Source organism: Chionomys nivalis, chromosome 7, assembly GCF_950005125.1.
Source record: "Chionomys nivalis chromosome 7, mChiNiv1.1, whole genome shotgun sequence".
In the NCBI taxonomy this organism is placed as follows: domain Eukaryota; kingdom Metazoa; phylum Chordata; class Mammalia; order Rodentia; family Cricetidae; genus Chionomys; species Chionomys nivalis.
The window spans coordinates 14475631-14532905 of NC_080092.1; the positions used below are offsets into that span (position 1 = coordinate 14475631).

Here is a 57275-nt window from a genome sequence, read left to right on the forward strand (position 1 = left end):
ATTGTATCCAGATGTGCCACTTGTACACAAGTAAAGCCCAAAGGAGGAGGAGAACCCAGGAAGGAATCCACGCCTGAGGAAGCACCTCTGGAGAACGCTGGGAGGTAGACTTTACAGAGATCAAGCTCACATTTCTTGGATAGAACTGTTTTTAGTTTGCAAAGATACTTCTCTGGATGGATGGAAGCCTATCCCACCCAAATGGAGACAGCCTCAGTCATCACTGAGAAAGGCCTCCAAGAGTTAATTTCCAGATTTGGGTTGTCCTTCTCCCTGGAGTCTAACAATGACTTTGCCTTCATGATCAGTTTCCAAAAATCTGGCAAAGGTCCTAAATGTTGTTTGGAAACTACATTGTACCTGTAGGCCTCCAGGTTCAAGGCAGGTAGAACAGATTAGTAGACCTTGAAGGAAACTTTAACTAAAATCTGGGCGGTGGTGGCTCACGCCTTTAATCCCAGCACTTGGGAGGCAGAAGCAAGCAGATATCTGTGAGTTTGAGGCCAGCCTGGTCTACAAGAGCTAGTTCCAGGACAGGCTCAAAGCTACAGAGAAACCCAGTCTAGAAAAAACAAAACAACAAAACTAAATAAGTCTTTGAGACCAGCGAAACTGGGCCAGCCTCCTACCATTTGCCTTCTAAGGGCTAAGTGCACTCCATATCAAATTATGTTATCAAAAACATAATTTGAGATTATGCTTGGAAAGCCTTCCCTCCCCTCCTAAACTCAGAGATGTTCCTAAAGCAGATTTTATGAGCAGTTCCATCCTCAAGTCCTTACAGGCCCTGCAGCAAGCTCAGAGGACTATCCATTAGACAGTTTGGGATGCCACACCCTAGCCCATGTCTGAGCTTGCCCACAAGTTCCAGCATGGTGACTTTCTGTAGGTAAAGAGGATCCTAACCCAGAGCTTGGATCCAATGTTGAAAGGTCTGTACCCTGCAGTCCTCACCATCCTTACAGTGGTAAAGGTCATTGGTGTCACCCCATAGAGCCATCATACCAAGTGGAAGGAGGCTACAGAATGACAGATGGGTTGTCACCAGGTCCTCTGACCCACTAAAGAGAAGACTGACATGGGCCCTATGACTATGGTTGTTCTGTTTTACTTATTTTTCCCTGGGAAAGGCCCAAGATCTGTGGTATGGGAATGATAAAAGACTGAAATCTGGGCTCTTATAGCCAATCTATACATTGAGACTTGACCTACCTTCCAGATGGACTTCTGTAATATGTTGCATCCAGAGGCTATTGGGAGGAGAGGCCTCAGAAAAGTATGCTCCTGGGGCAGTGGGTCCACTAATGAAGAAACAGATTTCCAATTTACCCAATACTATGTCTGTCCTGGTGACAGCCCCCTCCCTGCAAATCTTCTTTGCCCACTTCGGGCAAAAAAACCATTGTGCTTGCAGGGCTTGTGAGACTGAGTTCTCCTGTAGGCACACAGAGCCCTTCATAATAATAATAAAAAAAAAACCCAAAACCAACAGAGTCTAGCTGTTACTTCGCTAATCTCAAGCAATGCAGTCCCACATCTATTAAATATTAGAGTCTGGTAGGAAACTGAGGTCATTATTGGGAAATTGGCAGAGCCAGGGAGCTGGGTTGTATGTAAATTGCTGGAACCCAGACATTAACTTTACTATCCAAAGAAAATCTCCACCATGGACCCAAACGGACACATCTTGGTACTCCCAGAATATGAACCCCCTAAGGTGGCAAGTTCACAAACTCCAGTTTCTCCAGGAATTCCTTTGGTAACCGTGAGGCTAAAAGTCAGGGAGGTAACAGAAGCCAGCTCCTCAGTGTTCAGGATGTTGGGAGGAACTTATCAGTTTCATAACCATTCTCAACCAGACATAGGTTAAAAATTGTTGGTAAACAGAGATTGCACTTTCATTTCCCGGCTTCTCAGACCCGAATAATCACACAGAAACTGTATTAATTACAACACTGTTTGGCTAATGGCTCAGGCATATTTCTAGCTAGCTCTTTCATCTTAAATTAACCCAGTTCTATTAGTCTATGTATTGCTACATGGCCATGGTGTTACCTCATTTTCTACATGTTTTGTTTCCTAGGCTGGCTAATATCTGCTTAACTCCACTTATTCTCTCTCTGTATCTCTGTTTGGATTTCCTGCTTGGCTTTACTCTGCTAAGCCATTGCCAAAACAGCTTTATTCTTCAACCAATAAAAGCAACACATAAATTAGCACATCCCACATTAATACTTGACTGTACCTGGTCTTCCAAGCCCCCATATTATGTTGGGATTGGAATTAATCAAATAATAAGATCTACTTCCAGCCCTGACAACTGCAAAACCAGACTAAGTTCACACTGGGGGTCCTCTGCAAAAAAGACACCTGGTTAATATTACCAAGATATCTCCTAGATAGCTTTCTCCATGCAGATTCCTGTAGTCATACACCACAGCTTAATTCTAACAGTAGAAATTGAGTGTATTTCCAGTCCCCAGAGACTTCCTGGCTCACTTGCACTAATGGCTCAACCAAATGTGCATCTTCTGAGTTGTTTGCCCTGGAGGAGACCCCACTCCTTTGCATGCTATACCACAGGTGCACACCTATAATGGAGAAGAGGGCAGGGTCCACCTAAATCTAGATTCTGGGCTTCCCTGTGCAGTGAGTTGTCCCTATTCTCATTCCCACTTTGTGATGGTGTGGTCATATTTTGTTTGTGTTCTAACAAATAAAGCTTGCCTGAAGACCAGAGGCTGAAGCTAGTCACTAGTTAACCACAGAGGCCAGGCAGTGGTGGCACACACCTTTGATCCCAACACTTGGGAAGGCACACACCTTTAATCCCACACTAGGGAGGTGGAAATAGGAATATAAAGCCGGTGGAGACAGGATCTCTTGCTCATTCAGTCAGAGGATTCGTAGAGACAGGAGCTCAACCCTTCTGATTTGAGGAGTTCATAGAGGTAAGAACTTTAGTGGCTGACTGCTTTGTTTCTCTGATCTTTCAGCTCAACCCCCCCCCCCCCAAATATCTGACTCCGGGTCGTTATTATTAAAACCAATTAGAATTCACACTATATGTAGGGGTTAGAAATCACAGACTCTGCTGTAGTTGGAACTTCAGCCCCAGTTATGGAGGATAAAAGGTTCAAGGACCTCAGTGCTCAAGTAGCCATAGACCTAGGCCATCTGGAAAATTTCATTTCCCATCTGGAAGTCCAGGTAGACTCCCTAGAAGAGGCTGCTCTTCAGAATCAAAGAGGTTTGGACCTCTTCATGAGACAGGAAGGTCTTTGGATGGCACTGGGAGAAACTTGATACTATGCCCACTCGTAATTAGAGAAAGTTTAGCACAGAAATAGCATTAAGTAGTCCTTTTGCTCTTGGACCTCACTGTACAACCTCACTCAACTGCTTACTTAAAAGTATGTAGGATAAACAGTAAATTCTGTTATTTGTTTAGTACTGAGGGGGACGATATAACCTTCTGCCTGATGAGTCCACAGCTTGACTCATGCCCATAGAACCGGCGGGGATGTAACAGGCCCCCATACTTAACACAACTGATGCCATGTTAGAGGCATGATTCTGACCTAAGAACCGAACACCTGCCAACACAAGAACCAAGACCTAATCCATCATCACCCACAGATCTGGGAAAGTCCCTTAAATGCACTAACCTTGCTTTCTTGACCTCTGTAGCTCTGTTTATATTAACTGCTCTTGCTAATTGAAATGTGTCAAACCAGGATATGGGTTTTGTGCTTAAAAAGGCAAAGACAGCAAGAGAACAGCAAAGCTTTGGACTGCATGATTTGGGCAAGTTCTCTGTAGGCATTGACTGGTGAGAATAGAGGCTGTTTAGTTTTAAGTTTGTCCTTGTGTTCTCTGGAGGAGTACCTTGCAACACCGTCTTCACCTTCTTGGACAGGATTACAGGCTAGGACAGCTCTACCCAAGTCTTTATGTGAGTGCTGGGGCCCAGAAAGTACTTTGTCCACTGAGCCATCTTTCTGGCCCCTATGAGTGAGGACTATGGGCCATTATTTGAACTTCTTCTAGCCTCATTATGTCATTTTACAACATCACATTAAACTTGATCAAATTATTTTTTTAATTTTATGCTAATCACTAAACTTAGAACAAACCATTATGCATAACGACTAAAGTATCTTCAGAGGGACAAAGTACATAGGAGAAACAGGACACTGGCAGGATCTGACCCGAACAGGTTATCAAGGACAAGGGACCCACAACATGCATCAAAAGTGATGGAATTGGGGAACAGGCTGGAGCTGGCATCTGATATACCATGTCACCGTGGGCTGCTTAGTTTACTCTTTTGGAAATTCAAACTCAGATCTGGAAGCTCCGTGGGGCTGGGCCCTTGATGAGTGTAGTGCCCTGTGGCAGGAACACATTTTAGAGACCGTGGTCACATCAAAAGTCAGGAAATAGAGAGAAAGAAAGGTGATCAGAAGCACACAGTGATGTAAGGATCGCCAATGATGTAAGGATCTGCTACTAGGCTCATCTCCTAAGGGTCCACAGCATCTAACCACTACCCCATGGGAAAAGCCCTTACATATGGACCTCCTAGAAACACATATTCAACCCATATCAGCCTGTCTTCTGGTAGTTTTCTCCCACTGCTTCAACTCATGGTTGATAGAATGTAGAACAGGCAAATGGGTGTCTGCAGAGGATGAACAAGAGAAAGCAAAGGGAACTGAATCACCCATGCAACAATGTGCTTTGGGGAAAAACTGCTCATTGAAACTAAACTGATCTATTCATACTGGTACCCCAAGATCCAAATACCTCTTAAAGGTCTTACCACCCCAATATCATTACATTGCCATGCATTTCCAACACGAGTTTTAATGTATTCAATGCAGCAAGACAACGTGGTTGTGAAGAGACTTGTTAGGTAGGGAGAGGAATTGGACTAAAGTGAAATCATGATGATGGAGAGAGGGAACTGATTAGAGGGAGATATGAAAGGAAGAGTTATCAAGTAGTGTTTAGAAAAGGAGTGAGAAAGGAGGTATCGGGATCTGCTTGAATCCTGGTGGGGATGGGGCAATTTATTGGATAGTGCAAGGCAGAACAAGGAGCAGGTGTGAAGTAGACGCTCCCTCGGGCCATTCAGGATGTCAGGACCACAGCCTAGGTCCTAACAAGTTGCACAGATGTGTTTCTTGTGGTTTTGGAGGTTAGCAATACAAAGTCATGCCAGCATGGTTGGGGGATAGTCACTTCTCCTTATGCAGGTTCTTGACTTCTCATATCATTTTTATTTTAAGGAAATAAAAATCTAGAAGGGGAAGAAAAAACAGGGAGCTCTTGGGGACCCTTTATAAGACTGTGAATGATAAAGGCCCAATATCATGACACAATCACCTCTCCAAAGAACCACCTCCAAATACTAGTCCAATAAAAATTTGATTGTTGCATATACACTTGCCTAATAGTAGAGGCCTTGAGTTTAGTTTGGTACATGTTGAGATTCTGATGACTTTAAGCCTTTCAAGTGAAGCTATCAAGCAATCAGATATATATATATATATATATATATATATATATATATATATATGGTTCTAGATGTCAGAGGCAACCTGTTGTCAAGTTAAAAAGAGTACTGGGTATCCGGGTGATATCCGAAGACAGTGGGTGGGTGTTGTGTGAATGTTTCCTAGGGAGATTAATAAACTTGTATTTATCTACCAATATCAGACAAAAGGAACAGTTCCACCTAGTCTAGGGTGGTGAGCCAGTGAGTTTCATTAAAAAACAAGGAACTTACCAATGGCTAAATAGCTGAATGTATTTCCCAGCAACTATTAACTGATCATATAATCCTTAAGGAGGGATAGGGCCTTGTAAGCCCCTCCCTCCCAGCAATATTCACCATTAGGGAGAACTTATGCCCAGCAGTAATGGAACATTAATGGGCCCAGTTTTGTGTCTAGTCTGGGTAATGGAAACTGTTGAGAGTTTAGGAGGACAATGGCCAGATCACAGCTGAGTATAATGTTCTGAGAGGAAGTGTGGTCTACAACAGAGCCTGCAGTAGATGCAGTGCCCAGGCAGGCTTCCTTCAGGACTGCATTTCTCGACTTCTCACTGGTGGCTCCCAGGTCTTAACCCTTTTAGATAATGAGCCTTAGATGAGAGTCACCTTGCCCATGGTTTTGAACCCAGAGAAGGGCATCCACCTGCATCTCAAATTGGGCTAAAGGAACAAGGCTGATGTGGGATGTTTTTCTGTATATGTGTTGCTTTTATTGGTTAATGAATAAAGCTGTTTTGGCCAATGGCTTAGCAGAGTAAAGCCAGGTGGGAAATCCAAACAGACATAGAGAGAGTAGAGGGAGTCAAGGAGACACAATGTAGCTGCCAAAAGAGAAAGACACCAGAACATTACCAGTAAGCCGAAAAGGGTTAATTTAAGATATAAGAGCTAGCTAGAAATACGCCTGAGCCATCAGCCAAACAGTGTTGTAATGAATATAGTTTTAGTGTGATTATTCAGTTCTGAGCAGCTGGGAAACAAAAGTGCTGTCTTCATTTGCATAAGGCCATCTCAGCTTCATGCTTACTATGGGAGTGGCTAAGAGCTACCTGGGGCCTGCTGTGTGCCTTTCCTTCCCTCCCTCTTCCCAAAGCACTGTGTAACAAGCTTCTTGTGTGGATAGCTTCTTATAGTGGATGTTTTGTGGAACCTTTCCATTTAACTGTGCTTTGCTTTATGAGACACGCCAGGATGCCTTTTTATTAGAAGAGATACCAGTGCATCATTTAACAAGAAAATGGGACTTTTAGTTTGTCACGCTTATAAATTTCTAGACAAAATTAAAAAAAAATTTTCTCATAAAAATTTTTCTGATCAACTTACATAAACTGAAGTTTCTGCCCTACCCAATCACCAGGTGTTCAGTTCCAAATAAACACTTAGAGGCTTATATTAATTATAAACTGTTTGGCCTATTGTTCAGGCTTATTACTAACTACTCCTTACAACTTAAACTAACCCATAATTCTTATCTATGTTTAGCTATGTGGCTTGGTACCTTTTCTCAGTAAGGCATTCTCATCTTGCTTCCTCTGCTTCTGGATGATGACTTAGTCTCTGCCTTTCCTCTTCCCAAAATTCTCCTAGTATGGTTGCCCCAACTATACTTCCTGCCTGGCTACTGGCCAATCAGTGTTTTATTAAACCAATATGAGTGACAAATCTTTACAGTGTACAAGAGTATTATCCAGCACTCTTTATATCTTTCTGAATGGATTCCCTAGAGCTTAACTGGAAGTTTCTTTATAAGTCATCCTGCTTGGATTAAGTTATGGTCAGTCTCACCCTAAGGGCTCACCTCCTTGCTTTGGGGAATTGCCTTCTTTACCTTTTTCCAGGCAGCCAGAAGAGGACCCCTGACCAAACTTGCTGCCTGTCTATTCTTTTCCTTTTACATTAGAGGTAGTGATGTCATCCCTTCCTTTAAAGAAAAAAGAGAATCCTGGCTTTTCATAGCTTTCTGACTTCTGCTATTTGACATTTAAATACAGAGTACCCAGTGATGGCACAACCATAGCTTCCTTTTATGCTTGCCTCTGGGAGTTCCTGGGAACAGGTGTGTGAAGGGCTTGGGTTCCCATCAGATCTTTACATTCTTAAGTCACCAAGGTTTATAATGAGATACGCAAAGTGCTCTTATTGTCCTTTTCATGGGGTTTACCTGTACCTGAAACAAAACACTAAAACCAAAGGTATAAGGAACACTGGTCCCAGAAGCATGCAGATACTTTAAAATGTGCATACATGTAAAATAATTACTTTCAGGTGACATATCATGGGTAGCATCCTGAGGAGGGAAAACTCAAATTAGATTCATTTTCCCCCCCTGCTTCCAGTTCTGACAAGAACATGTCAGATTTTAAACTATGGGAATAATGTATTAGTGAAGCAAGAGTGGAGTTTAATTTCTGGGGTGAAGCTGACCAGTGGGAGAACCGTGCAGGAAAGCTGGGGGTCAAGGACGGCCAAGTGTTGTGATGCACATGGGAGGAGACCAGATTTCTTCATTTCTCCAGGATAGGAGATGAATGTCCACTTTTGACATACTAAGCTAACTGAAGATGTCATTCAAAAATTATATGTACATTCCATACTTTTGTAAAACAGTTTATCTAGAAAACAATGAGGAGAATAAATAATTATAAAAATCAGAGAAATTGTGACAAGCTTCAGACAACACATTTTCATGGGGATTACTTTAGGAATATCATTCTATTAGAAAGATTCCTAATGATGTAGTCAGGGAACAAAGTCCTGGGCTGGAGAAGGCTCAGCAGTGAAGAGCATTGGCTGCTCTTCCAGAGGACCTGACTTTGATTCCCAGCACTCCTGTTGGGTAGCTCACACCTGCCTGTAATTTCAGCTCCAAGAAATTCAATGCCCTCTACTGGTCTCTGAGGGACCCACACACACATGAAAGAAAAACACACCTACATATAAAGAAAAATAATATTTTTTGAAAAATTAAAAGAAAAACTTTGAGTGTAAAAGGTTGAAAAAGGCAAACATAAAACCATGGAAATAAGGATTTGAAATTAAACTTCCAATAAAGAAGAGTTAAAACCAAAGCATACTAAATAAGACCACTTGGTCATTTTTCATCCATAAAACAAAGCCCTTGAGAAAAGACACCGGGAAACCACATGTCAATGTCATAGCCTCAATGCAGGCTTTCAGAGCAATGGTGGGTGCTAGTGGAACATGACTGACTCATTCCTGACAGGTCAAGTACACAATGTATTGACAGGGACACAGTTTTAAATAATGTAAGTAACAGACATGATTCAATGATTATACATAAGTCTGTAGCAGATATGACTTTGCCTCATGTTCAGAGACTATCAATAGGAATAGTTCATATGTGAGGCTACAAAACTAATATATTCCTCAAAGCATAAAATATACATAGTTCTACTTACAAATTATATACATTATAGCAACAATACAACCTAATAATTTAGCAATGAGAAGAAAGCCAAACCATTTTACTAAACATAGAACCAAATAACCAATTGTAAAACACTTTGAAAATGATCATATAAAGGTAAAAATATTCAAAGGCAAAGTAATATCATTACTTCTTTCAAGTGTAAAAGAAACAAAAATAAAGGAGGTATTTGTTGCAATGGATTAAAAAGAAAACAGGAGTTACAACAAAACCCCAGGAAATCAGGAAGATAAAAACAGATTTTAAATTAATTAATAAAATTAATACATTATATACTAAACCCAAACTTAATGCAGTTCAATGATGAGGAAACAGTCTTTCAAAAGTGACACTGTAATGAATGGATATTGATGATGAAAATAAAACTCTACCTAAATATACAAAAGAATTAAAAATGAGTAGTAGATAGGAATGCCATGTTAGTGATTATTGCTGGGACAAAATACATGGAAAAATCAACATAAAGCAGGAAGGATGTCCCTTCTGGCTACTGCCAGTACTTGGGAAGCTGAGGCAAGAACACTGAGGCCAGCCTGGGTTATATAGGTTTTTTTTCATTTAGTAGTAACTAGAGTAAATGTCTTGTACTTGCGTGTATTGGTAGAAGCACTTTTCATGTTTTAGCTCATCTAGTCTTTATGAGGACCTGCTATGGTGCTAGTCATGTTCAGTTTACAAAGAGAAGATTTAGGTGCAAAGAGATTAAACAACTTATCCAAAATTATAAACATAATGTGTTAAAGACTCAATCCCAGAAGTCAGTAAAGTGTTCACAGACGAAAAAGACACAGAGAGGGGAAGGATGATAGAGAGATGAAAGTGACCCAAATGTATTATATTCATGCATGAAATTTTCAAAGAGTAAATTAATAAAAAGGATTCATTTTCTCAAAGAATTAGAGACCTGATTTCTTTGGTGCTGAGGAAGGACCCTGATGGTCTTAAGAATCAGGGTCTACTTCCAAGAAAGGGAACGATATTTATAGGACAACGCTCATTCGAGTTCAAATGGGGACAGACTTAATGTGAAAGAAAGAGAACATTTTCAAAGCTTGGGAAAGGGCCCTAAGCACTTGCAGAGGATCTGGATTCAATTCACAGCACCCAGAGGTTGTTTCATAACCATCTGTAACTCTTCGGCTCTCCTCAGGCAGCAGGCACACACATGGTGCAAAGGACATACGTGTAGACAAAAGATCCACACACATAAAAAAGCAACAAAACCTAAAATATGTAAATAAATAGATACCGGATTGGCACTGGTCTGGGTGAAGCAAAGAATGCCAACTCTTTTGAACATTGCTTGACCTTGCCAGATGGCCTTCAGCACCAAGAATGAGACTCCATCTGTAAACAATCCTGCTTTTAGCATAGTACGATATGGGTTGCTTTCACTTGTAATTTTTAAATCAATATTGTTTTGGGGAGCTTGGAAAAATTGTCCTTAATAGTCCTGAGTGTGCTATGGAAATTAAATATACAGTTTCCAGACAGACTACCTCCCCAAAGGGTACAGCTGAGATTATCACCTCACATTCATGAGGTAGAAAGACAAATGGAAATTGCCCTGTTTTCTTGTTTTCTTATCTGTAACTTCCCTAGATATACTGGTTTGAATGAGAATACCCAACATGGGCTCAGTATTTGCACATTAGTTCCCAGTTGATGAGCTGTCAAGAAAGGGTTAGTAGTGAAGGGAACCATCAACAACAGAAAGCTGATGCATATGTAATTGAACTAGGGGCCTGGAACTCCAGCAAGCAGTTTCCTTGTCAACTTTGGTCAAGCTGTCTGGCTTTAGAGTAAAGGATGCAGGAGAAGTAAAGGTGTTGTGGATCTCTTCTGCTGTTAAGGAAAGCTGCTGAGGCCAGGCTTTTGGCAGGGAGAGGCACTGCACAGAGAGGCCTCTAGAAGCCACGGAGTGAAGCTGTAGCCTGGATTGTATTGGAAACACCAGATGTTGGAGATGCCAGAGTCATAGGATACTTGCCAAAGAGAGCTGCTAACAGAGTGGAACTAGCCCAAGAAACAGAAGTGTGTTGTAGTCAACACAGCAGAAAGAAAATGGAGAGCCAAAGAATGCTTTAATGTTAAGACATAGATGCAGAATTTGGAGTTTTCCCTGCTAGGTTTTGTCTTACTTTGGTACAGCATTTCCTCACTATGCACCCCTTTCTCCTTTTTGGAATGGTAATGTATATCCTCTGACATTGTATGCTGGAAGTCTGTGGTCTGCTTTTAGATTTTACAGGGCATTGCAGTTAAAGAGATCACCTTGAGTCTCAGAAGAGACTTTGGACTCTTAGTCTTAAGACTGAAAGACTATGGAGACGTTTGAAGTTGAAGGACTCTTAGTCTTAAGACTGAAAGACTATGGAGACGTTTGAAGTTGGACTCAATGTGTTTTACATTATGAAATGACTACATGCTTATGGGTGCCAGGGAGTGGAATGTAGTGGACTGAATGAGAATGGCCCCTAAAGGCTCATACATTTGCATGCTTACTAGTCCCCAGCTGATGAACTATTTGGAAAAGATTAGGAGGTGTGGCCTTGTTGGAGCACATAGGAGGAGACTGTGCATTCATTTCCTGGCCACTCAGACCCGAATAATCACACAGAAACTATATTAATTAAAACACCGCTTGACCTATTAGCTCAGGATGCTTATTAACTAACTCTTACATCTTAAATTAATCCATTTCTATTTTTCTGTGTATTGCCACAAGGCTGTGGCTTACTGGGTAAAGTTCTGGCATCTGTCTCCTTTGGCAGCTACATAGCATCTCCCTTACTCCGCCTTCTATTTTTCCTCTATCTCTGCTTGGAATTCCCACCTTGCTCTATTCTTCCCTGTCATAGGCCCAAGAAGCTTCTTTATTCACTAACCAATAAAAGCAATATATATACAGAAGGAACTTCCCATACCAGGAAGAGGTGTGTTCTTATTGGTGGATGAGGGTTACTAGGTGAGGGCTTTGAGATTTCAAAGATCTCTCTCTCTCTCTCTGCCTGTTGCCTGTGGATTGGGATGTAAAAATCTCAGCTACTGCTCCAGCATGTAAAATTCTCAGCTGATGCCTGCCTGTCTGCTGTCATGCTTCATGACAATAGAAAAGAAACGAAGACATTAGTCTATTTTTGTCATATGCAATAGTCAGAGTTTTTAGTTTTCATGATCTGGGCAGGGACTGGAAGATGTATATGTACTACTCCTTGATGGACACATGTTGGCTTCAAGTACAAAAGTGGATCCCTTATTCAGACTCTGAGCGTGCAGAGGAATTTATGCATAATGGCATCATCACATCTTCTAGAGACTCAGATTTCCCATTGGCTCCTAGACATAACAAAGCAGACCCGCCTCCACACACCCGCATATCTATGCTATGCACAGTATGTATGCTTGGATTGTGCATCTCCAGCCATTATACCACCATGGATGACTGATATAGATAGAGAGGGAGAGAAGAAGGGAGAATAGGGAAAGTCTTAGCCATTCTCTGTCCAGTTATGAGGTTCGTCAGCAACAGTTATGGGCAGTCTTTGAGGTTCAGCTCCCTAAAGTGTGCCTGTCACAATGTCCTTGTGAAGTTCAATCATTGACTAATAGGGACAGCTTGTTGGAAGAATGGCCTCACAGGCAGGCAGTAGTTTTACCACTGTGGTAGTGTTCTCACCTCATGTCCTTCCTGGAGCAGACAGTTCTTCCAGTGCGGCTACCCTCTTCTCCCAGTGCTCGACTTTCGAATCTCAAAACTATCCTTCCTCTGGATTATAAGAATCCAGGCTTTCCCAAAACACTAATCTTTTTTCAGGTTACATCATCCATGAAAATATCCTAATCTTTATTTAGTTCCTATGCTGAAAAGTTCCGTTATTTTCCCTCATAAATGAAAACATGCCTTAAATCATTTGGGTGGCCCAGAATAAATGTTTGACTAATTACTTACTTGGAGAAAGTTTCTTCTCTATTCTTCAATTGCCAAAACTTTTTATTGAAACCATTAGATCTATTCTTTCCTCTCCACACTGCACACTTAAGCATGAAACATCTCTAGAGAACACACAACAGACGTTGCAAATATAATCACAGGTCATATTACAACACTTTTGGTCACTAAGTATATACATCAGGGATGCCAAGGCCATCTACCACAAAGCATCTGTTTGTGGTGGTGCTGGGCAAGCCTACTGTAGCACCAGTCAAACGGAAGGACAGCACAGGCCTGGGGATATGCTCAGTGGCACAGTGCTGCATTTGATTACCGGGAGCACACAAAGGTCAGGGATACTTAATAATGATAATAAATGTCACTGCCTTATTTAGTCAAAATACTCTGTTTTCATCAATAATGAGTATTACTTTTATTTATAGGAACTTTTTAGTTTGAAGCAGCATGCCTCATTACATGGGAACCAGGCTCCTAGGCCTTGGGTTTATGTGGTAGTCTTGACTGCAGCAGGGGGCCAAGTTCAGCGATGACTCCAGCCACTTAGCTTTGTGTGATGTTATGATGCTCATGAGATGGCAGAATCATCTATAATGCATTTTTCGGAATGCAGTGCTACAAGAGAAGACTACTGGGCTAAAATAAAACTTCCTTGATTTATGCAAAGAAAAAGAAAAACCAAGAATAGAATTGATGAATGAATGTTCCTACTCACAGAGACCAGAGGAAAGACTGATGAAGATGAGATGGGGGAAATGTGAAAATCTTATTTCCACAGCGCAATAGATATGTCCCCAAGTTGGAAACTTGTAATCTCAGGTTGTAATGAAGAGGTCATCACCCTGAACAAGTCATGATATTATCCCTGGTATTCAATGATATTTCAGAAGAAATTTCACATTGTATTTATGTTCTGTTAAACAAAATAGATTTAATATATTTCATCAAAATTTATTAAACAATAAATACAACATTAAGAACATTGCATGCAAGTCCTTAGAGCTGCCTGGTTCTAGAACAGTGGGACACTATCTAGCATGACACCCATTCAGTGACATGAATGAACACTGGCAGATATAACAAAACAGGCTGTGTTTCCACGAAGAGTTGACAGGTGGCACACACAGAAGTGTAAGGTTGAACTATACCAAAAAGCTTTGTCCACACGCTTCACAAATGTCATGCAGTCAAGTTTATGAACATGTTCCATTTGGTAATGTAGTTGTGAGAACTAACATTTGACACTTCACTGAGGGATTTAGCAGCATGAAACTTTACTCAGCACTGTCCAAAGAAGTTGGATGGTGCAAGGAAACTGTGGACTGTGTATGCATGCAAGGCCTAGCCATTTGCCCAGGTACGTCTTTCAACTGGAAGCAGGTGAATTTACTAGTCACTTGAAGAACATACAACCACAAAACCAAGGTTGTTGGAATATCACAAAATGATTAAGTTGAAGCTAGAAAAGAAACAAAATTACAAATTATTGTACCTACCTTATATTCATGAGAATTTTGCATATTTCCATTTTGTAATAGCTTTGTAAGAGAAATGAGGAAGCCCACCCTCTCACTGATGCCGTCCCAGCTCATGCTCTGGTCTAAAATACACTTTTCTTACACCACTCTTGCCTCATTCTCTTATTTACAAAAGTCTAATTGTCTTTCCTAAGGCCGGCCCTCCCTCTATTACTTCCTAAATCTCAGAAAACTGATGAAACCTCCCCCTGTGTGTGAATTGGGGCCATGTGGTTGGGAAATCAGAGGCAACTAAAAAGAAAGGGGAAGGAAGAGGCGATATGATCAGTGTAAAAATATAGACTAGTAAAAGGCGAAAGATTTATACGATCTGAAGAGAAACCAGAGTATAAGGCAGAGGCAGGCGATCTCTGTGAGTTCGAGACCAGCCTGGTCTACAAGAGCTAGTTCCAGGACAAGCTCCAAAACCACAGAGAAACCCTGTCTCGAAAAACATATATATATATATATATATATATATATATATATATATATATATATACACACACACTAGTAATGTGTCTATGGAATAGTTGAAAATGTCAGAGGTCATGGGTAGGATAGAAATAGCAGCGAAGGCTAGAAAAACAGTGAGTTGTTGGGAAGTGAATACAAGAAGAAATAACAGGACGAGTAACTGCTCCTAGGGCAGCAAGGGGAACAACTTAACATGAACAGAAAATGCAGTCAACGTGTAGAGTGAGAACCATGACATAGACTGTAGCACACTGAGAGAGGAGTAGTGAGGTCGGGTCACATATGATAGCACATCCAAGAGAAAGAGAATGAAGCAGAGCAGAGTCATGTGCAACAAGAAAAACTGCATGCTCACGTATGTTTATATATGTATATGCACACATATACAGACATATATGTGCATATGCATACACATGATACACATGTATCATGGAGAGAGTAGTTTCAAGGGCATGATAGAGAAGGGGCTTAAGTGAAAATTTAAATGTTAAAAAATGTTTAAAGAGGTGTGCTATGTGCCATCCCTGGGTTAAGGAAGGAAGTAGGTTGGAAGTGACAATGGAATGTGCCAAAGGTTAGAGAAAGCAGGATACTAAGTGAGGAAAAGATCTGATCAGTTATCTCAATGGATTCTCACCAGAGAAGACAGGAAGATTCACATTCATCTTGTACTAACTCCAATCTAGAAACAACGTAAGAAAAGTTCAAGTTGACCTGTAACACTTATCTTTTGTTAACAAATACATATTATGAGATAAAATTATATTATATGTTTGCAACATATTAGCTTTATTAAACAGTATGTGATATAGTTCAAAACTCAAGGTAAAATAACAAATGTCAAAAATACATTTTATTTATGTTATTTTGTAAAGCCTGGCATATTAAGTTAGCAAATAATTTTTACCAGATGACTTTGGATTCACAGAAGGCTGAGATTCAAAAGACTGCCAAGTTAAAAGCGCACAGTGAGCAGAACATTGTCCAGTTTCTCTGCACATTGCTGTTCAAATAGCTTTTCCTTTGAGAAACTTTGACTATGTTCCTTCTTCCTACTGCCTCACGACATAACCTCATTCTGATTGGACAGGATAGAGTGAACTGAAGTACCCGAGTATGGACATCCCTCTGTATGCTGCCCCTGCAAGCAACGTGCAGCGCGCTATGACTGCTAACAGTCGTGCCTTTCATCCAATACTGTATTACTTACAAACATTCTGTTACTGTTTTATTAAAACATTAAAAGTTGTCAGTAAGTACTGAGACTTCATGGAAGCACTCATTGTGACAGGACATATTCTATATTGGAAGAAATGGATTGACTTATCAATTAATTATTAGCTATGCTAATTTTGTTCCCACTAATATTTTGAAAGTCAAGAACTTCCTTTTTAAACTTTTCAAAATCTCATCAATTTACCTTGTGTATTTGTGTCTGTGAGTGTGTGTGTGGGGAAGGTGGCATGTAAATGGCAGTCCGAGGACCATTTGTGTTGCTAGGCACTTTGCACATGTGGTTCCTGGGGACTGACCTCAGGTCATCAAGCCTGCTGGTAAGTAAGCACCTGTACCTGCTGATCCAGACATTCTGAAAACCTGCAACTTTTCATAATTTTACCATAATAACCGTTACTAAACACTGGTGCAGCTTTAGGACAAGATTCAATTCATGAGTTACTTTATAGGAGTAAAATTGTGCCAAGGGCAGACTTTGTTGAATGAGGTACACTGGAATGCAGCATCCATGGAAAGGAAATGGCAAGAAGTTGGATGGAAGGTGTAGTTTTATATTACAGTTAACATGCTCTTCACCAGTATGGGTGTTTTGTAATTTGTGTTTAATGGACATGTGTGTTCTTTGCTATGTAATTCCAGCCAGTGCTTGCCTTCTGCACCCTTACACCCACACATACACTCAGGATCTACCCTACATCCCTGTCTGAGTATGGCTTTATGTTTTTAACTGTTCCTATATTTTAATATTGGCAGTTAGGAAATCTAATGCAATACAAGGTGAGATACAATGCTTATATAACTTCATTTTTCACAAAATTTAAAATGTGCTAACTTACTTCACTAGATAAATTTTGGCACTTCAGTCTGTGTCTGTAGTTTTCATTTTCTGCAATCATTCTGGAAATGACTTTGCTAACTTTTTTCCACGCTAAGACCTTGAAAAGATAAACAGAGTTAAGAAACACTGGGCACGAGTGTGCCAGGCCTTTCGATGGAGGTAACCGAGAGTGACTGCTGGCCTGTGTGTTTGTCAATGTTATCAGTGTGAAGCAATACACAGAGGACCATTAAGTCCATGACCCCAGGGGTCACTAACTTGTCTGACCTCTTCCTGTAGTGTTTAAATGACTTCTCCCGGATGATGCTGCCTTTGAAAAGAAAAAAACAACAACAAAAAACAATGTCTGCAAAATCTTGCTAAGTGGGTCCAGCACATCCAATTTTCAAAAGGTACTAAAAATACTGAATTTCTATTCCTGTTTATGCTTCATTTATAATGTATTTTATTCTCGGTAAGAATTAACTAGTTCTCCTAGGAGATAGCCAGACAAAGTTACTAGAGATTATGAACATACTACAATAAAAAAAAAAAACTATAAAATCAAATATCTACATATAGACTTTTTTTTTTTTTGCTACTTAACAGTTTGACATTTGACAAGCATTTAAATGTCATCTAGAAGCATCTTTATGTTCTGAGCAATGGGATGAAAAGTGTGCATGTAAATCTCTTACCCCAGGGCACAGCACGTGATGTTTAGAGGTAAGCACTGGCCGTGTTCCTATCTCCTCACCCAAAGGAAAATGGGATTTGAAGGAAGCAGGTCTCAGTGCAGGGGAAGACTGCAGCTTAGTTCAGATATATCCGGTATAAGTATTAGTTACCTTGAGTACTGTTTTAGACTGTGCATGGGCAATACACTGAACATGCAGGAATTTATGTGATACGCTCAACTAATAAATTCTTTAAAGTAAAATGGCAAGCATAGATGAGCACAGCACTTCTTTGAAGTATGTTCAAAATGCCCGAGTTATCATGATGTTTGGCAACCAGTGGTGAGAAGGGTTCAGCAATAAAGTTCATCTTTGTCATCTTCCTGCCTAAAAAGTCACATGTGTTCTTTGCTCTGGAAAGAGCAATGTGACACCAGTGTAGATATATATATTCTTTCCTATGAAGCCTGTGATCTTCCTATGCTGCTTTATATAGAGCAGTTAGCAATACTCTGTGGAACATAGGTTATGCTTTGAAAGAAATCTCTTGGCAGGTTATCTTTTCATTAAAATGCATTTTATACCTTCAAATATCAGAACTATTTTTCATAGTTAATAAATATTTCCAAGCTCAGTATCATTTTTGGGCAAGTTTCTTCTATTTCCTCATTTCAGAAAATTAAGTTATGAAGGAGATGGACTTTCTTTCACTGTCCTGGAACCTTTGTACACTGTGTTCACAGAGGGAGGTCTAAACCTTAAACACTGTTAATTCTGTTTTAGAGCAGCATACCTTTTTCATTTCCTTCATTGTTTTGGAGGACTCATTCAGTGGTATGGGGAAATCAAACTCTTCAGCTACAGTTTTCTGCTTTAAACCTATTTTTTTTAAAAGAAAAGAAAGATATCAAAATTAATACATATTGTAAATGCACTATCCTGAAAACAGAGGTCATAGCAATGTCTCCGAAGCTCTCGGGGGGGGGGGGGTGTTTAGACTTGGTGCTCTATCTCTGTTGACTCTCTGGAGTCCCTTCTATCTGCTGCCTTTGCCTTCAGCACACCTACCTTAACTCCCCCACTTCACTCCTGACAGACCACCCTCTATACCTGGCTTTCCTTTGCACATTCATCAGCTTTCCAGAGAACATTCTTGGATCCTACAAACCATGATGGGTTGTCACAGAACTTCACAGTTTGCTTGAGAAGTGTCTTTTCCTCTCTGGCAATCCAGTTCTAGTTTGTAGATAGTAGGTACATAACACATTACATTTGTTGAATGAACTAAAATGTGTTCCCAAATGGCATTTACTAATTTGAGAGGCATATGCGACTGATTCTGGGTGGGACACAGACATGAGATGAAGGATCTTGGTTAAGGCACATTGTGAGAAACTCATTCCCTTGCCAACTCTTCCAATCTTCCAGGAACAAAGGAAGCCTGAGTTTGTTCACGTGTAATTTAGAGATCTCCAAGACTTGCTGCTTTTTCTTTATGACACAGATACCTTCTAGCAGGAAACCTGTTTACTACAATTGAACAATATTATTTTCCCATTATTAGCTTATAATTATTTTCTGTTCTTAGCAAATACACACACACATACATAGTGTTCTAATGAAATTTAGATAAGAGGAGAAAATTACCTATTTAAATAAATACGCTAAGTAAACTAGCACACATGCAGATGTGGCATGAACACTCAAGTCTGACAAGTTCTGCTCAGATTTATCTTCCCCTTTGAATGCCACAACTTTCAAGCAGAATGTTTTCATCATTTCCACTGTTTCCCACTAATAAGACTCACCTAATCTGTTCCTACACTCCTTAAAGTAAGACAGAGGCCATGAAGTCTATTAAAAGCACAGCGAGAAGTAAAACACATGAGCACAAGAAAAACGTTTCTCTCATTTCTTCCTGTGCTGTGACTGGGCACCAGGGTATGCTACACCATGGATTTAGTACCAGCTTACGCTCCCAATCTTCCTCTGGTTCTTGTTGCCCACGCTCTGACCCTGTCAAGCTGTACCTGTAGCTCTTCCCTGGCCACTGGCAATCGTCATCCATCCTCCACACTCTGCTCACACATTTTTCTACTGTAGCTTGTCCAGATCTCAGCATTCTCTGCCATGATGCTTTCCTTGACTTCGTTATCCTCCAATTATTCACCGTTCCCAAAGTATCCATTTGTACACCTCCACAATAGCACTCCTCATCTTTATTTATGACACATGACTATCTCCCAAGCACAGTGACAGGGAACCAGGCTGACCTATTAGTCTTGCCTGAAACATTAGCTTTGCCTGCTGCTTGCCCCTTGGCTTTCAAAGCACCAGCACGTCGGAGAATGGCTTACCAGCCTGACTCCATTAGGCACCTGTCTCTGGAGACATCATCCCACCAATCAATCCCATCTTTAGGGGTTATAGAAATGAAAATGACTCTACGATTTAATCAAAAACCTGTTTTTCATTCATTCAGTAAACGTTTAGTACATGTTGTTAGTCATTCTTGTTCCTCCAAGCCATCTGCTCACTGTGCCAACATTTACTGCGAGCTTATTCCATGCCAAACACCACAGTAGGTGCACAGCACAAGCTGAGTTATTTAATCTTCACAGCGACCCCTTGAGGAGGAAATTATTATCCACACTTGAAAGGTGATAAATTTTTAGAATCAGGCCGGATAACTAAAATGGCAATATTATATTTCCAGTAATTAACAGAGCTATAGTTGTCTTTCTGACTTCAAAGCCAGAGCTCTTGATCATCCCTACTGTTCCACCAGAAATGTCTCCATTTCTCTCCTCTTGATTTCCTGTCTTGTGCCTCTTTCTGTTTCTGAACTCGATCAGGTCTCTTTCTTTCAGCACTCATACCTGCTGACTTAAATACCCATTATTCACACATGAGTCTTTCGAGTACAGAACAGTCACCTGATATTACCATTAGCATTTGACCGATTGTTTACAACATGGTAGATGCTAAATGGATGAATATTCATTTTTAGTTCCCATGGACTTCTAACAAATGTCCATTTAATATGAAATACAACCAAGACTGAGTAAACCTAAGTACTTTATACTCTTTGGCTTAGCCCAGATGCATGTCTCTCTCAAGGCCTTCTTCCCTTGAATACATTCCTGATTTTACAATCTCAGCAAGGAGGTTATGGAAGTTAATAACTTTGCTCTTCACACAGTGGCCCAGTACAGATATATCAGCCACAGCCTCAACTATCCCTCTCTCTTCCAATCAGTTATCAGGTCTGTCTATTTACCTCTACAGCTTCAGTCCTGGACTTTCGATTTCTACTGGACTACTATCACTGCCTTGAAGCTGTTTTCCAGCCTCTTATCAGCTGTAAAGCCAAATTAAATCCATCCTGTATCTGAAAATACTAAATAAATAAATAACAAGGCATATCAGAACATGAAGTGCAGAGAAGATATTTAAGTATATAATCCAAAGGACTAAATCCCACACAGGGTACCAAGCAAGCAGTTGAATGGAACAGACTCGGGTGAAAAGGAAAACCGGGATTCTTAAGGAAAATCTTTCTGGCATGGTTTCTGGAAGAGGGGAGAGGGAATGATCATAAGCTGAGTTACAAAGGAAACACCGCTAACATGTAAGACAGTGGAGATACTAGGAATACCATTATCTGATCACAATGCAATAAAACAGAAATCACTAACAAAACCAAAGGAATAGGAAGGTCTCAGAATTTCAAACCTCTAAAATATGTTAAGCTGTATCAGCGTCACATGAATGCGCAGAATGAAATTAGAGAACATTTTAAAAATCAACAGTGGGATATTACATATTGAGATGTGTGGGTGGTACTAAAAATGGTTAAAACAAATTCGCCACACTAAATGCTTCCGGATTTTAAAAAGTAAATGAAATGCCTGATTTTCAATCTACATATTCAATACAATCCTGATAAAAATTTCAATGATATTCTTCATAGAAGTAGAAAACAACAATATTAAAACTCATTTGGAAAGCACAAAGTATCCAGAAGAGGCAAAGCAATTCTGAATAAAAAAGAATAATGTTGATGCTATCAATATGCTTAATGTTGAATCACATGACAGAGTCACAGTAACAAACACCACGGTCCTGAGGACATGTAAAATGATGGACAGAACAGGGAGTCCAGCTAGAAACCAGCACAACTAGTCACCGAGTTCTGACAAAGACAGACAAAACAGCGTTGGAGAAAAGACAGCCTCACCTAAAAATGGTGGAATGGGAAGCCCACATGCAGAAGAAAAAAACTAGTCTCCATTTCTTACCTTTTACAAAAAACAAAACAAAACAAAACAAAAAAACAACAAAAAAAACCAAAAAACAAAACAAAACAAAAAAAACCCCACTCTGAATGGGGGAAAGAACTTTAATATAAAATCTGAAACTGGAAAAAGTAGACAACATACTTCAAGATATAGGTAAGGAAAGGACTTTCTGTGTAGGATCCCAGTTGCCAAGGGAATAAGGTCAACAATCAACAAATGGATCTCATAAAAAGAAAAATCTGTGTAACAAAGCGAACAGTTGAGTAAAGAGAGGCCACAGACTAGAGAAATATTTGTTGGCTGTAGGGGAGACCCAGCCAATCACCTTGCTAGCAGGGGGCGGGGTCCCCCGAGGATATTTTTTACTTATAAAGATTGCGGGCGCGCTCCCAGCCGTTGGAACTTCGGTTCTGTGAGTCTTTCCCTATGTAAGCTGAATATTTTATTATAATTTCCGTCTGCCTTTCATTTACGCGGTACAGTTGGCTACACATCTGAGAGGATTAGTCAGTGGAATAACCAAAGAGCTAAAAAACCTGATCAATAAGAAAGCAACCCCACCCTTCACCCTGCAAATGAAATAATGAAAGGAATAGACGATTCGGAAAGGAGGAAATACAAATCATCAATAAATACACGAAAAACTGCTGACCTCACTAGTCATTGGAGAAGTTCCAACTAAAATCACATTCTTATATATCGCCTTAGTCTGAATGTCAGTCATTAAGGAAGCAACACGGTTGGCAAGGCATGGTTTAGAAGGTAAAAACTCCCTGCCACCAAACCTGACGAACTGAGTTTGATCCCTGCAGCCCACATGGCAGGAGAGAACCGACTCCCACAAGATGTTTCCTAATGCACACACATGATATGCTGATGCACACATGCAACAGGTAGATGGATGGATGGATAATTTTAACAAAAATTTAAGAGGAAAACAACAATAAATTCTGGTATAGATGTGGACAAATTAAACATCTGGAGGGAATGTAAACTAGTCCAAATTCTACAGAAATCAATATGGAGGATTCTCAAAAAAAAAAAAAAAATCTGAAAAATAGATCTATTGCCGGGCGGTGGTGGCGCACGCCTTTAATCCCAGCACTTGGGAGGCAGAGGCAGGTGGATCTCTGTGAGTTCGAGACCAGCCTGGTCTACAAGAGCTAGTTCCAGGACAGGCTCCAAAAAACCACAGAGAAACCCTGTCTCGAAAAAGAAAAAAAAAATAGATCTATTACATAGCCCAGTTATATCACTCCTGGGTATTCACCCAAAAGACCCAGGTCAACATATCATGGATATACTTGAACATCAATATTTACGCAAAAGCGTTCATAACAGCTATGTTTTGGAAAAAAACCTTGGAGTTCAGAAACAGATTTTTTTGATCCATAAAGAAGAATGAAGTTTCATTGTTTTCAGGGAAATGAATTCAACTGGACTCAATCATATTAAGCAAATTAGGCTTGTCTCAGAAAGACAAATATTACATGCTTTCATCCATTCCTAGATTTTACATAGTCACATAAAATCATGTCTATATAGATTAAATGAAAATAAGTGAAATTGTCTAAGGGAGTAAATGAAGGGTTGAAAGAAGGGAATTGGGTAAGGGGTTGGGGTATATTCAATATACATTATATCTATAAGAAAAAACTGAAATGTATTTTGAAATTATTAAAAAATAAATGCCCAATTTTTAGTATAAAAAAGTATACCAAAAGAAAGCACAGAGAAAAAAATAAGGTTAAAATGTTGATATTAATGAGGAAGAAACAAGAAAAAAATGCTTAAGCTGGTGGTGGTGGCACATGCCTTTAATCTCAGCACTCGGAAAGCAGAGGCAGGCAGATCTCTGTGAGTTCAAGGCCAGCCTGGACTACAGAGTGAGTTCCAGGACTGCCAGGGCTACACAGAGAAACCCTGTCTCGAAAAACAAAACAAAAATGCTTAAGTAATAAATCAAAATCTTGTTTTAAAAATAAAATGCTAATGTCATTAGTACAAAGGGAGAAAGTACATGCCTACATACATAAAACAGAAACAAATTGTGAAGGAGGAATGACCGTTAAAGCTGGGTAAACTTAGAATTAAGTACATTAGCTGCAGGCCTCAGTAGAAACACATGTAGAAACCTGGATGAAGTGTGTAATTGCTTAAGGAAATACATACTACCAAAAATTAACATCTCAGAGTCAGAAACTGGAAACAGACCAGTTTCCATGGCATAGAGAAAATTAAGAAATGATCCCACAAAACCTGAGGCCCAGATGGTTTTGCAGAAGAATTTTATCAAGCCTACATAGTTCCAATGTTCCACAAACTATTCCACAACATAGAAAAGGAAGAAAGATTCCCAGTTACTTGTATGAAGTAAGTATAACTCTGATACCAAAATCAAGCAAAGAAATACATAGAAAAAATACAGGTCACTATATTTCATGAACATCATTAGAAAAATTCTAAGCAACTTACTATTAGAGCCTGCCACTATATGAAAAAATAGTCTAACACAAGCAAGTGAAATCTATTTCAACACTGTATAAGGTTGGTTCAGTATTTGAAAACACACACACACACACACACATATCACTACACATTACTATAAGGAAAATATTATCACCACAGATTATAGTAAGCCTTTGACAAAATTTAAAGTCTATTCATAATAAATAGAAAATACTGAAGATAATAAAAGTAGATATACCTTTTCATACTCTAAATATACAGTGTTAGTCCTAAAACCAGTACTTTATTTAATGAGAAACGCTAGAGGCATTTCTCCCAAGAATAAGAACAAGGTAAGGGGTCGACCATCTCTACAACTATTTACCCTACACAAGAGGTATTAGCCAGAATAATTAGACAAAAATTATTGTAGACATAAAATGAATAAAATAAATTATCTCTACAAATGACACATACCAGCTGGGCATGATGGTGCACACCTTTAATCTCAGCACTTGGGAGGCAAAGGCAGGTAGATCTCTGTAAGTTCAAGGCCAGCTGGAAATACATAGTGAGACCCTGTCTCTAAAAATAAATTCACAAGTAATATATACCTGGAAAATATATGAGGATCAGTGATGGAACTAACTATAATAATAAAAGTGGTTGGTGAATTAATAGGATCTAAAGTTAACATGCAAAATTGAATAGGCCTAAGGAAGAGAAGTCAGTCACAAAAGCTCACATATAAAGACTCCATTTAGATAGGTCCAAAATAAGTAAATCTACGGAGACAATGTAGATTAGTCCTTGCTTAGGCTAAGATTAGTGGGTAGTGGGGCAAAGGTGATGGATATGATGCCTGCTGTGGCTGCAGTTTCTCTGTGACAGAACAAGAATGCTAAAATGGAGAGTTTTGTCCATAACTCTGTGGGTGTTGTCAGAACCAGTAACTTGTGTACTGTAAATGGGTGATTGTATACATTGTTAATGAAATCTCAATAAAGTTGTTTTTAAAAATGTAGGTGTGCTGGGCATGGTGACACATGCTCTTAATCCCAGAGTTTGGGAGGCAGAGGTAAACGGATCTCTGAGTTTGAAGCCACCCTAGTCAACAGAGTAAGTTCCAGAACAGCCAGGGCTGTTACACAGAGAAACCCTGTCTCAAAAAACCAATAACCAAAACAAACAAACAAACAAACAAACAGCCCCAAAGCCCCAAACAAACCAAACAAACTAAAAAAATCAAGTATAATTGTAAAGCTGAAGCCTCAAAGGAGACGAGCTTTTGGAAATGACTACAATGTTTTATACCTTGGCTGTGAAGTATGAAATATGTAATTTTGCAAACCTCTTCAAAACACACAAAAACTAATCCTTGCTAAAGATTTTAAATGATAGGCTTTGCATACATTTCTAATGCATTATGTAGTAAGGAACTCCACTTACAATAGGAAAGATTAAATACCAGGGAATAAATTTACCTAGATTTATGCAAAATCTATAATGAATAATTTTGTTTTGAGATATGGTTTCTCTGGGTAGCCCTGGCTGTTCTGGAACTCTCTATGTAGACCAGGCTGGCTTCAAACTCAGAAATCCCGTCTTAGCCTCCTTAATGCTGGGATTAAAAGCATGGGCCACCACGTGAATGCATTTTTAGTTATTATTTATTGAAAACATTCCCGAAGGAATTCAAAAGTAGATTGAACAAATAGAACTACATCTTCTGTGTTTTAAAAGGATTTAACATTTCCCAAGATTTTATATTACATATAAATTATATAAATATATATTATATAAACATATACTTATATATTTATATATTATATAAGTGTAATATATATAAACCAAGTAATTAGGAATTTATATTTTTATTGCATGTGAATGGGTGTTTTATGTGCCATTTTAGGTGCCTGATGCCCAAGGAGACCAGAAGAGGGCGTCAAATTCCCTGGAACTGGAGTTAAAAGGCGCCATGTGGGTGCTAGAGACAAAACCTGGGTCACCTGGAAGAGTAGACAGCGCTATTAACTCATTGGGCCGTCTCTCCAGCTCATGTAACTAGCGATTTCAATAAAGTTCAGTGAGAATAACTAAGCATGCCAAACTCCCACTTCTCTGAGGTACTGAAGTAGCTACATCCAAGAACTTCTCATAGGTTTCTGGGTTATCTTAAATGTCCTACAGTCCTTTTTCAGGCCACCCATTAAGTAAATTAGAGGGATTCATGGCTCCAAGACAGACTGAGGGGGGCTGCCTGGCTGCCTACTGACTGGAATGTATGTGAGAACTGACGGGAAGGCTAACAGGAAGACTGACATAAGGGAAGACTGGAAGGAGGGCTGACAGGCGGCCTGACTGAGGGCCGCATTCACAAGATGGCAGCACAGCCGCCCACAGCACCCGCCCTGACAGGAGGGTCCCGCCACCTGCTCGCGCCGCTTGCTCCAGGCCCCTGGGCGCCGTCGGCGCTCTCGACCTCCGCAGCTGGAAAGAGGTGGAGTCGGGGATGGCGGCGACCTGGGCCTGGGTGCCGGTGGGCAGCTCTCGTCCCGGGGACCCACTCTCCGCGGCCGCTCGCTCCACGACGGAGCAGGCCCCGAGCCCTGGGCCTTGATGGCGGAGACCTCGGGGGTCCCTCAACTGCCACACGCCACCGCGGTGCGAGGCGAAGCGGGTCACGTAGATCAAGGGAGGCCGCTGCGGCCGTTGGTGGCTGCCGGCCGGAACCATGTCTGTCTTCAGCTCCTACCCGGGCAGGACTGGGGTGTGTGTGTTTGGGGGGGGAAGGCACGTGCAGCCGGCGGGAGGGGGTGGGGAGACGTGGGAGCGGACCAATGAGAGCAGTGGGCGGGGCTTCCTAGCCCCCCATGGGGCGGGGCCTGGGAACAGGAGGCCAGAACCCTGGAGGAGCCTGGTACTGGGTTTGGGAAGTTGAGGAGTGGGCCACTGAGTAGCTTGGAGTCCGGGCTCCAGGTAAAGAAGGAATGAAGGAGAGGAGGGATGCTAGGCGGCTAGAAGACTGATAGCTTGGAGCAGTGGCATTTTTGCTTTTCTCTTGTTTCCTATAAGCCGATTCTTTTCTTTTTTGTTTTTTGTTGTTTGTTTGCTTTTTTTCCTAGACGGGTCTCTCGGTGCAGCCCTGACTTTCCTGGAATTCACTCCACTGACCAGGCTGACCTTGAACTCAGAGACCCGCCTGCCTCTGCCTCCCGAGTAAAGGCGTGCGCCACCGCTGCAGGATTTATAAACCACTGCTTTTCAGACTAGCCACTCGATACGGTTGTGGGGTCAGACCCCAGCCAATGAAGACAAGGCACAGGCATCACCTGAGTTAGAACTGAAACCAAGTGCACTTCCTGTTTCAGAGTTCACTCTTCCTAGTGCACGCTTGATTGTGAGAAATGTTTGCCTGGTCCAGACACGTCAGTTGGAGTAGTGATCTCTTTCTTGCTCCTGCTAATCCCACCGGTCGAGAATAAGACCACCACCACCATCTTAAATCAGGTTTGAAGCAAGCTTTAGTTAAATACTGGCCAGGAAGGTGGACTCTGGCCAGGACCACTCCTGGGTTCCCAGGAAATGGCCACAAGTCGTGTTTTGCAGGGACTTGAAAAGGAAAAACCCATAGAGTCACCGTGTTTCCCATCAGGTCTAGTCAGGGGCAAGCATATATCGTGACGCGTTTCCTGCCCACGCTGCCTCCTGCCCACACGTGATCAAGCGCATGTAGTGTAGATAGGTCAGACAGATAGGAACTCACTCTTAACTGCAAACAGAACTCTCGACCTGCAAGGCATAGGTTTCCCGTTTCGGTCTCACTCTACTTCAAACATGTTTCTAACAGGAAGCAAACAATTAAGGGGAGAACTCCTCTGAGGAAATGAGCTAAACCGAGAAGAAGGTGAGAGACTGAAACCAGGTCAGCCTCATGGTTGGTTGGTTGTGTGGAGAATTTCTGTGTGAGGACTTAACACTGGATCTGTCTGGAGAGTTAATCAGATAAAGCTGGAAGGCCTGGGGAGAAGACAACCCTTTGCTGCCATAGGTAATGGCTCTAGTCCTGGAGAGACACCCTACAGAGAGAGCACAGACCTCACAGCTCACCTCAGTCCTGGGCTAGCTGCTGGCCAGTTAGGCTTTTTCCAGCCAACCATTTTCCTTCCCTGAGTCTCTATCACACAGTTATTTCCTCCCAACGGAAACATGCTTCCATGAAGGTAGACACTGTAAGGCTCAGGAAGTAAAAGAAACTTACAAGACACTAGAAGTAAATAAAATCAAATCAAAGCTTCTGAACGTCACAAGCTTCCTAAAGCCTTTCCCCAAGGTTCTGTAAGCAGTTCGCAATTGCCAGGGAGGGAACTGTCCACCACTGGCTTGCCAGCAAGGTGGGCGGAGAGTCCAGGGGATGATGCTCTCCCCAGTCCAGGCTTTCTGGGTGGACTTTTCTATTGTGCATCTGTTTCTGAGTCATTGATGCTCATGTCAGTAACATCTCTGTAAGTAAGCACAAGAAATTCATTGGCTCATTATGCTAGAATTGAATAGAATCTTTTTTCCCCCTGTCTTTATAGGTGCCTAGAGTGAGCAGATGTCTCTTTACATCTGCAATGTCTGCTTTTCCTTGGATGTAAGAATAAATCACAGCAGGGCATACAGAGGGACACATATGGAGAGGTCGTTCCTTAGATTGGAATGCCATTTTCCATTTACTCAGAGTATAACCTGTGAGGTGCATACTGCAATTTATTTACATTTAAATTTTATTGATAGTTTTCCTTTTGCTGTTTCATGGCAAGAGAATGAGGATTACAAAATATGAAGGGGAACCTCCAAAGTAATAAAATATACATTCCAAATAACCCTGTTCTACTAAATTCTAAATCTGTGCAGAACAGAGCATAAGAAAACATCAGCCAAAAGCTGGCTGGGTTTTCAGACACTCAATGCACCACTGTAATTAGTGTCTGTTCAGACTAATCAAGGGGCAATAAGGAAATACTTCGTATCCTTTCGCGATTTCAAGTGCCATTGGTTAGGGTTGTCTTTTGTGTCTGACCCTTTTCACTCAAATTGTACTTGTGAGATTATCATTGCATGATTTAGTATGTCATCCTTCATCCATTCCACTAGCAGGGACATTTGTTTCTATTTTGGGCTATTGTTACACGTGTATAGGAAAAATACATCTTTTGTGAAACATACACTATCAGGTACATAGCCTGGCGTAGAAATACTTGGGACATTCGCATGCTCGGCTTTAGTAGCTGCTGATGAATAGGTATCCAGAAAAGGTTGTACCAACCGGCACTCCACCCTACAAGTGAGAAGAATCACAGTTGCTTCATACACGGTTCCTACAGCGTCATATTGTCAGTCTTCTGAGAGGTGTTTGTATTGGTTTATCCAGAGAGACAGACGTGTGTGTGTGTGTGTGTGTGTGTGTGTGTGTAAGAGGAAGAGACAGGCCTAGAAGCAGAGACTGATAGACAGGGCACACAGTAACAAAGTAGAGAGCCAGAAAAGGTTGATGCTAAGGATCCCATCTACAGGTCATCTGCTGGTAGAATTCCACTCCCCTTTCCCCGAGAGCAATCCTTTGCTATTAAGATGGTCAGCTGCTTGAATAAAACCTGCCCTCATTATAGAGAGTAATATGATTTGCCTAATCAATAGGTCTAAATATTTATCTCATGAAAAACTTGACATCCACTCATAGAAATATATAGGAATGTTTCATCAGAAACGTGCACATCTATGCTATTTAAGACAGCCATATCAGCTTTTACAGTGTGGTTGTGCATGGTTGTAATTTGCATTTCCCCTACCAACAGTGAAATCGAGCTCATCAAGCACTTGGATAATATTCCTTGCATTTAAATCTGTCTGATATATGTATCTCTGATAGCTCTTGCTCATAATAAGTTAAGAATTTATTTAGGAATTATTAATATATTCAGCGTATCATCCATGGCTTACCTTTCAAATCTTTTCATGGAAATTTGATGAATAAAGTTTTAATTTTAATGTAGTCCAAACCATTGGTCTTTTTCTAGAGATTCATACATTTGGTGCTTGTTTTCATAAATACTGAATTATTCTTAGAAATTGATATCTTTTATAAGCTTTATTTTTATCATCACATTTATATCTAGGATCAATAATATAGACAGATCACAATTTTTCCATATAAATATTCCATTCACTGTGAGGTTAATCATAAATGATAGTAAACTCCTTCCCTTGCGGCTCATCTTAAAGGAAAGCCTCAGTCTTTCACTATTAAGTAATATTTACTTCAGTGTTTTAATTAGTTTCTGTTTTTTATTTTATCCTGTTGTTGTGGTTTGAATGAGAAGGATCCCCATAGTCTCATGTGTTGGAAAGCTTGGCCCTCGGCTGGTGGGACTGTTTAGAAAGGATTAGCAGGTATAAGCTTGCTGGAAGAGGTGTGTCATTGGGGGTGGGCCTTGGGGTTCCAAAAACCCATCCTATTCCAGCTCCCCACCCCCACTGGCCTGGTGCTTGTGGATCAGATGCAAGCTCTCAGCTACTTCTCCAGTGCCATGTTGGCTCGCCTGCTGCCATGCTCCTCACCATGATGGTCATGCACTCAACCCTCCAAAACTGCAAGTCCCCAATTAAATGCTTCCTTTTATGTTACTTTAGTCATAGTGTTTTTTTGTCACAGCAATAGAACAATAAGACACAGGTCCTTGATCAGATTAAGAATGTCGCCATCTGGTTTTGGATCAGTGCTGCTCTTAGCCTTCGCTGGAGAAGTTTCATTCTCAATGAATGGTTGTTACTGCAGAGACTCATAATTGGCCAGGGCATTGAGAATATATGACTGTCGTGTGCTCATGCCCACAACGACATCTGTATCATCCCCTCCAAGGTTCAGGGGACATCAGAGAAGAGAAAGCAGAGGATGAAGAGGAGTGCTGTGGAATATTACTTTAACTATGTAAAGGTCTGTTGCATTTGTTTATGCTGCATTTGTTTAACGATGTGAAGATGTGTTGTTGTGCCTGCCTAACTCACCTGATTGGCCTAATAAAAAGCTGAACGTGCAATAGCTGGGTAAGTAGAGGGATAGTCAGGGCTGGCACATGAAGAGAAGAAACAGGAGGAGGAATCTAGGCTCAGGAAGAAGAAAGAGAAGAGAGAATAGGGAGAAAGACTGGGCCATGCTGAGGGCCAGAAGCCAGGCAGCCGCTAGCCAGCTAGACACAGAAGAGGACGTATGGAATGAAGGAAAGATAAAAAGTCCAGAGGCAAAATGTAGATGATGAGAAACAAGTCAATCTAAGTTATAAGAGCTAGTGGGACAAGCATAAGCTAAGACCAAGCTTTCATAACTGATAATGAATCTCAGTGTCGTGATTTGGGAGCTGGTTGGTGACCCAAAAGAAAGCCTGCTTCAGGGGAGTGCTGGGAAAAGCTGTCTTCCAGATATGACAGGACCTTTGTGCTTATAACTCCAACATTTGTGATTATCTGCACAAGATAATTGGGCTCATCAACATTTTGTCATGGATGGGCTAGGGGCTCCTGAGGCCTCACCTCACCCCTCCCTGAGGAGCTATTGACAGTTAATGGAGGGAGAGAGGAAGAGAGAAACCTCTATGCTTTGATAAATAGCCCCCTATGGCAAGAATTTTCTTCCTGGGGGCTGGGGTAGGGTGACTAGGCGACGCCCAAGCTGGATTCCACCCAAGTTCACCATGGAGAACCAATGCGTTTATTAGGCTTGCTGACAGAGCTTGGGTAAGGGGCTACAGGCGGGAGTGAGGGTGACCCTAAAGCAGCCACTCTGGAAGGTCTGCATCCAGTGCTGAAGATGGCTTCCCTGTGGCTGCACAGGTGGAACTCCCTTTCCCTACTCCTCCCCAGTCTATACTCTACCCCACCCTAGGTCTCAAAGCCAATTCAATCAGGGAAGGACTGCACATAATTAATTGGCTCCTCAGCAGCCAGCAAGCCAACCATGATGGTCTTTTGCAAGCAGACACAGCTGCTCTGAGAATAAGGCTGTACAGCACCCCACTCATGTGCGTGCAAGCAACCCTAATTAAACTCAGTGGATCCCAAAATAATAATAATAATAATAAAGCAGATAGGAGAATGGAGTGGATGGAGAGGTGGAAAGAAGAAAGGGATCTTCAGAATGAAGACAGGACAAGAGAAGGTAATGGAAGGTGAATATCATCGAAATACATTATCTACATGTATGACCTGGTCAAAAAGTTCATTTGAAAAGTCTTTAAAACTGACTACTGATCCAGGCATCAGATGAACCACTAACTAAACGAGTCCTAAAAACGACAGAGTTTAATTCAAACTCAACGAGGTAGGCTGCCCCTCAGAACACCTAGAAATAACTTTAGTTAGGGTTAGAAGCACCCTCATGTGCTTCTCTTTGTAGTGCTGGGCACTGTACCTGGGGCTCCAGACAGGTTAAGGCCTACTACTAATCCATGCCCTCAGTTGTGGTTTCTAGTCTTTCACTTGGAACAACCAGGGCTTTGCTAAGCTGCAGAGGCTGGCTTTGAACACATTGTATAGTTCAGGCTGACCTTGTGAGCTAAGATTGTAGGCCTGACCCCCAGGCCCAGCTGGTCATTCCACTTCACAGAAAGTTCTTCTTTCCTTTGAGTCCAGCTATGGCCTTTTCTTCTCATGCTATGGACTGACGTCAAGGTTCTTGTCTGACTGGCATGACTACATTAAAGCATCTTCTCTGTGTGAGCACCTTTTAGACAGTTCTTCCTTCAGTTATAGGGTTACCATGGGAGAGGTTTTGGCCCTCTGTCTACCTATTTCATTTCTTCCTTTGTCCTATCTATATTACAATAACTGATTATTCAAAGCTGCTTGGAGGTTTATTTCCTCAGCCCCTTCTAGCCAGAATGCAGATATCTACGAGTTAGTTCTCCAGCACAACTGAGATGGAAGGAAAAAGGATAAAAGGAACTTTATTTATTTTTAAACAAAGTTTTTCTAGGTATGCCAGGCTACCCTGGGACTTGCAATCCCGCCATGTTAGCATCCTGATGCTGGGATTATAATTGTGTGCCATCTTGCTTGGTTTTTTAAAGAATTTGGTTTGATATTTATATAAAAATTGCAAATAAAACTCTTAGTGCAGTTGTATTTGTCACCCTAACTTGTATTATTTTTGTTATAACTATAACTTGGTTGGGGACCAGCCCCAACAAAAATCATTTCTTGTACCAGAGTGGAGGTGTGGGAATGACTATCGGGAGTTTTCAGTGATCTTTTAAGAAGTCCTGAATTCACATCCTGAAAATCACTCGCATTTATTCTCCAAACAGCTTTTATATCAAAATGTAACTGAGGTGGAAGTTCATTAGCATTCTGTTTCTTAGGTAGCTGGGGTGGAGAGGAACTTAGGTCACATCTTCCTATCTATGCCCATTTTGTCACATAGCCTGAAAAACACCTCTTCCCCAGATGACCTCCTAAATTACAATAGAAGGAACAGAACGACATTGGCATATCCTAACCACTTGCTTGGATGGCATCAGGTTGTCTCACTGTCAAAAGGCTAGGCGACCACCTTCTGTGTGGTAGGCACATATTGTGCCTTGCCAGGTTGCTCAGAATTCTGACTGTCATACAATGTAGGAATATGGCCTGTATAATCCAGCCTCTACATAACTTGGACTTGTTTCTCTTTAGAAACCAAGTTTGTTTTGTTATATTACTTTGCCTTATGACTGAAATTTTAGTATGAGTATTACATAGTCTTGATCTCTCTGTCTCTGTTTCTGTTTCTGTTTCTGTGTGTGTGTGTTTCTACCAGATGCTTTTGGGTACATGTTATATGATGCATCTACATGATACATGCCAAGAAACTGTTTGAATCTTCATGTAAGTGAAAACTTAAATTAATCTGGGCAACTTAGTGTCTCAAAAAGTAAAAATAAGGCAGAGGATATATCTCAGAGGTAAAGTGTTGTTAAATCCCTGAGGTAGAATATGGTAGAAAAGACCAAGTATTAGATACCCATTTATTGATTTATTTGGTGACTTACTAAGCACGGCTTGTACTGCCTGTTGCTCAGCATGACTTCACTCGCTCCCTGGAACAGGATGAGCTGGGGAAATGCTGGGACAATGGTCATTGCCTCTGACAACCTGTTGACCGCCACACATGCTGCTGGCAAATCCTGCTTGTTAGCCTGACCCACCTTGGTGATTTAGTGTATAAACCATGAGTGGACCCTGACTGGTGTCTGGACTGCGGTCTCTCAGGAGCTGTCCTAGCTCTGGGACACGGGTGACACCTGTTCTCTTTCACTGTCACTGGTGTTGAGTTATCCAGAAAGATTCCCGCAGCATCCCCATGGCTGCCAAAATGAAGGTGGGGGTTAAAGTATTTCTTTTTAAAAAAAAAAAAATATTTAAATTATGTGATTTGTAAACCCTGGCTAAACAAACAGCTGTTGCTTCCCCCATAGCATGTTCTATGTCTCCATAGAAATTATCTAAAAACTGTATAGAACTTATAAGACTTTTGGGCATCATAACTGTTATCTTAATGTTGTGTGCTGTGGGGATAACTAGAGTGTCTTGCCAGCTGCTAATAGTCCTCAGGCTTTTCCCCGAGCCCATTCTAAGTCTTTTGTTCCCCCAGCCCTGGCTCTGAAAAGCATCCCAGAGTTGAAGATGCCCCATGAGTGCTCTAAGATGCAGCTTTCTGACTCCTTATTTATCTTATGGCAGTGACAACCAGACCACAGGGTAGTCTGTCAGCAATGTCACTAGAGGGAACCAGACGCCAGATGGCAGAATCGGAATCAAAATGGAGTCACTTGTGTCAGCCCTATAGGAAAGGTAAGATAAGCAAGGCTAAGCGGCCATGGAGAGAGGGGGATTCTGCCTGATTGTCTGGTGCTATAAACAGAAGGTCCAACCTTTTTGAGCTCGTGGCTCTAATAGAGGGTCTCATTTAGGGAAAAACAAAAAAAGAGCTTACTGCCACTTAATTACAATACTTTTTAAAAGTAGTCTTTTTTTTTAATTCTTGGAGTCATTTTTAAAAGGGACCTGATTAAATTTTATTTATTTGATTAGTTTTTGACTTTGGCTCCCACGTGTAATTTTTATAGCACTTCTTTCCAACACAGACATTTGTCTTCATCTACGTCTTTTCTTCATGCGCTCCAGCCACTATTTTAAGCCTCAGATACCCCCTTGTCATGCTCCTGCCAGGCCTATAGATCAGCCAATAGTGTGTCCCCCTCAAAACTGCCAAGTGGACAACAGTAAGGGGGAGCCATCTTAAGAACTTTGAGTCAACATTTGCTAAAAATACCAACCCACTGTCTCTTGGGTTCCAGCTAGCTGATGTGGAACTGAGTTTCCCATCCACCTCCTCTGCAGTCTGACCTTGGCTCAGATTCCTGCATAGTTCTGCCCAGGAGCTGTGTTATTACTCACTTACAATTGGGCTTGCACAGTATGGCTGGCCACAGTAGCTAGCTCTCAGTCAGCCTCATCTAACGGAAAGCTGTGAATCACAGAACACTGAGCTTTATCTGCTTCTGTTTGCAGCAGACTCACATTCAACTTCTGCTCACACACACACACACACAAAAAGACTGGGAAGTTTTTATTAGCTTTTTTAAAGTTAATATTGAATCATAGGAAAAGAGAAAGATCTTGAACTTCAGTAACACAGCTGGAAAAGTCTGTAGCACAGGGGCGGGAGAGAAAAAAATTTAATTTAGTTGGTTTTCTGTGGTCGCTGGCTGTTCGCTACTCTCATGGTGATGGAAGCTGCTGCTGCAAATTTTTCAAAGACACTGAGAACTGCTGTAAAGATGTGCAGTGTTCAGTCATGAGTGTGACCGAAGCTGAAAATACTCGGTTAGAGTGGCCTGAAGCTGACGACACTCCGTGAGAGTGGACCAAAGATGAGCACACTCCGTGAGAGTGGACCAAAGATGATCACACTCTGTGAGAGTGGACCAAAGATGAGCACACTCCGTGAGAGTGGACCAAAGATGATCACACTCTGTGAGAGTGGACCAAAGATGAGCACACTCCGTGAGAGTGGACCAAAGATGAGCACACTCCGTGAGAGTGGACCAAAGATGATCACACTCCGTGAGAGTGGACCAAAGATGAGCACACTCTGTGAGTGTGGCGTGTTTGTCTCCCAGGGATGCTTCATGTTGACGACAGATGGTGCTGCTTTCTTATGAAAAGACCTGGCTCCCCTGCTGAAACCCCAGAGGAACCACAAGAGATTTGACCCAGCTCAGAACTTTATGAAGCCTTCTCACCCATGCTCCACACACCAGAGTTTCCAGGAAGAAACAGAATTTCTTTCTATTGTTTTCCCAGATGGGGCGGAGCTGTTGTATGAGACATATGAATTCTGACTGTTGCTACTTATACACTTCAGGTTTTCCAGAGGGCTAAGGAGTCGATCAATCAGACCTGGGAATTCTAAGTGAGCTTGACCCAGGTATGGAAGATGGTGTTGACTTCAGGGGGTGTCAGAATTCGAGACCTGATACCAGGATCTGTCATCGTGTCGATCTGCTCAGTCCTTGTGGGATGTTGAATCATGAAATGAAGTTCGGTAGAACTTACTGGACAATCCCTCCAAAATCAAAATTTCCTTAGGTTAGTTTTAAGAAAAACATAAGGAGGACTTGATTGGGAAAGTTGTGAACATCTCTAAGGCAGGGTATCTGCGAGCACCTTGCTTCTTAAGCAGTCTGAAATGCCACATGGTACAGTCTCCAGGAGACTGAAGGCTTTAAGCGTCTCGATTGCCTGACTGTTGTGTGCAATTTTGCTCTTTACCAGTGCTGCTAAGAAGCAGCTGCAACAACAGGGTTGATTGGAAAAGGAAAAAGAAGGAAAGGGAGGAAAAAACACAAAAAGGGAAGACCCAAATATTTTAGTATTATCACAAGGGTGTTAGCTCTCTGGCATGGACGCTCTCTTCTGTCTGTTGCTCTGTGTGGTAGTCACTGTGGCTGTGAAGTTGAAATGCTTGTTGAAAAGCAATGCTTTTGCTACAGGAAACTTTACCAGGCTTGGGAAAACAATCAAATTTGGTCTATACACAGTAGATTTCTGCAAGTGTCACCCCGAAGTCCCCACAACAGGGCTTTTGTCTTTAAATGCTGGCCTCAGCTGACACCTGCTACTGTTCTGTTAAATTGCCAGCAGAATTTTATATCTATACCTCCACCCTCTACATCATATTCTCTACAAGTGTTATTCAAAACAAAATTTTGCTTTATGTAGGTGTCTTCCTCAATGACTAGGATTTTCTTTTACAAGTTGAATATTAAAAAAAAAAAATTCTACCTAAAAACTCCTCAGCCCCAGAGCAGGGGCTTCAATGGGACTGCCATTGTCTGCTCTATGGTTTTCCCTCTAGGCTGGGGCAAAGGAAGTACTGCTTCCTGAGAGACACCCTGTCACCAACAGGGTGTCCCAACTCAGGGACCCATCTCCTCTACTAGCTAGACTAGGGAGAACCCCAACCACCAGAGGAATACAACATAGAAACAGGAAGAGCATCCAACAGCGAAGACAAAATGCAAGCACTGGTACTCCCGTCCAACATGCTGAAAAGCTCTTTTGGAAGATAGAGTCAAGCTGAACACCAGAGAGAAACCTGCAGCCGCAGCGGGTAGGGAGGAAGGTAGCACCCACACCAAGGACCAGGAGTCCGACAGGGAGCTGACTCTGCAGGAACCCAGTAGAGAAGCCTTCCAGGCTAGCCCGTTGTGGTCCACACCATGGCTGCAGCTGTGTCAGCTGGAGAGCAAGACACAGGGAGGGGACATTGATACCAACAATGTTTCTTTACCTTTTATCCCACAAGAATAGGGTTTCACATCTGGGTTTTTTTCTTCTATGCGTAAGCAATATCCTGCATTAGGTCTCATGTTTGCCTTCTCATTCCTCCATGACTCCCTCCTCTCATCATTCCTTCCCCTCACAGCCTCTTCCTCTCTCCCTCCAGTTAGTCTCCTTTTGTTCCCTAGATGGTTTTACTTCGAATTTCATGGACAGGCATGATTTTAGCTAGCCATATAAAATCTAGGGATCACAAATAGGAGAAAACCCACTTGTCATTCTGAGACTGACTTGATTCACTTATTGTGATTGTCTCCATTTTCCTGTGAATGGCATAATTTTGTTGTTATTTACGGTTGATTTTTTTCATTGTCTGTATACCACATTGTCTTTCTCCATTGCTCCGTTGTTGGGCACCAGGGTTCCTTCTATGACTTTAATGGTGTGAATGGTGTGGCAGTAGACATCAGTGTGCAAGGATAGGTGTGCATGTTGACTTGGAGCTCTATGGCCAGGCTCTGTGCTAGATCTACTTGCAATGTCTTGAAGAACTTCCATACTTATTTCCATGAGGCTGGAATAGTTCACGCTCCCAGCAGCGGTGAGGATTCCCTTTTGTCCACATCCTTTTGTTGTTACTCTTAATGACTTCCATTTTGACTAGGGTAAAATAAAATCTCAAAGCAGTTTTTACTGGCATTTCTCTGGTGGTAAATGAGGTGAATTGATTTTATATGCTTGTTGGCTGTTTGCTTTTCATCTCTAGAGAATTGTCTGTTCATTTGATTGTTCCGTTTATTGATAGGCTTGTTTGATTTCTTGTTTGGTTTATTTGCTTTTCTCTGTTACAAAGTTTGAGGTCTTACGAGAAGGTTTTTGTTGTTCTTGTTTGTTGTTTGTTCAGGGTTGATTTTTGTGCAACATGAGAGATGGGGATCTAGTCTTATTCTTCCACATGTGGGCATCCCATTTCCCCAGCGCCATTTGTAAATGATGCTATCTTTTCTCTAATGCTGTTTTTTCATCTTTGTCAAAAATCAGCTGATTTAGATGCGTGGGTCTATATTTCAGTCTTTTATTCCAAGGATCTACATGTCTGTTTTTGCTCCAGTAGTGTGCTATTTTGTTTCTGTGGTTCCATTGTATAACTTGAAACAAAAATTGTACTATCTCATGCATTATTATTTTTTTTACTTTGGTTAGTATTAGTTATCCCAAATCTTTTGGTATCCACTTAGATTTTAAGATTTTTAAAAATGTCTGTGAAGTTGAAATTTTGATGGGATGAGAATTGCATTGAATCTGTAGATTATTTTTGGTAAGATAGAGATTTTTAAGATTTAATTCTTCTAATTTATAAGCATAGGAGATCCTTCCATCTTTTAGTGTCTTTCTTAATTTCTCCAGTTTTTGAAAGTTTTTACCTGATAGCTCTTTAACTTCCTTGGTTAATTTTATCCCAGTGTGTTTCTCTGCGCCAACTGTTCCCCTGATTCATTTGTCAGCAGATTTGTTATTGATATATAGGAAGACTATTTTTTCTGGATGTTAATTTTATATTTTGGCACTTTGCTAAAAGTAGTTATCCATTCCAAAAGTGATCCCTGGGAGAGTCTTTATGATGTTTTATGTATAGAATCACATCATCTGCAAATATACTTTATTTCTTTCCCATTTGCATGTACTTCCTTACCTTGTCTTATTGCTTTAAGCAAGTCTTCAAGAACACCATTTAATAAGAGTGGAGAAAGTGGGTGTTGTGTCTTGTTCCTGATTTTAGGATTACGCTGCTGCAATCAGAGGCATTTGACTTCTTTTCTGCTCCTTTCATTTCCTCATCTTGTCTTATTGTTCTGGCCAAGACATCAAATAATTGTATTGAACAGGGATGAAAAAAGAGTGGACCTTATTTGTCTTAATCTTTAGTGGGGATGCTTTAAGGTTTCCTCCACTTGGATCAAACTCATCAATGGTGTGAGATTCACCTCTGTACACTATGAATACGTTTTATTATCATTGGTTATTAAAGAAGCTGTTTCTGCCAATGGCATAGTAGAGTAAATCCAGGCAAGAAATCCAAGCAGAGATACATAGAGAAAGTAGAGTCAGAAAGATGTCATGTAGCTGCTGAAGGAGGAAGATGCCAACTGTCATCCAGAACCTTACCAGTTGGCCACAGCCTTGTGGTGATTCACAGATTAATAGAAATGGATTAATTCAAGATGTAAGAATTATCTAGAAATATGTATAAGCTATTAGCCAAGCAGTCTTGTAATTAATATAGTTTATATGTGATTGCCATGTAGGTAGCTGGGAATGAATGAGCAGTGTCTTACTACAAAATGGCATGCCAAAATGTGCCAACTATATCCCCGTAAAACCTGAGTGATCTTGGGAAGGAATTCTAGACACAAAAGAACAGAGTCTAGCATAGCTTCTTGGTAGCCACATTCCCCCACCCCATGGGCTCTGTTTGCTGGTGGTGAGCAGGGACACCATGACTCCTTTAAGAGTGGTCTTCCTGACTCAGCATTGGCAGCAAAGACTGTGTGGCTTCTTCAGGGGAGAGCTTCCTGGTTCATGCTGGCATGAAAGGCTCTGGGTCTTTTGGGAGGTCTGGCTATGGAGCATTTGAATGGGGGTTTGTGAGCAGAGTACTACAGCTTGATTGGTTGCTAAGTGAACCCTCTGCATCCCTGGAGCTGGGGCAGAGAGCATGGCAGTAAACATGTTGGACTAAGCAGAGCCAAAAGGCACTGCAACCTTAGTCCTAGCCACAGCCATTTAGCATTTTTTAAAGGCATTCCTGGTCAGAAAATGATTACAGCTAAGCAATAAAGACAGACTCAGAGATTTAAAAAAAAGACCTCTAAATGGGTCATAGTGTTACATAAATGTAAGTAGGCTTGGGAGAGAAAAAGAAAAAGAGTATAGACAGTTATAAAAAGAAATAGTTTTACAAAATAAAACAAAGTCTTTAAAGAGACAGTAAAATATTATAAAAGAGTTCAGACAGTCATAGATTAAAGGACTAAAAAAATTAGCCATGTAAAGATGGAAAATACACAGAGTCTAGATTATATATATTATTATATATTATTGTGTTTTTTTGAATTTTTTGATTGTGAATGAGCTAAATATAGAGAGATATTTCATTGTGTGGGCTGCTAGCAAAACCAACATATATATTTTAAAGGTATCTTGACTTCAAAATTTGGGTCTAAGGATATGTTGCTTTGGAAAAGAGGTTCTGCTTTTGTTTCCACAGAGGATAGAAAGCTGTGGATTCCTTACCAGATAATATTATTTGATCAAACAAGACCCCCAGGAACAATGGCCCAGATGGTCCAACATCCATGACAGCTTCAGGACTGCTGGCTGAAATGGACCTATCACAAGAATACCCCAGAAAGACCTAATTAACAGCACCCCCCAATCAGCAGGAAGTAGTATAGAGAACAACATCCAAATTCTTGAAATGATTGTTTATAAATGTTTGTTTACATTTAAAGGGGATATGCTATAGAGATGAATACTTTGCATTGGTATGAATCTTGGTTTATTGATGCAAATTTAAGGTTAATTTTGTTATGTGTATGCTTAAGGAATTGTGTTTGTGCAGCTCATTTAAAATGGAATTATAATTAAAAATATAGGTCAATAGTCATCTATAATAGTCAAGCTTATAGTCATGTTGGTTAGATTTTCTAGATGTACAGAGATATATTTTATATGAATAGGTATTCTTCAAACCTTTCAAAGACTAACAGAATATGGCATTTAAAATGTTTTTAAGAACTTAGGACCTTTCATGACAATGAGACTCATCTGTTCCTGGCAGCATGGATCTACTTCAAGAGGATGATGGGCATCAAAGAGGCTCCTTCTGGAGTTTATTAGCCATTTGGGCAAAACAAACAAACAAACAAACAAACAAACAAACTGTTTTTGCCTGGACTGCTCGATGGTATGGTGTACAAACTGAACATTCAGGACCCACAGAAAAATGACTGCTGAACTTGCCTAAAGGTAAGACAGTCCTTCGTGGTTCCTGCTTCATGAAAGAACTGCCAGACATTTTGCAGGACACAGAAGAAAGCATTTTAGGGTATTATAGGTAGCCATTTTGTCCCCCATGCCAGGAGTTCTGCCTTGTTTCAATATTTTAACCTATTTTGGGCAGGGAGCATGGGATAATGTGTACTTTTCTATAACTACTTGGATCTGATACTGGGGTGTTGGATTCAGGGCCCAAGAAGGCTGAAAGGTGAGTCAAAGATAAGAAGGGAATTCAGGGTATTTATCAGAAGCATCTCATTTGCTGACTGCATTAAAGAAGCAGGGAGCATTCACATAGGTTGAACTGGTCCACATCAGCTTTCAGCAGGTCCAGGGCTCACAGTCATCTGTGGCAGGTTGTAGTCAACAGCTGATGCTTGGATGTGTCTGTCAGTCAAGTGGAAACCTGTTGAGATAGTTTAAGCTAGGAACAGAAGTTAAAATTTATGAACTTAAAGAAAAATATTACATTTGAAACTTTCAGGTCCATAGTCTTAGTAAGGGGGGGGGGGGGAGTCCCAAGACCAGGAGAGAGAAAAATATCATCTTCAGAAACAGACAGGTGTGGAAAATTTAGGCTGTGCTTATCTGGAATCGTTTGACCTGAGAGAAGTAGATCCAGGTTTGTTTGTTTTTTTTTTCTGAGGTCTATATGAATTTTTACTTTACAAAAGGACATAACAGTTTTTGATATATTAATATCATCAATCTATACTGAAATCCACATAGCAGAAAAAGCAGGTAACGGGTGTCTGTAAAACAGCAGGAGTGCACTCAGTTGAGTCCTAGCAGAAACTGAAGACTTGGGTTGGAAACATATACATTGTTTTTTCTGTCCTGAGAGCCAGGCATAGATTGGGCAGAGATAGCTTTGACCTGATGAGAAGCATCTTTAAGTTTATATTTAGATGGCAACTAAAATAAATTCAAAATCATGACCTTGTAGCTGAGCAGTAAGTAGTCATTTTTTCTACCAGCTTTTCAGAACTCTATTAAATACTAAACTCTGAACTTTTATACCATAGAAAGAGAAAACAATTTAAAATATTTTTAAATCTTAAATTACTTATTTATAACTTGCATTTACATCACAAATAATTTTTGAGGCACTTAAAGCTTATAAGTTTTTATATCCTCAGACCTTTTAAAGACCCATATCAAGGCTTGATTTTTATATATAAAATGAGCTAATAAACTGACTATACCCTTGTGGAAGAACCTGGTTACATGCTGCTAAGCTGACAAAATTATAGCTAGCCCAGCTGCCTATACTAACAAAGATCCAAGAAGGACAAATTATCCCTGAGTATAGACCAACCAGCTTCCAAGTCTATTAAAAAAGACAGGGACCAATTAGCTATACCAAGGTCTCCAAAACATTGGAGGCAGAAGAACAGCATTAATCTTCACCAGGCCGCTAAGGTGAGAGTCTTTTCTGTGGAAGAACACGGGAAGACTGACCTTATTTTGTCTAGGCAAAAGGAGTGCAGTTTATTCTCCAATGTCCTGCTGCTTATCCACAGTCTGGGCTGGGTCCTGGCAGCAAGTATTGCATTGGGGCATCTAGCCCAGTGGTCAGCATCATCATAATCCAGTTGGAGACACCATGGTGCCCTATAATCTTCTTTGGAGTCCTTGGGTCACTGATAGGATCTGGGAGTCTTTATCTGATAGTAATAAGCTTTATAATCAACATTTTAAATGATGATTTTGAATTGAAGTTCTACTTGGATTCTTCCCCAAATTGTACGTGGTGCACCAATAACTGGAGCCCGTACATTTTATACTGATGCACTAAATCAGAAAAAGTCAGGTTACAAATCAGAAGAATTAAGTAAGGTAAAACAAAGCCCTTAGAATTCTGTCCAACAGGGAGAGTTTTATGCTATTCTTAAGGTATTAAGGGATTTTAAAGAACCTCTCAATATAGTTACTGATCTGCAATATGCAGACAGTTGTCTTGCATATTGAAACCACTGAATTTATACCAGATGTTACATAATTGACTTCATAATTCATTTAAGTTCAAGACATCATAATTAGAAATAGACTTTGTCCCACATCCAATCCCATACAGGCCTGCCAGGTCTTCTAGCTCAAGGTAATGCAAAAATTGACTGATTATTGATTGGAAGTGTGCTGAAGGCCTCAGAATTTCCTAAGAAATGTCATGTCAATAGCAAAGGTTTAAAGAAAGAGTTTTCTATTACAAGGTAACAAGCTAAGGAGATTATAAAGAGATGCCTTACTTGCTCTTTCTATAGCCAAATACCATTACCTGCAAGGAGTAACCCAAAGGGTTTATTTGAATAATCCAGTTCCCCTTTCTTGCCTTCAGGCCTTGCTATTCTATGTTCTATATGATCCATTCTTTAGTCAAGACTTTCCACTGAACTTTTTACTTGAATTTTTCATTTCCAGTTTCATTTTTCTTCTTTCCCCTTCAGTATTTTGGTCTCTCTATTGACTGCTGCCTTGCCTGGTTGGCACCGAAATAGCCCAGCTGGGAGAGCAGCACACCAAGGTCACACTGTATCTTATTGCATTCAGGTGTTGTGGGGTCTTTTGCGTTGGTTTGGTTTGCAGCTTCAGTCAGCTCATTTGTATCCCCTTTACACTCATTCAGGGATTTACCTGGGTTTCCTTTTATTTGTTGGACATGTGTACAACTCTCCTTTTGAACTCTGGGCCCTGCATTTTGTCTTAGTTGCCCTCCTTTGAGACTACACTGTGGGACGAAGGGAGGGAACCATATTGTCTTGTTTTTCCATATTGCTGTATTATGTGGCATCTGGAATTATGTTGCTGGTTATTTATTTATTAAAACACTATTTTTGGCCCAAAACACAGGAAGAATGTACCCAGTCTTGTGCAGTGACTAGAGGTCCTGAGTGGCTAGGTAGTCCCAGACAGCAAGGGTCAGGGAGAGAGGCATGTGGTCCTAGATGGGTCAGTGAAGCTCTGGGGATTCCAAGGCAGAGGCTGAGGTGTGGGATTGTGACATCACTATCCTGGGTCTCCAGGCCTCTTGGGGAAGCTGGAGGGTCTCTGTTAGGTTGTGAGCAGGACTTTGGAGAGGAAGCATGAGGTCTCTTGTAGGGTGTTCAGGCCCTGGAGTATCCCCAGCAGTCAGTGAGCAGCGCTTCAGAGCTCAGAGCCAGAAGGAACCAGTGGAAGAGTCTTGGAGTTCCGAATGTGTGGCAGGAAGGATTTTGTGGGGGGTTGGGGAGCTGAGCTGGGGAGCCGATGGAGAGGAGAAGGTGATGCGGGGTCACTTATGGGGGTCTCTGGACCTCCCTCCTGGGGCGGCCTCCTCCCTGGCAGGCGAGAGCAGGGAGGGTCTTGGGCCACCACCAAGGGACATTTGCTGAGCAGGTTTTGAGATGCGGATCAGTGCTGGGAGCTTCCCTGGAGCATTTAATTCCCACAACTGTCCTGTAACAGGCTCTGTGGCTCCCTCTATCCACAGGCTGTGCCTCGTAAGACGCCCATTGGCTATCTGAAAACTTGTGTAGCAAACCTCACACAGAGCCTGTTCCCTCTTTTCTGTACACATGTGATCAACTCCCTTTTATTCAAAGCACTGTATGGCTTCACATCCGAGTAACCAGAGTCACCACCCTTGCAGGTTACTTAGCCACTGTTGAGTAAAACAGGATTGTCTGACATGAGCCCTGCTATGCTTAAGTCCTGGGATGACAAACAGGCAGATGGCATATGCATACAACTGTGCGAGCTGGACAAAGGGACTCATGTCCAGAGTGTGGTCATGCTACCGAAAGTGGCTCACGATGTAAAAGTGACTTTACTCAGGGAGTTTGCATTTCATGTTCTCTGAGGCTGACCATGGGTAGCCAAAACCTTGGATGAGGGAGAACCATTACTGGCCCCAGTTTACAGATAGGGGAGAGGCAGCGGAGGAGTGGTTAAATAGCTCAGCCGGAGCCACAGAGAGGAAGTTCCAGATGCAGGTAGCGAGGCTCCAGCGCCCGCATTCTTTCATCCTGTTTTCAAACTGTCTCTGTAATTGCACGTGTACACTGTGTTGTAGTTGCCTCTGCCTCTTCTTTAACTCAATTGCTTTTCTAAGGACTCCCTGAGAGGAGGCTGAAGAAAATGGTGAATGCAGAGCCTTTGTGCAGTTGCGCAACTAATGTCCACCAGGTGGCAGTCACGGTCTCCAAATAAAATCGCCTTTCTTTAACCACCTGTCTCTGAAGCAATAACTCGATTTTTATTATTACCAAAAAAAAAAAAAGTGGTCTGAATTTAAAATAAAAAACCAAAACAACCAAACCAACAAAACCCCACAACTTTCTGACTCAGCTTTCTGAAGTGGTGCTTAGAGAAAGTGTTAGCTATTTCTTTTTAGCTTCTCCGCCGACACAAATAATTCCAATCAGACCAAATTATGCCGAATAAAAGACACCCATGTTTAATGCAGTGCTCCCAGGAAAGCATGGAGAGGGGAACAGAGGAAAAGGGAGACCATGCGAAACCCAGAGACTATGTGTTTTTTCTCGGGGTGGGGGGGAGCAGTTTAAATAGCCTGTGGGAGTGATCTTGACCTTCCCTGGGGAGAGGTTACCATTTGGCAAGCTTTCTTGACCCTCCCTGGGGAGGGGTCTTATGCCAGGAGCTGGGTTGAAGCCCCTAAGCAAACAATTCAGACTTTTTGTATAAAGGGGTGTTAGGGAGCTGGGGTGATGCTTTTTACCAAACATTCCAGGCTTTTTGGATAAGGGGCTGTGAACTGAGGTGAAGCCCCCTGGTTGTACAGGTGAGGCTCGGGTGTATAATGGAGACACAGTAGCAGACAAAACCGGATTTTAGTTGGTAGGTGTCCTTGATCCAGGAGAGTTGGTACCAAGGGTGAAGTCCCAGGCTGGTGCATGGGGCCTGAAGCTGGACCAGTCGTTGGTTGGTCGCTCCTACCGGTTCTGTGCCACCATTACCGTAGCGCATCTCACAGGCAGGACAAAGGGAAGGTTGAAGGTTTTGTGGCTGGGTTTTTGTCCCAGACCCAGCGCTGGAAGCCTTGCCTGGGTACAGAAGATGGCTGATTCAGGCTCTCCGTCCCCCATTACTAAAGAGTCTTTGCCAGAGTCACTTTCACAGATTCCATTGCTCCCCAGGTGCCCCCCAATTCCAGTCATCCCTCCCTGCATTCTCTCCCTCCACCCTCCCCAACCTGATCACTCCTGTTCCCATCCCCACCCTCCCCCAGTCCTCATGCAAAATCTATTGTTTTCCCTGCCCAGGGAGAGCCATTCATCCCCCACCCCACCCCAGCCCTCCTTGATACATAGCCTCTCTGTGTGTCTTTGCATTGTAGCATGGTTGTCCTTTACTTAACAACTAATGCTTACTTACAAGTGAGTAAAGACCATGTTTTTGTGGGTCTGGATTGCGGTACTCAGGATGATTATTTTCTAGTTCCATCCATTTGTCTATGAATTTATGATGTCTTTTATTTTATTTTATTTTATTTTTTTAGTTTTTTGAGACAGAGTTTCTCTGTAGCTTTGGAGCCTGTCCTGGAACTCCCTTTGTAGACCAGGCTGGTCTCGAACTCACAGAGATCCGCCTGCCTCTGCCTCCCAAGTGCTGGGATTAAAGGCGTGTGCCACCACCACCCGGCTTTGTTTTGTTTTTTGAGACAGGGTTTCTCTGTAGCTTTGGAGCCTGTCCTGGAACTAGTTCTTGTAGCCCAGGCTGGTCTCGAACTCACAGAGATCCGCCTGCCTCTGCTTCCTGAGTGCTGGGATTAAAGGCATGCGCCACCACCGCCCGGCTGATGTCATTTTTTTTACAACAGCTGAGTAATACTCCTTTGTGTAAATGTATCACATTTTCTTTGCCCATTCTTTGGTGGAGGGACATCTAGTTTGTTTCCATTTCCTGGCTATTACGGATAAAGCTGCTACGAACATAGTGGAGCAAGTGTGCTTGTTGGTAGGATGGAGCATCCTTTGGGTATATGCCCAAGAGTGGTAGAGCTGAGTCTTGAGATAGATTGATTCCCAGTTTTCTGAGGAACTGCCATATTGCTTTTCATAGTGATTGTAAAGTTCGCACTCCCCGCAGCCGTGGAGGAGTGTTCCCCTTGCTCCACACCCTTGCCAGCATGAGCCGTCACTTGTGCTTTTGATCTTAGACATTCTGACAGGGGTACGATGGAATCTCAAAGTAGTTTCGATTTGCACTTCCCTGGTGGCTAAGGATGCTGAGCATTTAAGGGTTTCCCGGTCATTTGAGAATCCTCTGCTAAGAACTCTCTGTTTAGTTCTGCACATCATTTTTTAAAAACTCCATCATTTGGTTTATTGATTTCTAGTTTTTGGAAATTAGCACTCTGTCAGATGTAGGACTGATGGAGATCTTTTCCCACTCCATAGGCTGCTGTTTTGTCCTATTGATGGTATCTTTGCCTTACAGAAGCTTCTCAGTTTCATGAGGCCCCGTTTATTAATTGTTGATGTCTGTGCTATTGGTGTTTTGCTCAGAAAGTTATCTCCTATGCCAATGTATCCAAGGCTATTCCCCGCCTTCTCTTCTATCAAGTTCAGTGTATCCGGATTTATGTTGAGGTCTTTGATCCACTTGGACTTGAGTTGTGTACAGGGTGATAGATATGGATCTATTTGCATTCTTCTCTATGCAGTCATTCAGTTAGACGGGCACCATTTGTTGAAGATGCTTTCTTTTTTCCATTGTGTGTTATTTCTGTCTTCTTTCTAAGAAATCGGGTGTCCATAAGTGTGTAGATTTATGTCTGGGTCTTTGAATTGATTCCATGGATCCACCTGTCTGTTTTTGTGCCAGTACCACATCGTTTTTATTACTATAGCTCTGTAATACAGCATGAAGTCAGGGACAGTGATACCCCTGGAAGTTCTTTCATTGTATAGGATTGTTTTAGTTGTCCTGGGCTTTTGGCTAAAACAAAAAATGTAAAGATACACATTCCTTATCATGCATTCCATTAGCCTGCAGTGGGTACAGGGACATATTCTGCTCCCAAGGCGACATCATCATGACTGTCAGGTAAGGGCCTTCTCACCTCATCTCTCCCTTCCGCCCTCCACTGAATCTACTACGCATTCCCTGATGTCACCATCCTTTTCTGAGGATGGCGAGAGTCTGATCAGGAGTGTACAGTGGCCGTGGTGGGAGGCTGCGATGATCTCTACTACCCATCTTCCCAACCTTCCAAAGCGAGCCCCAAGACTTCCCTTGGCAAGAGGTCCAATTCCATAGGAGGCTAAGAGTGAAGGTTTTGTTTACCTGCTGGCTTAAAGAAATCGTGATAGATTTGTGTAAACAAATGATGCTGTCAACCCTCAATGGGAAGTCATTGTACTTTTCTTGAGAAATTATTTCCTCTTAAAGTCTGGGTTCTTTATGTGTGACATGCAGAGGGTGCAGCACCCTGGTTTAAAGGTGTCAGATGGCCCAAGTCTACTCACAGGTGAATGAGTCTTCAGGCTGTCACTCAATCTTAGGTCAATGTCAACCTGGCTTCATTTTTAACCGCTGTGGGCCAGGAAGGAAACTTAACTCCCTTCTGGGGAGTGAGAGACAGCCCCCTTAGACCCAGGAGCTGGGAACTAGACCAGCATACACTTTCGTTCCCGGGTTTTTAGTTCAGTCTCCTAGTTAGACAGCCCACGCCATCGCTCCACTCTGGCTTTCCTCCCACAGCCCTCCTCTGAATTAGGGTGCCTACTTAGAACTAGAATCTTTTCAGAACATCTGAGCACCACGTGCTGCCATTAAAGCAGAATCTCGTGCCTGGGCAAACAAGCAAAGAAGCAAAGAATTTTGAGGTGACTTCAGAACTCGGGCAAGTAGAAGTACAGTGTCATCCATGCCAGACAGGTTGTCTGTCCAAACCCCTCCAATAGCTGAAGCCACAGCTAAGCCAGATGGCTGGTAGAAGAGGGCATCACCCAGGGTGAGTGACACTCTTTGGAGGGTCCTGGAAGCTCAGGCATAGCTACATCAGGCTCTGGTTGTTTTTGGAATAGTTTCCCTTTGCTGATGGGTTCCAAGGAAAAGGGATTAGAAATGCATTATAAGCTGTGTTTCCTTTCAAAACAGAGCATGCAGGATTTTGCCAACAACCAGCTGGTTCAAATGTATCTTCCCCGGTGCCCTCACTTCCTTCAGCAGCCTTGCAGGCAGTTGCCAGCATCCTGGCTCAAGTTACCATCACTCACTAATGTCCACCAGTATCACTCACCCAGATTACTGCGGTTCCCTTCCACACAGTCTCTCTACCCCACCCCAGAAGCCTAGAGTCTCATGACTGCCAGAGACAACTTATGCCCCACCCTTGTACCCTCTTTTTTAGTGTCCCTCCATACATATATTCAAAAATACAGTATTTTGAGGACTTAAATGCAAGGCCTCAAACTACAAAACTACTGGGAAAAAAACCAGACACTTCACGCATAGCTTGAGTCAGGTAAGTCTGTTTTGAACAAAACCTCGAAAGCAAAATCAGACAAGGAGGCCAGGTGTGGTGGTGCACCCCTTTAATCTCAGGGCTGGGTAGCAAATACAGGAGGATCTTTATGATTTCAAGGTCAGCCTGGCCTGCGAACTGAGAGCCAGGACTAAATAGGGAGACTCCAAAACCTCCCCAAACAAAAACATATAACAACAAAGCAGACAAATAGGAGGAAAATCCAGCTGGAATCCTCTGCAAAGAAACACGGAGCAAAGGGAGACCAGCTGCAGGGTGGGGAGCGTATATGTGATAATATAAAACTGATAAAATTATTAGGAGCCAAAACAGCCCCCAAAGCTAGAAAACAACTTCAAACATGAGCAAGAGGTCTGAATGGACAACTTTCAAAGGAAGACAGGCACCAGTCGTCAGGGAGGCATAAACCAAACCGCAGCATCATAGACAGTCCGCACTCCAGGTAGAATGGCTGCTGGATCTGCATTTCTTCCCAGTTGAGACCCTCTCTCCTGGTCAGAGGAGGAAGGGGCAAACTCAAAAGCCTGGAGAGCTGAAACAAGCAGAACCCTCAGAGCCCTCCAGAGTCTTACGGCCTGGAAGGAGGAGGCAGCACCTGCAGGAGATTCTCTAACTAGAAGACCTGCAGAGGGGAGATGCCCAGACCTGTCCAGCTGCTTGCAAGCCATCCAGAGGGGTTGCAGCTTTTGGGAGTGCTGGCCCATACTGGGGTACAGTTTTCAGTGAGGCATCTCCCTTTCTGTTGTCCCTGCTTCTGGAGGTAACTCTCCACCCACTCACCTTCTCATCAGAGTGGTCCTGAGTCTGGCAGGCAGCTGAGCATGCTTCCTCCCCACTCCCTAGGCATTCTTTCCTTCCTCACACCCGGTGCTCAGCCACCTGCTTGTCCAGACAACCAGGCCTCCCCTTCCTCTTCCAGGCCAGTAGAGTAGAGATTCTAAGGTTAAACCTCAGTCAGCCACGGGGAGCCAAGCTCCCTCTGGCTTTAGGAGTAAATGACAGGAGCCATTGCCACTGGCTGGCTTGCTCTTCTGTTTTGGGATGACTGAGCCCCTTCATGAGTAGGAGTAGAATTGTCTAGTCCGGGTTCAATTTGAGTAGTGGTTTCCTTTTTTTTTGGTTTTTCGAGACAGGGTTTCTCTGTGGTTGTGGAGCCTGTCCTGGAACTAGCTCTTGTAGACCAGGCTGGTCTCGAACTCACAGAGATCCGCCTGCCTCTGCCTCCCGAGTGCTGGGATTAAAGGCATGCGCCACCATCGCCCGGCGAGTAGTGGTTTCCTGATCTGCAGCCCCGATCCTTTCTCAGAAATATGGGGACTCATCCAGGACTTTTAGTCCACCAACGGTAACAGACCTCCCCTCCCACGATACCTCACCACTTCATCGCAATTTTTCCAGGGGCTGGGTTTCTGGTATTGCCTGGGCTGATAAGAAATCCAGGACTGAAGATTTCACAACAACACAGGGAGGGACCCAAACAAATACTGCAACAACTAGGCAATCCTGTGCAAAGGCCCAGACACAGTGTTGTGGCGAGGACAGGCCACCCCATGATGCCTGTGATATCCCGGAGGCAGAAGGAGAATGAGATGTATCCTTGACAGGAAGTGAACGTGGAGTTGAGATCTGCAGTTCCGTAGATGCTCTTGATGATGTGCCCTACCAAGGCAAGGCAAGGCTCTGATTCCTGTCCCCGACACTAGTTTCTGCTGCATCATCTAGTAGCTCAGCTTGCTTGTTGGTTTCTTAGTGTGGCATGGATGGGCACCCTGGCTATACTAGTTTCTCCTTTCAGAATATGAATCCCAAGAAGGTGGGGACTTTGCTGGGTCTGTTCCCATGGCATGTATGGCCAGAGCCTGGGAGCAGTGCAAATCCTTGCTAGATGAAGGAGAGACAGACTAGGAGAGAATTCCCTGATGGCCTTCTTTGCAGACTGACAGCGGTAGCTAACAGTCACCAAGGCTTTAGACAGGACGTCCCACAGTCCTGGCTCCCCTGCTGCCGATCGACCCAACGACGGACCCAGCCAACTTTGCCTCAGAAATATTCAGACAAGGGCCTTGTCTTTACTGAGCATGTGCAGACGTTCCCCTGGCCAGCGCCTGCTAAGCATACCTCCTCCTACAGTGTGTGCACCGTTTGCTCTGAAGCACATAAGGCATCGTCTTGAAATCATCCCAACAGCTCTTCATGCTGAGTGTGTCTAGTTATAGTCCACGGAGGCTCAGGGAACTGGGATGATGCACACACAGCAGCAAACCCACAGGCCAAAGACACAAGCACACAAGAGTGCACAGAGACCCAAGTTCAAACCCGAGCCTTGGCTAAGAGCAGAGGCCATGAGGACAGACACTTTCTTTGTCTGTATATTCCAGTTCAGTGTCTTCAGCTCCTACTTAGGGGCAAGCATGTGGGTTTTGTTGTTGGTGGTGGTTTTTTGTTTGTTTGTTTTTGTTTTTGATGTCATTTGAGAGAGAGAGAGAAAGAGAGATATGGATGAGATTGAACAAAGTCCCTTCTCTGGGACTGAGGTCAACTCCAAACCAAAGCAGATTCCAGCCTGGAGTGGCTGGTCTGCCAGCTGCAGGAGGACCGCCATAGCCCACCCAGGCTTCACTAGCTGTCCAGGTTCCTATCTTTACCTCATCCTCTAAGCTCAGAAAAGCCATGACTTTCTCCTGCGGCTGCCGAGTTGTTTCTGAGAGACGGGAGGAACACAGTGCAGCTAACAGCTGCTACGAAATGCAATCTCAGGTTTGCAGAGCTACTGACTCAGAACCTGCATTCTGGCAGCGTCCTAGGGGTGGTAGTAGGGCGGGGGCGGTGGGGGGGCACTTTCTGCATATCAGCCTGAGCCTTCCATGCACGCTCCACTCCAAACGGAACACCTGACAAAATGTCTGAGCCTTGGCCAGGTCTCTCAGCATGGGAATCTCTCACTAGAGGTTTTGTCAGCAGGTCTAGGAAAGGGAACTAAACTCTAGGATCCTGTTAGTCACTAACACGGTGAATATCTATTAACCCCTCACCATAAGCAAGACACACAAGGGACCATGAAGGCACGAGCAACATGACATCTGTCTTGCCATCTCCCTGCAAAGCAAGCCAAAGCTATGCGGAGCTACCTAGGGCCTGGAGTGGCTGCCTCTCCGAGGGAGACTGAAAACAAGGGAAAGACGAAGATGGGGAAGAGAGGCCTGTGGCTGGAATGTCTTCTCCCAGTCTTTGGGTAAATTTGTTATTGATGAAACAGTATTAAGAGGTAGGACGTGGGCAGGCAAGATGGCCCAGCAGGCAAAGGCGTTGTTGACCTAAGTGTACTCCCTGTAACCCAAGGGAAGGTGGGAGGAGAGAAGTGGCTCCCGTGCCCAAAGTTGTCCCTTGACCTATACACTGTTCCCTACCCCACCCTATATAAGCCTGTGCTGGCTTGTTTCCTGTCAACTTGACACAAGCTGGGGTCATTTTAGGAGAGGGGGGTGTTCTCAATTGAGAAAACGCCCCTACCAGGTGGGCCTATTGGCAAGTCTGTGGTGCATTTTCATTGATCATTGATGTGGGAGGGGCCATCCCTGGGCAGGTGGTTTTTTTCTGGGTGCTGTAAGAAAGAAGGTCGAGCAAGCCATGAGGAGCAAACTAGGAAACCCCACTCCTCCATGGCCACTGTATTAGTTCCTACCTCTAGGTGTGAGCCGTGGATTCCTGCCCTGACTGCCCTGCATGATGGGCTTGTAGTTGTAAGCTGGATGGACTCACATTGTAAGCTGAAATAAACCCTTTCCTTTCCAAGTTGGCCGTGGTGTTTCATTATCACAGCAGTGGAGACATAGACACTGAGACAGAGTGCTCTGGTCTTCCCACCACATTATGATCGAGTATTCAGGCCCTTGACAGGCTTATCAAGTGTAGACGTTAGAATTCCAGACAGTAAGCCAAATAAATTTATTGTTTATAATTTATCTAGTCTGTGGTATTTTGTGATAGCAACAGAAAACGAACTCGGGGGTCTTCAGAAAGTGGTGTAGGGATAAGGGGTCCTCTCAGCTAAGCCCCGGAGGACGCAGCATCAGCTCTGGGTGGAGCTGAAGTCAGGAATGGTAGGTGGAGACAGACACGAGGAAGACCCTGCACCACTAAGGGAACTTGCCTTAGAGGAATGGAGAGGGGCCCATGGACAGAGGTTGGAACTGTGACCAAGAAGAAACAAGGGAGTTTATGGTGGAGGCCAAGGTTACCTTGAAGGCAGGAGTGCACTGAAAGACATGGAGATTTTATCTTAAGGCGGTGGGCATCTGCTCCCGCTGCTCAATGGCAAGCCAGAGCCCTCCCCCACCCTAGCTGCAGGAAACTGGTGGCATAGGCAGTGACTTCGGAGACAGCCACTGCTGCCAACAACAGCCAGACCTGGACTAAGAGATTCTAGTGAAAGCAGGGGCTGCCGACATTTCTGACTCAGGTGCCTATGTGACTACTTCAGTTCATTGTTATTGCAACCCAGAGATGCAAAAGTTGGTCATCAGGGGCTTCCTAATACGGTCATGTCACTTGGTTAGTCATAAGCAGGCAGGTGAGGGACAGAAACCCAGGCCCACCCAGGGCCATAGCCATAGTGATCCCAGGCTTTGGGGTTTTTCCCAGGTTTGTCCAACTTCCAAACACAACACAACACTTTCATCCTACTGTGCCTAGGTCCATCTTTACCTAAATCTTGTACTCACAGGGCAAAGAAAAAAAATGAGAATTTGTATTTCCTTAAAGGCCGCATCACTGATCTGCCACCCCAGGGACATACACTTGCATTCTGGCTCCTCCTACCTCTTTCTTATATTTTCCTCCAAAGAGATTTTGGGCTTATCCAAAAGCATTCAGAGAACCAAAGCCTCAGAACACAGGCCTTCTGGGGCTCGTGGACAGTTTGCCAACACAACTCACACCCTCCACTGCTCTGCGCATGCCCATGTGGTGGAAGGAATACTCCTGTTCTGGACAGAGGGGTGTGTATGTGGCGAGATGGGAGAAGGAGAGAGAATTGAGAGAGAGGAAGAAAGAGAAACACTAGCTGGTCCTGCGTAGCAGCACTTGGCAGCCTAGAGTCTCGGTGCCCTTTGTCACCATGGCAACTGTGGTGGGCTGACAGGGATGGGGAACCAGAGAATCCACAGGAGAAAACCAACCTGGGCAGGGGGCATCTAAGGGTTCCCACCTGCTGGCCCGCAACAGTGGCTCTGCCACTCACCCAAGCCTTCACTTAGCACAGGGGCAGGGACTCTGTAAGTGGAGAGATAACAGGAGCTTACAGCAATGCTGCTGGTATAACAAGGGTGAACAGGCTAGATACACAGCCTCACCACAAATGATGGGCTCAACCGTCTAAGATCAGGATACTTCATCTCCATATGGACCTCAGAGGAAAGGCTATTGATGCACAATGTGGGCATGAGGCTAGCCAAGGAGGATTCCAGTTTCCCCCTTATGTGTAGTGACTGCATCTCTGTGACATCACATCACACTGGACCAGGCGAGGCTGTGATGGATGCAGAGGTGGTCTCTCCCCAATTCGGTGCATGTGCATACATGTTCCACTTTCCTCTTCCCATACTCCACATTCTCCTTGATCTCCACCCCAGAACCCCTTCCCTCACATCCCTTATCACCTTTGGGGAAGGGTGCTGATTCTGACTTCCTAAGGCTTCTTATAAGACTAAGTCAAAGCCCATGTGTGTCTGTTGCAATTTTAGAACATCATGATTGGAATTTTGAGGGACTTCTTCATGGGGCACAGGGCGTGGCCCACTGCCTCCGAATCTGTTTTGCTGTAATCCAGGCTCAAACACCCTGGTTGCTTCTTCCAGGCTATGCTGCGTCACATCTGTTCAAGAGCAGCTGTTTAGGCTGCTGTGCCAATCAAAAGCCTGTGCCTGCTCCAAAGCTCTAGCACTCTAAAAATGGCAAAAGCTTTCTTTTAAATATATACAAAATCAGCAATACACATTTCTAAAAGGAATTTATTTTGACCCTGCTGACATTCTAGTGCAGAAGCAAAACTTGATTTGAGAAATTCACTAGGACATAGTACAAAAGTCTCCCCTAACCGTGTGAATTTCAGAATTATTTCTGTGGTATTACAGACTGCAGAGTATCAAAAATATGACATGTGTAAGATGCTTGGTTATGAAGTTATACAGAAAAAAGAACAAAACCTTTTTCCTCAGTGAGATTTTTTTGAACTAAAAATGTCTGTGACTCATACATGTTCTCTCCTCCCTCCCTCTCCGCTCTCCTTCTTCCCCCTGCTCCTCTTTCTTCACCTAAGTACCAGCACCCAGCCATGTACTTAGCTAGCTGGTTATTCCTTCTTGGGACTGATATGATGCTGGTAAACTGAGCCATGTCTTGACATCTAGGGGGGCCTGGCTCCCACAC

The 57275-nt window shown here is 42.5% G+C and overlaps 1 protein-coding gene across 1 annotated transcript; it reads right to left on the bottom strand.

Moving 5' to 3' along the window:
- Positions 1–14172: 14172 nt before the first annotated feature.
- Positions 14173–27172, bottom strand: C7H5orf47 (chromosome 7 C5orf47 homolog). The gene is made up of 5 exons (XM_057776939.1): positions 26869–27172; positions 18481–18566; positions 17030–17128; positions 15595–15639; positions 14173–14422 (listed from the first exon to the last, which is right to left on the bottom strand). The coding sequence occupies exons 1-4, from the start codon at positions 27170–27172 to the stop codon at positions 15619–15621; spliced, it is 510 nt and encodes a 169-aa protein (XP_057632922.1). The 3' UTR covers positions 14173–14422; positions 15595–15618.
- Positions 27173–57275: the final 30103 nt, after the last annotated feature.

Bases quoted from the DNA above. Each gene is read 5' to 3' on its own strand.
- C7H5orf47 (XM_057776939.1), bottom strand. From the start codon at position 27,172: ATGGTTCCGGCCGGCAGCCACCAACGGCCGCAGCGGCCTCCCTTGATC. The intron at 18,567-26,868 runs GTGGCGGGACCC...TAAAAAAAATAG, and splicing joins GGAGCAAGCGGCGCGAGCAG to GTTTAAAGCAGAAAACTGTA. The intron at 15,640-17,029 runs GTAAGTTAGCAC...CGTTGTTTCTAG, and splicing joins GCCAAAATTTATCTAGTGAA to ATTGGAGTTAGTACAAGATG.